A 71094-nucleotide genomic window follows, 5' to 3' on the forward strand; every position below is an offset into this window, starting at 1 on the left:
CTGTGATATACAACACACCATATAATCTACTTATACAGAGATAAAGAACATACATATGCAATCATGAACACAATCAGATAGGAGATAAGAATAGTGAATAATAGGAATCATTGTATACAAGCACAAAGTTCTTGCTTTCAGTATACAAATCCAACAATCTCCCACTTATACTAAAGCAAAACTTTTAGTATACAATGTGTCTAAATACTAGCTATTACAAAACTTCACTTCATCTCTCCCACTTATACTGAAAGTTTTTCTCTAAGTGGGTGGCATCAACCGCAATCCCATCCCTCGAGCATGCTTCTCATAGGTCTTTTGCGGTAAGCTTTTCGTGAAAGGATCAGCTAGGTTCTCCAATGTATCAATCTTTTCTACTAGCACATCTCCTCTGTTTACGATTTCTCGTATGATGTGGTACTTTCTCTCTATGTGTTTTGACGCCTTGTGGCTCCTGGGTTCCTTAGAATTTGCCACTGCACCCGAGTTATCACAATAAATTATGATACTCTTAGGCAAATTAGGGACCACTCCTAGATCCAAGAGGTAGTTCCGGAACCATACAGCCTCTTTAGCAGCTTCCGAAGCAGCTACATACTCGGCTTCCATGGTGGAGTCTGCAATGCACTTCTGCTTTGCACTCCGCCACGATACGGCTCCACTTCCCAAGGTAAACACATAACCAGAGGTAGATCTCTTCTCATCCCGGTCAGCCTGGAAATCCGAATCGGTGTAACCCAAAGGAAATAGACTGTCTGACTGGTAAACTAGCCTATAATCTCGAGTCCGTTTCAGGTACTTGAGAATATGCTTTACCGCAGTCCAGTGTCCTGGTCCAGGGTTCGACTGATATCTTGCAACCATGCCAACGACATAGCAAATATCAGGTCTCGTGCATAACATCGCATACATGAGGCTACCTACGGCGGAAGCATAGGGTATCTTCCTCATCTCCTCAACCTCACTAGGCGTCTTAGGACACATGTCCTTAGACAGAGGAATGCCATGTCTAAAAGGTAGCAAGCCTTTCTTGGCATTTTGCATGCTAAAACGAGCAATCACAGTATCAATGTAAGACGCTTGAGATAAGCTCAACATCCTTTTCTGGCGATCACGAACGACCTTGATCCCCAGGATGTACGCTGCATCTCCTAAGTCTTTCATTTGAAACTGTTCGGATAACCACTTCTTTATGTCCGATAATAGCTCAACATTGTTGCCAATGAGGAGGATATCATCTACATAAAGTGCAAGGAAAACCACGTCACCATTGGCATCTAAACGGTACACGCAACTTTCGTTCTCACAACGAGTAAATCCATAGGATTTAATGACCTCGTCAAAACGTTTGTTCCATGACCTCGAAGCTTGCTTAAGTCCATAAATGGACTTCTTAAGCTTCCACACAAGATGCTCTTCGCCCTTCTTCACAAATCCTTCAGGTTGCTGCATATAGATGTCCCTTCCTTCTTCAAGGAAACCGTTTAAGAAAGCGGTCTTGACATCCATTTGCCAAATCTCAAGGTTCATGTGGGCCGCTATGGCAAGGAGTATTCGGATAGACTTGAGCATGGCAACCGGCGAAAAGGTCTCATCATAATCTATACCCTGTTCCTGGGTATAACCTTTCGCCACCAGTCTAGCTTTAAAAGCTGCGACTTCGCCATCCGAATCTCTCTTTCTCTTGTATACCCACCTACTACCTATAGCTACAAAGCCATCTGGTAGTTCGGTCTTCTCGTATACATCCATAGCACCCATGGATTCTATCTCAGAAACCATGGCCTCGTACCAAGAATCTGCATCTTGATCTTTCATCGCTTGTCTATAGTTATCAGGGTCGACATCCTTTTGTTCATCAACAGGAAGTAGATCCGAAGATTCTCCCAAGAACATAAATCGATCGGGTTGAACTACAACCCTCCCACTACGACGAAGCGGTGGTGGTACAGCTGTGACAATGGTTTGTGCAGTGTCTTGTGGTGCATTCACTTGCACACTTGGCTGGGGTGATGGAATCGCCTGTCCATTGCCTTCGATTTCTTGAAGGACAATCTCGGACTTAGACTTGTGTTTATCTATATAATCATGTTCCAAGAATCGTGCGTTGGTGCTAACAACCACTTTCTGATCCTTAGGATTATAGAAATAACCACCTTTCGTTCCCTTAGGATATCCTACAAACAGCATTACTTCACATCTAGGTTCCAATTTCTTCGCCTCCTTGTCTAGCACGTATGCAGGACAACCCCATATCTTTATATGGCTTAAGTTGGGCTGGCGCCCAGACCATAACTCGATAGGAGCTTTAGGAACCGATTTGGACGGTACTAGATTCAGCAAGTAGGCCGTTGTTTCCAAGGCATATCCCCAAAACGAAATAGGCAATGATGCATAACTCATCATTGATCTTACCATTTCCAAAAGAGTTCTATTTCTTCTCTCTGCTACACCATTCTGTTGGGGAGTACCCGGTGCAGTCAATTTGGATGTAATCCCTGAATCTGACAAGTATTGCAAGAACTCGTTCCCGAGGTATTCGCCACCGCGATCAGACCGCAATGACTTGATAGATTTACCCAATCTCTTCTCCACCTCCGCCTTGAATTCTTTGAATTTCTCAAAGCATTCAGACTTGCGTTGAAGTAGGTAAATATACCCATATCTTGAGTAATCGTCAATGAAAGTGACGAAATACTCATACCCTCCACGAGCCTTTGTGGACATCGGTCCACACAAGTCAGAGTGAATCAATTCTAACACATGCGAGGCCCTATTCCCCTTGGCCTTAAAAGGCCTTGCCGTCATCTTTCCCTCTATACAGGATTCGCAGGTTCTAAATGGAACAGCTTGAAAGTCTTTCAAGACTCCATTTGAAACGAGCCTTTGGATCCTATTTAGATTGATGTGGCCTAACCTTAGGTGCCACGCATGTGTATATTGTTCATGAGAATAATATTTCCTCTTATTTGGATTTGGAAGAATTTGTGATGTAGATGCAACATGGACAGAGTTATTCATTGGACATGTAATAGTATAGAGAGAGTTGTTCAAAATTCCAGAACAAATAATCTTGTTATCTCTCATGATAGAGACACCCCTATCAAAAGTAACAGAATATCCATTCAAAAACAACTTTGAAACAGAAATTATGTTCCGCCGAAACTCCGGCACATATAAAATATCTCTCAAAACTAAAATGTCATCACCAAAACATAAAGATAAATCTCCAATAGCAACAGCTGCGACCTTCGACGCATTGCCCATGGAGATGGTGATCTCATCACTTGCTAGCTCCCTTGTTGGGTTGAACCCCTGCAAGGTGTAACAAACATGGTCAGTTGCCCCCGTATCCACTACCCACGAATGAGTAGAAAACGAAGCTAAACATGTTTCAGTTACTAAAACTTGTGACGTACCTTGTCCCTTTGCCTTGAGCACTGGACAATCTTTCTTCCAATGCCCAACCTTGCCGCATTTGAAGCACTTTCCCTTGCCCGTTGGCTTCTTCACGCCGTCGGTAGGGCCGTCTGCTTTGGCTTTACCGCTCCCACTAGCCTCATGGTCATGCTTGCCCTTTGGACCTTTCCACTTCTTTTTCCCGCCTTTCGACGAAGAAGCAGATCCCTTGGCAGCAACAAGGACCTCTTTCCCACGGCCCATCACTCCCTCTGCCGCAACTAGAGCATTCAACAACTCATTAAGAGTGTAGTTGACTTTGCTCATAACGACATTGAGACGGAAGTGCTCAAAAGTTTTGGGGAGAGTATTGAGGATGATATCGACCTTGGCTTCGCCTTCGATACCCCCTCCTAGCAGATCAAGCCTGTCAAACAGATTTGTCATATGCATGACATGATCGTGCACCGAGCTGCCCTCGCTCATTTTACAAGATAAGATTTCTCTCATCAAGTTAAAACGAGCAGACCTCTCGGACTCCCCATAAACCTCGCTGAGGTTTAACATGATGGTCGCTGCGTCATCCATGACCTGATGCTGGAGTTGCAAATTTTGCGACATAGTCATCATAATATAGTACTTGGCCATATTATTCGACTTGTGCCACCTTTTATGCGCCTCACGTTCCGCATCAGTCGACTCATCAGTTAAGGCCGCGGGACGTGGAGTGGTAAGCACAAAACTGTGCTCATCAGCGTCAAGAATATACATAATATGGCGTTTCCATTCGGTGTAATTTGGACCGATGAGAGGATTGTTTGCTAGAATGTTAATTATCGGAGACATAGACATATCTGAAAGTAAACAAATAAACATGTAAGAACATGAAGCACATAATTCGTAACAATAATATTGTAACCTTTTGATAAAACAATATTAGTGAAACCTCCAACGGCTCAAAGAATTCCACATATAAGCCACGTTCGTGTGGACGTTTACACATGAATTCCTCAACCAGACTATTTACCTAGTCATTTAATTTCTATCCATGTCAACTTAACCTTTTGACAAAAGAAATTAATAGTTGGACTTATAACTAGACCATATCATATTCAAGAAGGGACTCCGTTGGGGAGTTGTACATTGTACTTGAAATGATATCTAAACAATAACCACAATTTAACCTTGATGATTAAATTCTTGAAATTAGCATACTCACTAGGACCATACCGCTTTCAATTTAATCTCTTGGTTATCTTATTTAAAATCCATCCTCTAAAGTACTCATGAGAATTACACGAGTAAGCCACGTTCGTGTGGACGTTTACCGCATAGCTCCCACTACTTAAATGGATTTAAATATTTTAATAGAAACCTCAACTTGACAAACTTGTGAAATTAAATACAAAGTAAGCCACGTTCGTGTGGACGTTTACTCATATTCTCAATCACTTTGTCTTGAGGCCGCATGTGGAGGTCTTACAATAATTTTTAATTGCTTAAAAATTATTAAAAACTGTTTAGTCTTTTTAACTTCAAAAGGTTTGAACATGCTCAAGCACATAATCCTAATCATGCTTTTCTAGAACGCAACATGTAAAACATGCTCGCAGAATTCTAAAACATGCTTAAGAAAACGGCAAACCTACTATCATGCTCGTCTAAGCGCAATTAATAAACAAATATTAACAAGCAAAGACGTGAAAAAGCAGATAAAGAGCATAAGGGATTAACAACCACGACATACAAAGAACATAATTAAAGAATTAAAAATTCTTCGTGACCCATTCGTGGAAACCCAACATCTATTCTATTTTAAAGAAAAATAAAATAAATAAAAAAGGACAATAAAAAGCTCAAAAAACTGATCCAGCCCTTGTTTGGGCCCAAACTCGCGGTCAAAGGCCCGGAACCCGGAGTCAACAGACCCTACCCGCGAACAGTACCCGGATCCGCGCCTCGGATCCGGTTCTTCACCCTTCTGACCCGCGACCTGCACCTTCCATTGCTAGGGTTTCGCGCCGCCAGAGCGGCGCTGCATACAATCCGGTCGATCTCAGGCGTCGTCGCCTACCAACTGCTCTCCTGCTGGCGACATCGTCAGCCATCGCTGCTGCTCCGGTGAACCTCCACCCGACACCAGCGTCGCAGCGCCGCGAATTCCGCCTATCGCCGCACCCTCCGTCTGCACGGTCCGGCACCTCCAGCAGCGTCAACGGTCGGCAGCAGCTCTCGCCTGACTCGGCTTGGCGTCCCCGGCAGCAGCAACGAATGGCGACAGTAGCGGCTCCAGCGTGCGGCAACAGCAGCGGCAGCGTGCCGCCCGCCGGGCGCGCAGCGCGCAGCCCCGGGCGCGCACCGCCCCTGCCCGCTGCTTCCAGCCCTCGCCCAGCCTCGCCACGCCTCGCGCGGCCGCCTGCAACCTGATTCCAGCCTCGTCCCCGTTCTTCGTGTTCTTCGTTTGTTCTCCATAATTACAGATTACAACAGAAAAACGAATACAATTCGAAAATCTAATCTAACCACGAATTTTCTCGTGGTGGAAAAACAATTACAACGTCAAACCGACGTATTCCACGAATCAACGAATCACGAAGAACAACAGCAGTTAAAAACAACGCACATTATTAATCGTACATAAATTAATAATAGAGCCAAGAAATTAAACCTGGCTCTGATACCAATTGAAGGAATATTAAATTGAATTAATACTCGATTGCCCGATGATCGTTTCTTGGATTATTATTAATTCATCATACAACGATTAATTCCTAACATGCTCCTATGAATTTAACAGCTGACCACAGGTGTTAGGAAAACTTACTTGAGAATCGGATGCACAGATGGTTGATGATCGCGTCGAATGATTCAGACTCCAGCTCTGATCTTCTCGACTGTATCCCGCTCAATTCCCAACGTTGGATGGACAACGAACTATGAGAACTCCCAAGACAGAAAAGCCAATCACGTTCTGCGCCCCCTTTCTGCTCTCAAAACCCTAATTTTTGATCAGTGTATTTTCCTGAGAGCTGACAGCTGTATTTAATAATACAGAAAGAAGAGTGGGGCGCCAGTTTTAGGGTGTAGGCGTTTTTCTGCCCTACTTGGGCTAGGAGACATTGGGCCAGCCCAGGGACCAGATACAAGGAATAAAGATGGGCCTCAAATAAATTAATTTATCTATGGTCAGCCCAGACCATAATTAATTTATAAATATCAGTTCATTCCACTAGAGAACCGATACTGACTTACCCCTTTATTGCCGGTGATGAGTCGGGGCTTGTATTTAGACTTATTAAATCTTCGTATTTAAAATATCCGACATCCATTAATTAATTAGAGCTCTGACAGCTTAAATTAATTAATCTCTTAATAATTCCTTAAGCAGTACCACTCAATCTTTATTATTACGCCTGAACTTAATCAACCTGCAGGGTTTAGCGTAATAAACCTTATTGAGCTCCTTAAGGGGATGTCATTATCCTATACCGGATACGGGTACTAATACAGATAATCAAATATCATATATTAACCGCTATCACCCAAGATACAGGGTACTCGAGTTAGTATTTAACTCTTGCCCATAGTAAGTCAAAGTGATATACGAATTAACATATATATTTGAATACTTATTAGTATTAAGATTTATGAGTCACCTAGATCTTGATTCTTCACATAAGTCAGATAGAAGAATACATCTCAACTGTTGGTCCTATCAATACGTAATGACGTACCAGTATAGACAAGTAGCCAAGACAAACTACTTCCATCTATACTGCAGCCTAAACCAATAACTTGTCCTAGAGTTATTTCGGCTGTGATCATATTATATCTCTTAAGGTTATTCCAATTATATGGTCTTCTGTGATATACAACACACCATATAATCTACTTATACAGAGATAAAGAACATACATATGCAATCATGAACACAATCAGATAGGAGATAAGAATAGTGAATAATAGGAATCATTGTATACAAGCACAAAGTTCTTGCTTTCAGTATACAAATCCAACAAAAGGTGAATAATTTTTTTAAATAAATTATACTTTATTCGTCCTACTTCAAGTGTCCTGTTTCTTTTTGACACGGTTATTTAGAAAAATATAATTAGATAATGAAATGGTGTGGTGTAGAGTTGAAAATGTGTTATGGGCCCCAAAATTCTTACTTTTTAACAATAATTATTTTTATAAAAAGAAACAAGACATTTGAAGTGGGACAACCAAAAAATAAAAACAAGATATTTTGAAGTGGGACATGAGAGTATATATAAATAAATAAATAAATTTAGATACCGCACGACGAAAGACTTGAACTCAAGGCCTCAGGTCTTGAGTATTAATTTTTATCGATAAACCAACACACGTATGCATAAAATAAAAAAATGTTGTCATATAATATCAACTTATTGATTACAACAACTTAAAAAAAGCATACGAATCTAGGCAGAGGCGGTATGTAGACAAACATAGGAGAGTTGGTACCCCTTATTTATTTATTCTCTGCAAGGTGGGAGCTACACCATCAAAACTCTACAAGCGGACCAACAGTGCAAGGCGGGAATACGATTCCAAATTAGTTTGTGGGGCACACCATCACAATTTCTTTCCATTATTTTCTTCACCAATAAAAATGAAATAAATAAATAAATAAAAATTGGTAGACGAAATAGAAAAAGAAAAGGAAAAACCCGATGAGAATTTCAAAACAGTTGAGAGCTTACGAGCTTTCTATTTTCAATCATCATTCCCACATTATCGATTCGCCTTTACTTCTAAATAAAGGTTAAACCCCCAACATTTGCTTTGCCCTCAGCTGCTTTTCTGTTTTCTTCTCATTTTCCCAAAACCCGGAAAAGATACGCGAATGCGGTTTGAAATTTGTTCTCTAGCCTAAGATGAGCTTCCGCTTCATTTGATCTGTTATCTTCTACATTTTCTGAGCTATCCAGGTTTGTGAGTTTTCCCCGAATCTCTGAATTGTTTTGTAGGGTTTTGTCCGTTACTTTTGATTTTTCAATGTTCCGGCAATTTCTTTTTCGTTGTTCCAAGATTTGGTATTTTGCCCCCAACCTTATTGGAATTCGTATGGATGATTAGTTTGAGGTTTTGGCACCATGTAGGGTTTGGGTGACTAGGAATGAAAATGCAAAAGAAACAATTTTTTTTGTTTTGTTTTGTTTTGTTTTGTTTTGTTTTGTGCCCTTAACTCGTAAAATCCCTTTTGCTTCGCGGTTGCCAAATCTCGAAGTTTAATGGGTAAGTTTCTCATGTGCGCTTGCACATTATTATGCTCCAGTTGAATGGTAATGTATCTGATTTTGGTTTAATATATTTGAATGTTGCCGCTATGTGACATTGCAGATCTGCTTGCATTTCAAAATTATTTTTATTATGGAACTTATGGGTCATTTGAAATTCGAGCTTGGAAATCTGTTGAACAATGTGAATCTGCTGCCATTTGGGTACTTTTTTTTTCGGAGGATGATGGACCATGTATTAAAACAATGAGTAATTATTTTTGATTTTCTTCTTATTTTCAGTGACCCTTCCAGAGATTATTGGTAGATTCATATGCCTTCTGCCTAGCATTTTGGTCCCTATACTCATCTATAACTTAACTTATTTGTTACTTTCTTTAAAACAATCTACCCCATAATTCCTTTGATTGATATTATTCTGAATTGGTTGCCTGGTCATAGCAAGTCCATGCTGAAATTATATTTGATTTTGTTCTTGTAGTTGTGATGCAAATGATTCATGTTTTAGCTGACTGCTGACAATGCATCTTCAAAGAAAAGTTGCCTCTATAGTCTTTTTCTTTCTTCATTGATATCTCTTTTAACTTTCTTTCTTTCTTTCTTTCTTTCTTTTTTTCTTTTCAAAATTTGATGGCCCAGCTTAATTTCTTTTCCTGGAATACTTTTGATATTGTGACCCAAAAGAAGTTGATTTAGAAAATGTTGTTTGTTACATGTGATTTATATATCTTTTAAGTTTTTGATGCAGTGCAGGTGCTTATTTGTTCTTGTTTGTTTAAAGCTATATGATAAAAAAAAAAAAGATTAATGGTAGGTTTTAATGATGCCTTGGTGCAAGAAGGAAATTATTTAATATTGGAAAACAGTTACCAGGCAAAGCACGAAATTTGGCACTAGCTACATTTGGCAAAGAATTAAATTTTGATGTAATCCATATGGCTATAATTATGGGATTTCACCTTATGAGATATTGGGCTGTCGTACTGTATTAATGAGATAACAATATCCAATTGTCTGTGAAATCCATTATGGTGCTAGTTTAACAAAGAGATTAATTTGGTCAGACAACTAATTTCTGTATTTGCTTTTTAATGCATTGATGTTTCATAACTTTGAATTCCTTTGGTGCAACCTAATAATTGTTTAGCATTTGACTAGCATATTTTATATGACATTTCAGTTTTCAGTGTTGTGTTCAGTACTGGATTTTCTAAGCAGTTACCTAATTAGTCATGGATCCAAAGTCGGAGATTCATGCAACTGAACAAAGGGAGGGTGCTTTAAGTGAAGTTCGAAATGGCAATATTTCTGGAAGAGTTGAAGTTGTTAATGGTCTTGCTGAAGGTAAAGTTGTATACAGTATTTTCAATTTAAGTATACTTTGTAAAATATATTCCCATATATTATTTTTTCCCCTATTGTTCTCTTGGTGTTCTTGCTGGTGGTTTGATCTCTGGAAAATGAGAGGAGCTTAACCATGATAAAAGTGTTAACCGCTCAGTCCGCTGAAGTCAGCACAAAAATTTATTTTTTTACAGTTCCAGATGAATTAATATTAGCTGAGTTAATAAGTTCCTTCTTGCTAATTTTGAGCAACTTAAAATCTCTGTGGCAACTCTTTCAGTTTATCTGAAATAATATACTCCCTCTGTCCCAATATAAATGTCCCACTTTCCATAACGGGACGTCCCAATATAAATGTCTCATTTCTTTTTTGGCAATATATTATTTCTCTATACCTAATATTTAAATAATTTCCACCAACCCACTTTATCTACTTTCTACATATTTCTTAATCTCCGTGCCCAAAAGCTATGGAACATTTATATTTGGGACGGAGGGAGTATGTGTTAGCTGCGTGTTCATTAAAGGTTAATCAGAGTGGGGAATAATTCCAATATCTTTTCTCTTCCTTTCATGATGAACAATCTCTCACTCGGCCTCAGTATAGACTTAGGAAATCAACATGAAAACCAGTTCACACTTTGTTTTCTCTTTGCTGTGTCTTCCATGATGAACAATCTCTGGCCTTAATGTAGACATGGAAATTAGTTCATAATTACTTTGTCTTTCTACCATGAGGAACAATCGCTTACCTGACCTTGGTATAGTCCTAAAACTTGTTCAGAAGCTATTTTCTCTTGACTCATGCCAGTGAACTACTGAACTAGGTTTTTGGATACCACATATGGTAACCACTTTAGCTATTTTCTGACTTATAGCATCATCTCATCATGCAGGGAATGGGCATTATTGGGATCTACCAACTTCTAAGATTTCAGAACTGATGAAATTGGGTAATTTGGAGGTAACTTTCATCCATGGCACCCAAAGAAGAACATAATATTTCTGCATACCTTGCATGTTCTTATGCTTCTTGATCTCTGCAGAAGGCCTCCACACACTCACTTTTCATTATTGTCAAGAGGATTTTGGATGACAGAATCGAGAAAAAGGATGAGGACATTCCTCAGGTATGCTGCAGCAATAGCACCTTATAGATATGTGACTTTACATCGCTCGTAAATTGTTTTCATGTGCAATTTAGTTGCTCATTTTAAACTGCCTTTTCATTGTTTTCATCTGGCCATTTCTTGCTTTGCATTTCACTAGCGTGTCGCATCTGTGCTGAAACTTGTTCTGCAAGAAATAGAGCAACGGGTTTCAAAACAAGCAGATAATATGAGGAAGGTAACACATTAACAGCAATTCGAAACCATGTTTTCCTTCATTGCAGCGTTTCTGACTATGTTTATTACATAATTGCAGCAAAGCAGTCTGTACAAGTCTCGTGAAGACAGGTATAATGTCAAAATTAGAGCATTGGAAACACTTGCAACTGGAACTAGTGAAGAAAATGAGGTATTAATGTAGTTTTGATAGTGAATTATGTGTGCAGTTTTCTGTTTTATTCTTGCTTCTTCATGCCTTTTAACTTTTTGGCAGGTTGTTGCGACCCAGCTTCAACAGATGAAGGTGAATATCTTACTGAAGGCAATTGGTGATCTTGGAGCATTCACAATTTTGGTTTTAACAATAACAGACCAACAAGTTTAGAAGTTGAATATTGAGCAGAATTTATTTATTTATTCTGCCTATAAATTCAACTTTGTTTGACTTTTTTTCACCTTCCAATAAGTTTTCTGGATTGATGGTGGAGCATTGTCAGGATTCATTAACCTATTTGTTTTATCCCTTCTTTATAGTTAGTGTCTTTTCTCAGAACAATAACTCATTACCTTTTTAATAATTTACTCATGGCAGGTTTATAACATTGCAGTGTTATTGATATTGTAGTTCATTCATCCTGATGTGTTATCTTGAAGATTTTGTTTAGGTGTCTTAGTCTTCAATGGTTATTCCTGTGACAGATTGAGAAGGCCAAAATTGAGGAGAATAAGAAGCGTGAAGAGCAAGACTTGATTAAGTTGAGGAAAGAAAGGGATGTCTGTGAGAGTCAAATTTTGTCACTAAATGAAAAACTCACATTAGCCAAAACCTCATATGAAGAGAATCTCTTGCAATTGGAATCTAAAGCCGAGGAAGCTAAAGATAAGCTGGAGAAGAAAATAGTGAATATTGAGTTTCTTCTTACTGACTCAAGGAAGAAAGTCAAAGAGCTTGAGGACTTCTCAGAATCAAAACTTATGCACTGGAAAAGAAAAGAACAGAGATACAGGCAGTTCATAGATTCCAAAGTTGTATCTGTACAGGTATGTTGCAAGATTAATTGTATAAATCTAACATGATGCCCCCTTGTTGATGCTTCACATTATGAAAATGCTCAGGAACTGAAGTTGGCATCTGAGTCCATAAAGCAAGAGGTCTCGAAGTTAAAAAATGTCTATGCTGAAGAATTTTATAACTTTGGTGGGTTAATATTCATTTTTTTTAAAACCTTGAAAAGTACAGTTAACTTTATTTAGCTGTCTCTTAGCTTTATTCCGTTGAATTGATCAGGATTAAATCTCAAGGGCTTGGTAGAAGCTGCTGAAAATTATCATAGCGTGCTTGATGAAAATCGGAAATTGTATAATGAGGTTCAAGATTTAAAAGGTTAGTTACATCAGGTACTATATATGCTCACGTGCAAACAGATTTTCTCATTTGGCATGGCCGCATGGTTCATTTTTGGTAGGAAACATTAGAGTTTATTGTCGTGTAAGACCATTCCTCCCGGGACAAAGTGGAAAACTGACAACCATGCAATACATCGGTGAGAATGGAGAATTGGTTGTTATGAACCCCTCAAAACCTGGAAAAGAAAGTCATCGTCTTTTCAAATTCAACAAGGTCTTCGGTCCTGCATCCACACAAGGTTTTGACTTCAATTAAATTTGAATACAAATGTCTATTTATGTGTTGTTGTTAGTCTGTGCTCTCTCACTCTCCCTCTTCATATACACAAACATGTATGTATTAAATATATATTACATATATAGTATTAGTACGTATGTGTTGTTTTTTTTTTTTTGGATTTTTTGACTCTGAAATTCGATTCTTGTCCACAGAGGAGGTATTTCGCGATACTCAACCACTAATCAGGTCTGTCCTTGATGGGTACAATGTTTGCATATTTGCTTATGGTCAAACTGGTTCCGGGAAAACTTATACAATGGTAAGATCAGAATGTCAAAGTGTGAGTATGATCAACATGTAGGTTCATTTTGATGATGCTTTTTGAAATGTTTCCAGACTGGACCTAATTTGACAACAGTTGCGGACTGGGGGGTCAACTATAGGGCTCTGAATGATCTTTTCAATATCTCTCAGAGAAGACACAGCTCCATTGCTTACGAGATTGCTGTCCAAATGGTAGAAATTTATAATGAGCAAGTGCGTGACTTACTCTGCAATGACAGCTTTCAGAAGAGATATCCTTCCAGTTTTCGTTGGTTCATATTTAAGAAAGCATTCATTTTCTCTTGAAATTTGCAAATATACTTGGTCATTACTGCCCTTATTTCTTGCTCACAATCTAATCGTTTCCCTTGACTTGCGCACACTTGGGATATGGAACATTTCCCAACCAAATGGGTTAGCTGTGCCAGATGCTAGCTTGCATCCTGTAAAATCAACTGATGACGTGTTAGAGCTGATGACTGTTGGATTAATGAATCGGGCTGTAGGTGCTACTGCTTTAAATGAAAGAAGCAGCCGATCTCACAGGTTTGTGATTGGCAATATTATTTATTCAGTTCCTGCTCTTATCAGTGGGTTATGAGTTCTGATTTTTATTTTTCCTCAATGAGACAGCATACTCACTGTTCATGTCCGGGGGACAGATTTGGAGACCAATGCTGTTCTACGTGGTTGTCTTCATTTGGTTGATTTGGCTGGCAGCGAAAGGGTTGATCGATCTGAAGCAACAGGCGACAGGTTGCGTGAAGCACAACATATCAATAAATCGCTATCGGCCTTGGGAGATGTAATCTTTGCGCTCGCACAAAAAAATGCTCATGTGCCATACAGAAATAGCAAATTAACCCAAGTTCTTCAAAGCTCTTTAGGTAATGTAACTATGCTTCACTAAAAGTCACTGATCATACACTTCAGTGGAGATTGATGTCATCTCTATGAAACTGTTTGAACAGTCTCCTACTGTTGTTCTGTCCCTTTATGTGAATACTTATGCTTTCTCTGTTTCTGCTACAGGTGGCCAAGCAAAGACTCTTATGTTTGTTCAACTCAATCCTGATGTAGAGTCCTACTCAGAGACTATAAGTACTCTGAAGTTTGCTGAGAGGGTTTCTGGTGTTGAATTGGGTGCTGCTCGAAGTAATAAGGAGGGCAGGGGTGTCCGAGAACTTATGGAACAGGTTATGACTGTTTTCAGTGCTGGCATTTTTAAAGTATTCATGTTTTCTTTTGATGACTGTTTGTTGTTGGATGTTTGCCGAATTTTTTCCTTGTATGTTGAATTGGAGCTCTGATTTTCCTCTAATTGTTTGTTGTTGGATGTTTTCTATCTCTTCTCTATGTATTATTGGTATCTAAAACTTTATTTTCAGATTAGCATTTTATCTATGTATCATTGCAACAAGTGTATTTGTATCTCTAACTGTAAAAGAATGAACTAAACAGCTAATAAAACTGGTATTAATACTACAGGTAACTTCTTTGAAGAATGTTGTTGCAAAGAAGGATGAAGAAATAGGGCGGTTACGGTCGCTCAAAGCTAGTGGAGATGGTGACAGACGTAGTTTGAGCTCAGCAAGGTGTGGCTCTGCCTCTCCAAGAAGACACTCTGCAGGAGCACGCCCAAGCCCAAGACTTTTGCAAAGGAAAAGTTCTTCTGAGAAGGTTGCTACCGATGTGGAAAATAGTTCTGAATATAGTGATAAGCATTCCGAGGCTGGTTCTCAGCAATCAATGGACGAATTTAAGCACCACAAAGAATTCTTTCGACATTCACGACTTGCTGCTGTAGATGTTGACAAATTTCCAGAAGACACTGGTTTAAAGTTTGATGCAGCGGATGGAGCAAAAAATCCTAACGATGACATAGAGCTTCTGGGATTAGGAGAGGATGACTCTGAAGAGAGACTTAGTGACATATCTGATGGGGTTCTTTCTATGGGAACCGAAACTGAGGGTTCGATTAACAGTATTGTGGAGTACACCCTTTTCCCCGAGAAAGCCCCTGATAAATCGAAGCCATCTAGAGAGACAACTGAAAAGTAAGCATTTCCTTCACACCGTTTTTGTGTTCTCTTATGCTACTTTTGGAAATCAACCTCAGTTGTGAATTCTACATACTTATTCACGAGATAATATGCATTCTGTGGCTACTAATATTTTCATGTAGGATATGATGCATGCAGGTTGGTCCTCCAGTTTAGCATTAATTATGTTCACTCTTATTTGATCGCAGATCGTCTGTGCCTGTTAAACATCTGAAACCACCAACAAAGCAGGCTCAAGTGGGATCTGCTCGATCGTCTATGAGCAAGAGCACCTCCAAAATTCCAAGTATGAACAGTCTTCCATAAAGTGCACTGAAATTGATTTAACTTTTCACTTAGTCTTGACTTGAATTTATATGCTCCTCAGGTTACAGAAGAGCCACGACGGCCGTGACGGGTAGCAGTTCTTCCGCTGTGAAACAACCTCCTTCCAAAAGATGGCATTAGTTAGGAAGAAATTGATGGATGATTAGGTGTTAGATTAGAATTGTTGTATTGGAAGAGTTCGATTAGAACCTTTTTTATGCTGTAAAATATGTAGGTTAGATCAGTGCTGCAAATCTTTCAAGAATGAGGATGTCAATTGGAATTTGGTGGTGCTCCTTTTTGAAGCCAACCAAATTTATGCAAGTGATGATGTATGTTTGGTTATTTATTCTTAACAAATTCAGAGCCTGCCCCATTTTCAAATGTCTGTATAATCTATATGTATTATTGACCACTTTATAGTTGTTTGTCACCCAGAAACTAAATGTTAGATTAAAAGCAAGAAGAGTAAGGGAGAAGGAGATTCTATTAATAATGTCCCATTAATATTGGGGACGGAGATTTAAAAATATATAATTGGTGTATAAAATGAGTTGGTGAAAGATATTTAAGGATTATTTTAAGTGAGTTGGTGTATAAAATAAGTTGGGCTCATTGCAAATAATATTTTAAATAGTTATTTTTTTTTACTAAAAAAGATACTATGGGATGTTTTAATATAGTAATTGAGACATTATTAATGGAATAGATGGAATAATATTTAACAGTAGAAATATAATTCTATTAATTCATGGGTTGGTTACGATGTAATTATGTTTCTGCTTGCTTCATGTGAAGGGCTTTCACGTGGAAAAAAAAAGGTTTTAAATCATTATTTCCAGAGGACTATTCGATACAACAAATAGATGGCATCTTTCATCCATGATCCAACTCTTTGGAATAACGTATCAATACACGATCTAATTTTATTGCTTCTAAATTAACACACCAAATTTTTATATTGAACGTCAATAAGAATGTTAATATCACTTGTATTGCGAGAGGTAATATGCTAATATGGAGTATATTTTCAGAGCAGTCTTGATGAACCCAAATCTAACTAGTCCAAAATCCAAATGTCACTTTTTTCAAATAAATAAATAGGAAAACAAAAATCGGATATTAGATTTAAGATCCTCACCAAATAAACAAAATGTCTGGGTGGTGTAGTCGGTTATCACGCTAGTCTCACACACTAGAGGTCCCCGGTTCGAACCCGGGCTCAGACAAATTAATTATTTTTTTAATTTCTTTTGTTTTTATTTGTTAATAGATATAAAAAAACACAGTCGCCGTTGCCGGGGATCGAACCCGGGTCACCCGCGTGACAGGCGGGAATACTTACCACTATACTACAACGACTCGTTGGTGTTAAGTCATGTAGTAATTATACAAATTCCTTTGACCTTTCTTAATAAAAAAATAAGAAAACAAAAAAGATTTAACTTCTCGGCGGTTTCCATTGTATATTTTGTCGATTCCATTAGTAAGAGATTCCATTTCTTTTGATTCCCCTCTATTTTGAAGGGTAACAAATTGGGTGATTGGATTACTCTCAAGTAAGCGTAATGGTTACCTTATTATCCAAACCAAACAACAAGTAATGGATTCAATTAATTGAATCATTTTCCAACCTCTAAAAACACCCAACCAAACATGGGCTAAATTGCGTGATATGATGTAACAAATTTCTTAGTGGCTGCTCATCCATCTATAACTTTTAAAATAGAATCCTTGGAATGTTTAAAATAGAAGAACAAGTATTGCATGCTCACGTCTCCTGCCTAAGCACCAAAAAATCATTCCATATTGCTCTTGTATATGAGTTTTGTTATCTAACAAAACGCAGGCCTCTTTAATTTGGTGCATACAAATGCTATGCGACAAAGATCCATTAGATGAAATTCTGAAGCAAGGAAGATTGCCTCTTTTGTTGATAAGGCTGAAAAAGATTTCTTCCGCCAAAAAGCAAAGATCCATCATCCAACTGACAGCATTTTGTCTGATTACTTAAAAAGAGGAATAATAGGAATGCCGGGTGAGGAAATTCTGGAGACTAATTGGTATGGAAAAGGATGTTTGAGGCGTCTGTGAAGATAATTGGAAGTCCAGTAGCAAGAAAGAAGCTGCTTGTGAATCGATAACTAAAATTAGTGAGTGTATGAAAATTATCCATTGCAGAGCTTCAAGGGATGGAATCCATTGCCGTCTGATCCGAAACTTTGTTTGGAGCTCCAAAACTGACTCATTTTGGATTCCATGGAGACTATATTCTTGGATGCAACTTCTGAATGACTGGGTGGGGAAGAAACTTTATTGGCATAAAGCTATATGGAGATCCCCCGAAATACTCTCTCCATGGGATTGGGATATACATTCACTTCAACCTTCAAGAGCATTTTAACGTAACATAACTGCAAAAATGGCGGCTCAAATCTGAATTCATACATTCAACCAACATGTGAAACAGTAAATTTAATGTTGTAATAATAAATGGATAATAAGACCAAAAAAAAGCAAATTTTTAAGGTGCTGATTTTTGGGCGGGAAAATGCGTGTGAAAACTTTGCCAAAATTAGATATTGTATAGATTTCTTTTCTTTTAATTGTTACTCCCCTCCCCCCATCTTCCCACAAATGGCCTTGCATCATTATACTTAACAAATTATTGAATACATACAAGAGCTATGAAACGTATAAAAAGAAAGAGATAGAAAGTTAGACACTAGAAGGGGTGTTTCATTTATTGTATAGGTACGTACAATGAGGTAAGTTGAGAGTGTGCCATGGGGCCTCAACCTTCTTGAAAAAAAACTTCCCTTGAGCACTAAACTACAACATCATAAATTAACCAAAGAATACAAATGACCGAAAATTTTAACTACGCCCTAATCTCTCTACCAATATAAACAGTATGGTATTTTTGTTGAAAATTTTGTGAACTAAATTTAACCAGGAAATGTATCTTTCCATCTCCAATGAAGCAACCACAGCTCCATCAATGGTGTGATCCTCTGCATGATTACTCATCTATGCTCGAGCAATCGGAGAGAAGGGTGGATTTAGCACGAAAGATGGCAAGGCATCCTCCACCTTGCTACCCTTGAATTTCTCTTCCTCGGATATTGCATCTATGAGATGCTTTATCTCCTCCTCCGCGAATACCCTCAGAGAGTCACTCTGCAGCATTTGCTCGCTTCTCTCCTGTCCAGCACCGGTGGAGGCTTCTGCAGCGTGCAAGATAGCAACACAGATGGAGAATGCTTGCAGTGAGGACAACTGCGCATGGAAATCAACTGCGTATTTCCCATCCTCGACTCCCCTCATTGTGAAAGCGGGCACGTTATCTTTTCTTCCCTGCACACATTTAGGCAGAGCCAAAGCATCACAACCAAGAAGGCTACTAACAAAGAATTTTCCATCTAGACCTATATTCCATCAATCGCGGATTCTTCATGAATGAAATATTTACCTGAATAAAGAGTTGTGGTGGATTGTGGGAGTCAATGAGGGGATGGCCCTCAGCAATCTGAAGATTAGGGTTCCCACAAACATTGAGGGGGCATGCCATGTCCCATCCACCGCAGTCACATCCTCCACCTAACCTCCATCTATCGAGCAATGGTGAAGGGCCGCGGCTTTGAGTACTTGGCAAACTGTGATTTCCTGCTGGGATCACAACATGCAGCTTCCCAGGATTCACAGTGTTTGTTGAACCCTCGACGTGCTGCTCGAGCTGACAAAGTTCTAGCAAGTTCAAATGTGGCTTGTCCATCTGCCTATTATCCCCACTCTTGAATTTTAGACTCTCTCTCTTCTCAAATGGAACTTGCATAATGATTGCTGCGATTTCTAGCCCGGGATGGAGTTCAACTGCTGCCACGGGCTGAGAAGATTCGTACTGACCACTGTCGCGGGAATGCTTGGATTGACCTTTACTCTTTGTCTTGGCTGGTGTTTCATGCTTCTCGCCATCACCCCGAGATGATACCTCATCAGAAACTATTTTGGTGAGGTCGGGTGAGCAGCAGGAGCTATCTTGGGAGGAAACACTTCTTCTTGAATGGGAAACGTCGTACAACACAAACTCTGTCACCATAGAATCATTGAAAGCTCCAGCACCTTTCAACTCTGTACATAGATAGCACGATACCAGCATTTGTCCGACCATAGAGGATTCTTTGTTGCTCTCTCTAAATCCCCAAGCACTAGAATTGCTTCTTCTTCTATGATGAAGCGAGTGGAACGTGTAGGCCCAAGATAGAGGGTTATCCACCTTGCACGTCTTTGCAACGTAGACATCTTCTGGCGAATTCACTGAGAACTCGAAGACGAGCATCCCTTGTTTCCGTTCCATCTTGAGAAGGCCACGGAGGTGTGCAGGAGAGGACGAGGGAAGTGAATCATGAACGTCTCTCTTTTCGAGCTGAGGGCTATTTCCAATTCCAACATTGTGAGCCGCCTTGTTGTCTGATAACTCAGTCAGCAAGGATCTAGAAACTGTTTCGTTGCAATTCACATTGATGTCTGTCCCATTAACTGCCTCAGAGCTATTCTCCTTGACACAATTCAAAGGACTTCTGTGAGATTTGGATTTAACAAATGGATCAAACATTTTGAGGACAGGATGAAGCCGGCCCCTCGGGCTACTTGCTTTCGAGCCATCACTATCTGAATGAGCAGGCGAATGAGGCAAAGCCAATTTTGCAGATAATGATTTATGCAAAGTGCTAACTGCATCTCTCCCTTGACACCTCTTATCGCCATCATCCGTTGTATCAACTGCAGATTCAGATTGCTTCTTGCTTTTACACGAGGACGAAGTCTTCTTTAAGGAAGTTCTTTCAGGAATAGGATCAAAAGAACTACGTATTGAGCTCCGAGAGTGCAACTCTTGCTGCTTCTTACAAGAGGAGCTAGTGCTCTGCTCCACGCCTCGTTCTACTAAGGGACTTTCTTCATCCAAACTACATAAGGAATCAATGATCCCAACAGAGAATGCAGATGCACTTCCTCTTGAAAACTCGATCTTCTTCCTCGAAACAACATCATCACTTCTCCTCATCAATCTCACATCTTTGGAGCTCTGGTACACAGAGCCCCTCTTCAGCAGTTGATGACCTTCCCGAGGGGTTTTTGGGACATCTCTACACGATGCACTACGGTAACGATTAAACCTAATCTCAGTGAACTCTTCATTGAGGCTGAGCAGCTCATTCCCACATTTGAGCTTACTATTTGATTTTCTAGAACGACGTCGTGGAGCTGGAAGCACAGTTGTAGGACTTCCATCTACAACACAATATTTGTCGAAGTCTAATTCCATAGTCACTCACACATCCTCCTGCAAAGAAATGAAATGAGGATAATGTATATTATTACTCAGATCTGTAGCCACATTCATAAACATGTATACATTGAAACAACATAGGGAAATTGCCAACAATCATAAATCAAGAATCATGCCACACAATGCCAATAATGCATCTTGGAATATTCCAAAATGTAGAATTATCACTAAACAAATTACTACTTCCCAACCTTACAGTTTTTATCTTTTTCTGACAAAGATAAGAACAACAGGCAACAGATAAGCATACATAATAGCTCCAATGTTATCCCCGTTTCTTGAGAAAACAAAAAACAAAAATCAGAAATGAAATCTCTAAATTGAATGGTGCGCCTTTTTTTTTTAAGTAGAAAACAGAAAAGCTATTATTACACTTGAAGCAAAGAATCAAACATTTGCGGATTTCAAGATCTTATGCCACAATGTCTAGTGCACGAACCTTAATGAGGCATTCTTGGCAAATTAAGAAATTTTAAACCCATCAAAGATCCAATTTTTTTTCTTTTTTTTTTTTCCTGAAAGTCTGAAACTTTCTAATAGGGGAGCCAAATCTACTGCACATAACAATGTCTGACATTGGAACTGATAATTAAGGAGCTAAAAGAAGGCATAGTAAACTTGCATTTTGTAACCAATAAAGAGATAATAATTTCTGAAGAAAAACAGAAAAGAAAAGGCCATACCCCACTTCAGATCTCAAAGCATTGAAGCTAAAGAAAAAAAACCCAACCAAATTGCAATCATTTGCTCCTTCTCTTCAGCTCAAAGGCTTGAATGAGAAAAATGCAGTCTCACATTCACAAAAGATTATGTAAAAGCACCACTTGTCTAACAACTTTCAGCAGTAAGATTTTTTATTTATTCTTTTTTTTTTATGCCAAAGAATCAAAAAAAGTAGAGAAATGGTGAAATCAGAAAAAATAAAAATAAAAACAATGAGAAACAGAAGCAGCCCACCAACAGTAAAGTTAAATAAGTATGCACAAAAAAAGTGAACATGCATGCCTTTGTTTGGGGATGAAGGGATCTCTCTCTCTCTCTTTTCTCGAATCACATGAACAGTTCAGGATGGAGGGACACAGAGCTGCAGAGGCCTAATTTCACTGTCCACCTCAAAAGCCAGTTTGTTTGACTCACCATATGTGTGTGTGAGAGTGAGGTGAGTGAGTGTGTGTGTTTAACAGTGTGACCATTTTTTGACGTTGCTTTTTAGGACATAATTTCGAGTACCTGCAAGATTGGTACCCCCACGAAAAGACGGAAATGCCCTTTTGGACATCTATTTTTGTCTGCAATCAGGGGTATTTTGGGGTTTTTGGGTTACTAGCTGGGGGGGCGGGGGTCACAATAATTAAATGGGGAATCAGTGCAGAGATTATGATAATTTTATGGTGTTGGGAAACGCAGATTAAAATTTGTTTCTTAATGTCGCTTGCTATTTGCCACCAGTTAGTAATTAATGGCTTGATTAAAATACTACTACTAGAAAGGAATCCATCTTCTTAGCTACATTTATGTTCACCTCCCATAATTTATTCCAATATTGATTGTAGGATTCAATGTCCCTTGATTTGTTGAAGTTACGTAACTAACCTCGGTGTTTGAATTTGGTTTTTATATAGAAAGAAAAGAACCTGTGTTTCAATGTATTGAAACTCCAAAATCCAAATGGTCATCCAATTGAAAATTTGGCTAAACTTATTTTGAGAAACTTATAAAATATTTCAAAACTTTATACTTTCACCATCTACAATTTTTTTTTCTACGTTCATTTGAGTAGTTTGGCTAAGTTTACTTTTAAACAGTTTATGAGCTTTTTTCGAGCATATACGATATAGTTTCTTAAGAATTTATAAATTATTAAAATATTTAAATAATTAAACTTATAAGCTAGAGAGATAAAATTTTAATTAAAGAGACAAAATTGAAAAGAGATAAAATTTGAATGATATACAATGAAAATAAATAATCATATTTGAATTATTTTTAGAAAATGAGTGTTACTTATACAATAATGAGAAAATAAGTTGAGTAGAGAAACTTAAATTTTGGGGAACTTATAAGCTTTTAATGCTTATTTTAACAGTTCATAAAGTTCTTTAGGAATATATTTTACCAAACGCTTTGAAGCTTATAAGCTCATAAACAACTTATTAATTGTTTTAAAGAGCTTATAAGTTTAGTCAAACACCTCTAAAGCAGGAATATAAATTGGTATCTTTGCCTTCTTCCTAATCAATTTTTGAAAACAATTCCACTAATTATCACCCTTAGAATTCATATATATTTACATTAATAAACTCACCACTTTTGAAAATATATAACCACACTAGCTATACATCACCATTTTTTGTGGGATCTATTCTCCACTCATCAAATATACAACTACTTTTTTCTTAAAATATGTGTCACATCCTCTTGGAAAGATGTTTCATAGATGTAGGGAGTACAAATTATTAAAGTGTTTAGATAATTTGTAAAAGAAGAAGAAGAAGTGTTTGAATAATTTAGTTTACAAACGAAAGAGAGAAAATAAAAATAAAAAATATAGAATTTGGAAAGTTATACGATGAAAATAATAAATTAAAATAATATTTTCTTTATTAATACATTTAATTATTTTTATTAAAGCTCGTGCTCCCTTAGATACTTATTTTTATAAAATCCGTTCAATGTGTTTTTTTTACATGAAAATAGTTAGTTAGTATTAGTAGTATATTTTTTGGAGTGTACTCAATGATTTATTCAATACTCTTTATGATCGGCGGAGTGTGAAACCATCGGGGTTTATAGTAAGTAGTTGAAATTATGAAAAAAAAATGTAAAACCCATTGAGTCATAAGTTAGATCAATGTTACATTGATGATGAAAATGACAGTTGGTTGCAGAGTTGGGAAGAACAGTAGAGGAATTTTCCTTTTGCCTTTATTCGTAAGTTGAGATTTTGGCATCCCATCTTACATGTTTCATTAATGAAACCCAGAACGCGGACCACTTCAAATTCACATCACGTCATGTACAAAAATTTATACTCAAATATTTAATACGATTATTGTTGGCATGTTTTCTTTATTGGGGTGTCCCATTAATATTGACATGTTTATATTTTTGGTACGATTTTACACTACAAATAATATGGATCTATACACATTTACATACTTTTACATTACAATCTTATTCTCTTAAATATATGTGCCCCAAAAGAAATAGGCCAACGATAATACAACGAAGGGAGTACAAATTAAAAAGAAAAGTGTGCTAAGATAAGTGGAACGAATGAAATAATTAATATTTAAAAAATTGTAGATATAATTTTTTAAAGTTGATTAGAGAAACTACGTGCACAAGTGAACGAGGGGTTCGATCTCATCTTTGGTTGATATCAAATTTTAATGATACACCAAAATCGAGTGGGTTCGATCTCATCTTTGGTTGATATATCAAATTACGAGATACACCAAAATCGAGTGAGAAGTGGTATACGAAACAAAATGAGTGTTAGGGTGTGAGAGGATTAGAGATTTTCCAGATTTTTGTGTATTTTCAATATTTAGGCTTCGCTGCACCTGAAAAATGAAAGTTTCCTACTGAAACTAGTGCAAGCCGCTAATGTAAAAAGCAAGAAAGGGTCATGTAATAATTTATATTTTCGATTTTACTTTTCTGTTAAAAAAATATTAGTCTTATTAATTGTTTGCCAACGTCTTTTTATTAGGTTGTGTTCTCTTCCATGGAAAATGGCATTTTCATCCTTTTTTCACTTTTCTGTGATTGATAATGCACCTAGTAAATTCAATAGATTTTCTTCATTCGTTGTCTTATTTTACTTTATGCCTAGTGAAAAGAGTATTTGTTTTGAATTGAATTGATGAAGCAGTAACCCATACGAACTCGTGAGGCTAATTGCTCTAATACGTTCATGTCTGATTGAACACAATTTTAATCTCGATGGTAGTGTGTCTAATTAAGTCGGTTAGTTACATATGTTTATGTTGGAAATATGGTTTTAGACCATTTCTGAAATTAATTATTTAATTAAATATTTGTTATTTAATTGAAATAATTAGTGGATGTTAATCTACGTCTTGAGTAGATGAACGTGGTATACTTGAAGTCTCAAAACCGATTTCCGGTGAGTGAGATATTGTATATCAAAGTTTGGATGTTGAGAAGGGAAATAACACTTGTGAAGTGTTATTGTCCCACATTGGAAAACAAGGGAAGAATACTCTTGTATAAGAATAGCTATGCTCATGGAGCTAATAACTTGTGGGCTTGCTAGTGGGCTTGGATGAAGGCCTTGGCCTCGCGCACACACGTGCGCCGCCGTCGCCGGACGGGCGGGCCGCGGCCAAGGACTTGGATCTTGGCAATTGGTGTTTGGGTCCAAACTATATAATTTTTTGGACAAAATACTTTTGGGCTTTTGATTAAATTTTATTCTTGGCCCAACAGTTTATTATTTATTTCCAGCCCAACCAATTTTGTATCAGCCCAAGCCCTATTAACGTTGAAGAAGCAGAAGCAGCAACATGGCATGGCAGTTTCGAAACTACACACTGTGTTTGAATTCAGAATTTGAATTCTTTTGAATTCTTGCAGCTAACTTCAATGTTGTAACATCCAGACAGTTACATAGTGGATTAATTTCCCATTATGCAGATTGAATTCCCCTCATGGTGAATGGCTTATAAATAGAGGTCTTAGTGCATAAGCATGACACACGAAAATCTGCATATTGCTCACTTTTCCTCACTGCATTCTGCTCAGTTCTCGATCCCATTACGTTCGCCGGAGCTCGTCAGATTGTGGTGCTACATCCAACGAGACGTCGTCGTTTTACCTTTGGGGAAGATTCGCCAACACCGTGAGCACTACCGGGGCGATAATCTTCTTGCGGGAAGAGATTCATCTCGACTCGACGCCATTCTCACGTTTGTTTATTTCGTTGTTTTTTCTTTCCAGCTTCCTTGTCATTTCTAATTTGCTTATTTTCTTAGTTCAGTTTCCTAGCTACGATTGTTTAGTTTGAGTTGTAAAAGTTCACTCGATCGTGTACCCCATTGTAACAATCGCAAGAAGATTATCCGCTGCTGCTGCACGTTCGAGTTTGGATTTTAATTTACATTAAAACTTTCGAAACCTAAAACCTTTGCTTGGAGAAATGGCGTCCACCATCCCTGCTGCCGGCAACGCCACCAACGGCTCCACCGCCTCCGCCACCGTTGGCTCAACCTCCTCCGCCACCATTGGCTCCACCGCCTCCGCTACTATCGGTTCTACCTCGTCCACCTTCTTCGGCTCATCCTTTGGCTCAACGGGTGGTTCCACTTCCACCATGGCCCCGTTGCAAACGTCGAGGACGTTGGGTCTTGCCGAGAAATCCTCCATTTTCTCGGGCAAGAACTTCAAGTATTGGCAAGAAAAAATGTTGTTCTGCCTCACAACCATGGGGTTTGCCGGTTTCTTGACGGAGGATGCGCCTCCAACCCCGAGTGAAGGGGAGACGAGCTTCGAGGTTCGTGCCGGGTATGCGAATTGGTGCCAAGGCGACTACTTGTGCCGCAACACCGTTCTCATGTCCTTGGACGAGTGGCTCTACAACGTCTTCAAGGTCCATAAGACCTCAAAAGAGGTGTGGGAGGCACTTGATCTCAAATATCAAGTGGACAAGACGAATACTACAAAGTACGTCATCGCCAAGTGGTTGGACTACAAGATGGTCGACTCCCGCTCCGTGATGGACCAAGTGGAAGAGTTCCAAACTCTCTCACACGAAGTTCAAGCCGAAGGAATGCCCTTGGCGGATGCGCTACTTGTAGCGATCATCATCGAGAAGTTGCCACCAAGTTGGAGGAGCTTTTAAAACCTTTTGAAGCATGAGCGCTTGGAGATGTCCGTGGCAAACTTGGTGTCAAAGCTTCAAATGGAGGATCACGTGAGGAGTCGTGATCAAAAGGGCAAAGCGCCGATGGATGCAAAGGCCAATCTCACCGAGAAAGGCGGTCTTTCCAACAAGCGTGGTCGCCCTAACCCCAACAACAAGGGCAAAGGGAAGCAAGGTGGAGGACAACCATCAAAGTTTGATGGTGTGTGTTTCAATTGTGACAAGCATGGTCACATGGCTAAGGATTGCCGCAAGCCAAAGCGGAAGAAGGCGAAGAACAACGTCAACAACGTCGAGAAGGACTTTGACGATTGGAACCAAGACGACTTTGCTGCAATGATTTCCGAGGTGAATCATGTTGATAGCCCAAATGCTTGGTTCGTGGATACCGGCGCTACCGTCCACATTTGCATCAATCGTGAGTTGTTCCACAACTACAAAGAAGTGGAAAACAAGACGATCATGGAGGCTAGCGAGCGGACTTCTCAAGTCCTTGGCATGGGAGATGTGGTTCTTCAACTCACTTCAAGCGTGGAGATCACCTTGAAGGACGTGCTACATGTTCCCACCGTCCGAAAGAATTTGATTTCGGACATTAAGCTCACTAAGAAAGATTTTGAATTGTTTTTCAAAGCTGATTATGTTGTAATTCGCAAGTGGGGAAAGTTTCTTGGGAAAGGCTATGCCTCCGAAGGGCTTTTCAAACTTGGCGTGAGAGCTTGTAAGCCTGCCAAGGCAACTATCAATAAGAAAGAATCTACTTCGTCTGCTTACTTGATTGAGTGTTCCGATTTATGGCATTGTAGACTTGGACATGTTAATCTAAATGCTATAAAAAGATTAGTAAAAATGAATTTACTAAAAATTTATGAATATAACTCACAAGAGAAGTGTGAAGTTTGTGTTGAAGCCAAAATGGCCAAGTTGCCGTTTAAATCGGTTGAAAGGAGCACTAAACCATTAGAACTAATTCACACCGACGTTTGTGATTTAAAGTTTGTGCAAACTAGAGGCGGTAAGAAGTACTTTATCACCTTTATAGACGATTGCACAAGGTATTGTTACCTTTACTTATTGAAAAGTAAAGATGAGGCTATTGAAGCTTTTAAAAACTTCGAAAATGAAGCCGAGAATGAACTTGGATGTCGAATTAAGATGGTTCGAAGTGATAGATGTGGAGAATATGTAGCTCCGTTTGCTGAATTATGCAATGAAAGTGGTATAATCCATCAAACGACGACTCCTTATTCACCACAATCTAATGGTGTTGCTGAACGCAAGAATCGAACTCTTAAGGAGATGATGAATGCCTTGTTGATTAGTTCAGGATTACCCCAAAACATGTGGGGGGAAGCTGTCTTAACGGCTAACTATATCTTGAACAAAATTCCACTCAAAGGGAAAGATGTAACTCCCTATGAGCTATGGAAAGGAAGAAAACCTTCGTATAAATACCTCAAAGTGTGGGGGTGTTTAGCTAAGGTAGAAGTGTCTTTACCAAAGCAAGTTATAATTGGACCTAAAACAGTGGATTGTATCTTCATTGGCTATGCACTTAATAGCAGTGCCTATCGTTTCATAGTGCACAAATCGGAGATACCCGATATACATGTTGGGACAACGATAGAATCAAGGAATGCTATATTTTTTGAAAATATCTATCCCAATAAGGATAAGGGTATGTCTAACTCAAACAATGGAGTTGAGTGTGAAGCTACAAGTTCTAAACCTTTAGACGTTGCTAGCAGTTCTACACAAGTAGATGATGCCACGAGTTCTAATCCTGTACCACCTAATAGGAAAAGACCAAGGTCTAAACCTGTGGATGTAGAACCAAGACGTGGGGAACGAGTTAGAAAGGCTAAGGTCTATGGACCGGATTATGTTGTCTTAATGTTAGACGGCGAACCGGTGACGATCAAAGAAGCTTTATCTGGCTCTGATGCAGCTCTATGGAAAGAAGCCATAGATATTGAAATTGATTCCATTATGCAAAATCATACTTGGGTGTTAGTGGATCTACCACCTGGTAGTAAAGCTTTAGGATGCAAATGGATCCTAAAGAAGAAGTACAAATCTGATGGCACTATAGATAAGTACAAAGCCCGACTTGTCGTTCAAGGTTTCAGGCAGAAAGAAGGGTATGATTTCTTTGATACCTATTCGCCTGTGACTAGGTTAACATCTATTAGGATGCTTCTCGCTATTGCTGCTTTGCACAATCTCGAGATACGCCAAATGGATGTGAAAACTGCATTCTTATACGGCGAGTTGGAAGATGAAATATATATGAAACAGCCTGAAGGGTTTGTAGTACCTGGGCAGGAGCACAAAGTATGCAAACTCCAACGGTCTTTATATGGATTGAAGCAAGCACCGCTTCAATGGCATTTGAAATTTGACGGCGTAATGTTGTCAAATGGATTTAGAATCAATGAGTGTGACAAGTGTGTCTACATTAAGAATTCTAATAACAGTTATGTTATTGTTTGTCTTTATGTAGATGACATGCTCATCATGGGGAGTAATTCCCGAGTGATTCAAGAAGCGAAAAATATGCTAAGTAAAAACTTTAGCATGAAAGATATGGGCTTAGCTGATGTAATTCTTGGAATTAAAATTCTAAGAAAGCCTGATGGTATTACTATAACACAATCTCACTATGTTGAGAAAGTGTTAAAGAAGTTCAATGCTTTTGACAAGCTAATAGCTAAGACTCCATGGGAACCTAGTGTACATTTGAATGTACATAAGGGAGAACCTGTTGATGCGATAGAATATGCTAAGATTATTGGGAGCTTGATGTATCTAACAAATTGCACTCGTCCCGATATAGCATGCTCGGTCAACAAGATAAGCAGCTTTACAACCAATCCTAGTAATGAACATTGGAAAGCTCTTGAAAGAGTCTTGAGATATTTGAAATATACTCAGAACTATGCAATTCATTATACTAGGGAGCCCCCTGTACTTGAAGGGTACTGTGATGCAAACTGGATATCTGATGCAAAAGACTCGTTCTCAACGAGCGGTTATGTATTCACTGTGGGGGGTGGTGCTGTGTCTTGGAAATCCAAGAAGCAAACTTGTATTGCTAGATCGACCATGGAATCTGAATTTATAGCTTTGGATAAAGCTGGTGAAGAAGCCGAGTGGCTTAGAAATTTCCTCGAAGATATTCCATGTTGGTCGAAACCTGTGTCGTCCGTAATAATTCACTGTGATAGTCAAGCTGCTATCGGACGAGCACAAAATAATTTGTATAACGGTAAGTCAAGACATATTCGTCGACGCCATAATACCGTGAGACATTTGATCACGAGTGGTGTTATCACAATTGATTATATAAGATCAATTGATAATATAGCCGATCCGTTGACTAAAAGTATCCATCGAGATCAAATGTATAGACTGTTAGGGGGAATGGGTTTGAAATCCACATCTTAAAGATGGTCATAGTGGATACCCAACCATGATGACTGGAGGATCCCAAGAACTTGGTTCAATGGGACAACTAAGCTATGAGAATCTGTGTGTTGAACACTCGAGTTACCTATTCCTTGTAGAACAGTGAGTGTTCGAAAAACCTGCATGTGGTGAGGTTAAGTCTTTGACTTTTAATAACTCTAGAACTCCTCAATGAGGACAAGTATAGCAGGATGCTTGAGTTAAGAGTTACCTATATAAGTGTGAAGAGTGGCCGCTTCGATTGAAACACTTATGAATCCAAAGGGGTGTTCCAAGGCCTGTAATGGACACAAACGTAAGAACGAATGAGGATTGAAGCAATGTTGTGTCAATTTTGTTGACTCAGTATACACCGAAGAGGACTAGTTCAAGGAACCATATCCACTAGGCCGCCGGTATACTCGATAAAATTGACTATGGTAGGTTCAAAGCCACAAGCTACCTTTCCAAATGCTATATTGTTTCTTAAGAGGACTGAGCTAAGTGTCTGCATACGGCTTTCTCACTCATGTGGGGGATTGTTGGAAATATGGTTTTAGACCATTTCTGAAATTAATTATTTAATTAAATATTTGTTATTTAATTGAAATAATTAGTGGATGTTAATCTACGTCTCGAGTAGATGAACGTGGTATACTTGAAGTCTCAAAACCGATTTCCGGTGAGTGAGATATTGTATATCAAAGTTTGGATGTTGAGAAGGGAAATAACACTTGTGAAGTGTTATTGTCCCACATTGGAAAACAAGGGAAGAATACTCTTGTATAAGAATAGCTATGCTCATGGAGCTAATAACTTGTGGGCTTGCTAGTGGGCTTGGATGAAGGCCTTGGCCTCGCGCACACACGTGCGCCGCCGTCGCCGGACGGGCGGGCCGCGGCCAAGGACTTGGATCTTGGCAATTGGTGTTTGGGTCCAAACTATATAATTTTTTGGACAAAATACTTTTGGGCTTTTGATTAAATTTTATTCTTGGCCCAACAGTTTATTATTTATTTCCAGCCCAACCAATTTTGTATCAGCCCAAGCCCTATTAACGTTGAAGAAGCAGAAGCAGCAACATGGCATGGCAGTTTCGAAACTGCACACTGTGTTTGAATTCAGAATTTGAATTCTTGCAGCTAACTTCAATGTTGTAACATCCAGACAGTTACATAGTGGATTAATTTCCCATTATGCAGATTGAATTCCCCTCATGGTGAATGGCTTATAAATAGAGGTCTTAGTGCATAAGCATGACACACGAAAATCTGCATATTGCTCACTTTTTCTCACTGCATTCTGTTCAGTTCTCGATCCCATTACGTTCGCCGGAGCTCGTTAGATTGTGGTGCTACATCCAACGAGACGTCGTCGTTTTACCTTTGGGGAAGATTCGCCAACACCGTGAGCACTACCGGGGCGATAATCTTCTTGCGGGAAGAGATTCATCTCGACTCGACGCCATTCTCACGTTTGTTTATTTCGTTGTTTTTTCTTTCCAGCTTCCTTGTCATTTCTAATTTGCTTATTTTCTTAGTTCAGTTTCCTAGCTACGATTGTTTAGTTTGAGTTGTAAAAGTTCACTCGATCGTGTACCCCATTGTAACAGTTTATACAAAAGCACAATTGGCGACAAGAAGAGTTGATGAGTGTAAGAAGGTCAGAGGTATAGGGGCTTGGCTTCCTTGCTTTGCTTTGGGTGTCGCCCGTGTCGGGACGGATCCACATAGAATTGCATGATGAAAATGAGGTGATATATAAAAAGGAATGAGAAAGGAAACACCTAAACCCTTTCTTGTCAACGGAGAGCACAACCCGCACTCTCAAGTAGGGGTGATCAAAAAATTCAAAATCAAATAATCGAATTGATTCAAACTGAAATTATAAAATATATATGGTTCGATTTTTTGGGTTTTTCTATTTGGTTCGATTTTTTTTTCCATAAAAGTTCAGTTTTTTGATTCGATTCGGTTCAGTTTGGATTTTTTAAAACCAAACAAAACCGAAAATCGAATATATTTATATTATATATATATATATATATATTAATTATAATTTTCTAATTAATTTCTAGTCTAACCCTAATTATAATATTTTAATTAATCTTGAGCAGTTTTCGGTTCGGTTCAGTTTTAATTTTTAAATTTTCAATTAATTCAATTCGGTTCAATATTTATTAAATAACCGAACATAAATTTAGTTTAATTTGATTTGATTTTAGCAAAAATCGAACCAAATAATTGAATGCACGCTCCTACTCTTAAGAATCGGCCTCGTTAAAATCTTTATTGTGAAAAGTCAAGAGGAAAACATATAAGAGAGGAAAAAGAATGCTTGTTTAAATTAAATTAAAATATTATAAAAAAAATCAAATATAGTCCAAAATTATTAGAAGTGGGATCCATTTAGATTTAATGATGCTAATTGTTGATATTCTCGTCCACGAAACTTTTACATAATTTCCTTTTCGATTCATACATGAATTTGTTTTTTCAGCTTTTATAATTTAATAATATAATCCACAATTCCACTCACATTTAAAGTGAAATAATTATTCTATTCATAACTTTAGTCACATTTTATTAAAATATGTATCGTTCATCGTGTGAAAATATTTTTATGAGTTAATCATGACTGGTTAATCCGGATCTTGTTTTAAAGGGTCCTTCTAGTTCGACAGTTTGACTATACTGTAAGGATTAATTGGGTTTTGTCAAGGGATTTTAGCAGACAATCTCAAGTATACATGATCGAGTGCTAATATTAATGCTGGTTCAATCCAAAATTTTGTTTACTGATCAAAATACTCCATGTTAAATAATTGTAGGGTTTTTGACCTTGAGGTGGTCTCTCGTGAAATCGATTTTTTTAAAAAATCACCTTCACAATGACACTACTTTAACATACAAACGATAAGTATCATTTGTATGTTGAAGTTGTGTTATTGTGAAGGTGGTTTTTTAAAAAAATCGGTTTCACAGGAGTTTTTTGACGTTCTCCCATGATATGTGAAAACACAGTCTTTTATGTAGAGTTTTTTTTTTTTTTTTTTGAGCTAAGATTCTCTTTCATCTCATCTCTTCTCTTTTTCTTTATTTTATTTTAAGTATTTTTAAAAATATTAAATTTAATTCATGAAAATATTTAATATGCATCTTAAATTAAATATTATAACAAGATCTTTAATTTAATGTAAAAATTAGTAATAACTAAAATAGGAATAAAAAACTACCGGTCAAAGGTTTACAAATAATAATAATAAACTGGTTTTCCTTCTCCCCACATCCACATTTTTTGCTTTGTTTTCTTTTTTTCCCTTTTTTTGTGTTTTTCAGTTACATGATTTTTTAATAATAATAATTTTTTATGTAATTAAAGTTTAGAAAATTATATAGATTTATTTAATTTTTATTTATGTTTTTATTATTTATTCGTATAAATATATTTTATATTATATGTGCTTTTTTTAATTTTTAAATTATTTTTGAGATATTTAAATATGAACTTTTAATAATAATATAGTCTGAAACTTTTAAGAGTCCAAAATGTTATATAAAGTGTGGGTTATTAATTTTGTAAAATTCTCATTAAATTTAATGTTATACTCATTGAGTTGATAATATTATTATTATACACTATTTTAGATCAAAATACTAATATTTAAATTAATAAAAAAATATTTTGTTTTCAATTAATTTAATTCATAAATGATGATATTTTGACATTTTTTTTGTAATTTAAAAATTTAACGTAATAAAATACTATAAGTTACAAATACACAAGTTTTTTTTAAGGTTTTATCGCCAGCAGTGGTATTTCTAAATGAGTTGCACCTCTTAATCATCAAATAAACAATCTACTAATTTCCTTTGCTATTATTTTTAGTCTTGTACTCCATATTATATTGAATTGAAATTTAAAGGAAGTAGGCGACAAGAAGGAACTCAAATTGAATTCCTATGTTGGGACTTACTTTTGCTGATGTATAGCGTAAGGACCACCAAAAAAATACTAGATCAGAACTTCAATCGAATAATCTCTACCACAAAATGCTGTTAAAGTCCCAAGAAAAATGTTGGAAAGTTGTTATGTCGATTAAAGCAGTGTTCTCATAGCCATAGCATATGGAAACAGAGAAGTTAGAACTACAACTTGCAAAATGGTACAATACACATAAGAAGAGTAAAATCCGAGCTTGTTACTTAATGCGTTTTCATCATCTAGATTACAAAATGATTAGCAGTTAATACGTACAGCACTATTTTATAAATATATATACACGCAACTCGACCATATACAGAAACAACGTCAGCCAAAACACAAGATTAGAGGATGTTACATAAACATACATTTTTACTTGGCCTTGCTGGTTGCAGGACTTTCCTCCGCCCGGGTTTTGTTAAAAGACCGCTGATTTTCCAACACTGGAATGAATGCTTCCGTGGTCTTCTTCAACGCGTCGTTTGCTCCTTCCTCAGCTCCACGCGGGCTAACCAATGTCTTCTCGACATCTTCAAACTTGGCAGTAGCCAATGGTGCAGTACCAACAACTGTCTTGCCGGAACTAGGCCCTTCTATGGTCAGCGTGGCAGCATCATCTCTCGAAGCATACCAAGTGTTACCACAGGAAACGCATTCCAACTGGCACAAGATAACTATGATGAGCAAAAATTGTTTAAACCACACATAGTACAACTAGTGATGCAAGAACCAAACACAATTACAGAGAGGGCCAGTAATACAAATTACAAAGCGTAAAGACAAGAAACAAACAGGAAAATAATTATTCCTCTTCTCCCCATTTCTGTGTATCATATTATGTTTTTGGGGTTTATGGAAAGGAATATTATCCATTCACAAGTGCTTCGAACATTGTTTTTGTTACAAGAACAATTGTTAGATCACAAGCTACTACCCAAGATTCATGTTACTCACCATTAGACACAACCAATATCAACCTATTATATTTAGCATGGGCACTGTTATGAATAATGCATCATATGTCGATCATCTACTTTTCTAAATCTGCATACTAGAAGGCTTTGAGTTTCAGTCTATATCAATGTAATTTCTACTACTATCGCATATGGATATCCACAGAATAAATTAAATTAAAACCTGATAGCGATCACCATGCCCGGTCTGAATAATATCCGTCAAACCCACTTTTTTCTCCGAGCATCTTCTACAACGAGCATCTGTCATCTGATCACAACAAACAAACACCAATCCATATATATATATGAAAATAGAGTTTTATATATATGAAAATAGAGTTTTAGTTATATTTTTGCGCTAAAATTCAGTTTTATTTTTTTTTAAAATGTGTTGCATCAACAAAAAAGGATTATGTTTAGTTAACTGCATTTTCCCCTGTTTCTACTTTTTTTATTATTGTTTGTTGCGATTTTTCAATTTTATTTCTCTTTCTTTTAAATTCTTTTTTCGGTTTCTTTTTCATTTTTAGAATTATTGTTTAATTAAATCATTAGTTAATACTGTTAAATTTCAATCTTAAGATTGACATATGTCATTCATCCATCAATGCTATAGAAGATGAAATATGATTGGGCAATACGATAAAGTCTAAATAACTTAACAGTCCAAGAATAAATAATGGAAAAAGATTATTCTGTAGAGTTCAAAAAGTTATCTTTGAATCACTAGAAAGAATGAAGTTTAATCAACAGTCATTAAATAAGAGCAAGAACCTGAATGTTCCCTGTCTCCTCTGGCTCTCTCCTAGCTATTTCCTCTGCTGTTAAACCCTCCTGGGTAAAAATAGAAGTATGAGAATGAAGTCTCACTTGAAATGCAAATTTAGGCTACACTAAATATGAGATGTTAGATCCAGCTATATCTTTGTAGAATGCCCAATATGCTTGAAGCAATAAAATTTCACTAGACATGCTGGAAACCAATTAAAATAGTTCCTTTCTTCCATTTTTCTTTGGAGACGGGGGGAGGGGGCATTGACGACTGGTTCATAAAGAAAACGTGCTTGCGATGTGCTCCCCTAATCTATGTGTACATAGAACCAACACATTCAACAAATGATAGCAGTACTAACATCTAGTAAACAAGTAGCCTGGTCAGCCGACTGCCAATCATTTGCAGAAGAGTAACAAAAACACCCAATAGTTGTTGATATTCCAGAATCTACATTAAGTGGACCGTAAATCCAATGTAATGGCAAAAACGAAAGGAAGCCCAGACAGATGTCAGATAGAAGAAGAAACAATAAATATTACAAAAATAACTCAAAGAGGGCAAAAGCAAGAACCTTTAACTCATTAGGTGACATATTAAGTATCTCTGCAGGTTCCAACTCCTTCTTCAGAAGACGCCGTGCTAGTACAACATTCTGTACATTCAATTAGCAATTTTAAAGAAGAAACTGAAGACTTGCATATAGACTGAAGCATAAGAAGGAAACAAAATGCATATAGGAGGGGGTTGAATAAGCTTGTAGACTCTTTCCAACTTGATAAGACTTCTGATTTATAATACTATTAAGTGTCCCCTAAAATTTTAAAAGCGATTTATAATCTCTCAATATGAGTTCTCTTAGCGAGGTAAATAGCTCCCAATCCCTTTGAAAATAATATTTCATGAAATAAAATAAGATGTTAGAATCATTAGTTCTTGGAAAAGTGAGAAGAGCAGAAACTTATTTTAAAGTTAAGAACTTATGTAGCTTCTTTTATAGTTTTGAGCACAAAATTACCATCAGAACAATTCAAAAGCTTAGTGTGTTGAGTTATCTGAAAACTGCACGAAAAAATGCACAATGAAAACCAGCAATAGACCTTAAGATTGAATGCTAATTGACGCATCTTTTGGTTATACTTCTGAAAATCTGCAGAGAGTGCTTCATGTGCCGCTTTCTCAAGAGCGGCCACAGCCGTAACAGCGGCATCAGGCCAGTCAAATGATACATCACCCTGTGGAACATATAGAGAATACAAAATATCAAGATTAGTCAGGATCATAAGATATAACAGAAGAGCATTCTAGTAGATGTTTTACATTTCTGAAATAAAATTCTGGAACCTTATTCAGCAAGTCATTTCTCTGACTTGGGCCACCATTCTTGATCCCACCTTGTTGTTCATCATTGTTCTGCTTCCCATCCACTGGAGTGCACATGAACTGAATTGACTGAAGAAGCTTTTCCAGCCACTTATCACGTTGTGTTTCCCCAGTTAACATCTTATGTTTTGACAGAATGGCGTAAAATTCTGATGCACCGGCGGGGGTGCTTCCAGGAGTTTCTGCTCTGAGAGTAAAAGATTTATTGCCTTCATCTTCCCTGGAAACATCCAAAGGTGAAACATTCTTCTTCCTTAAAAGTCGCTTATTCTTAGTTTGATCTTCTTGATCCATATTCGCATCCTCAGGCTCAATGTCAGGTAGGTCTCCAAGTCGTGCATAAGTCTTTTGAACAAGGAGATCGATCTCGTATTGCTTGTTATCTTCATAGTCTTTATCAGTTAACTTAAAGAGCTTCCTCTGGTCAGTGTCGTATACTTTTTGCACAATGAAACCAGGGTGTTCTTTGCGGTCAGGGATCCGCTTATTTCGAGGTATGAAGTGCACAACACATTTGTGCATGACAGATTCTGCAGGCACTTCATCTCGGTGGAAACTATAGAACAGTTCCCTCGTATCTTGTGATTGCCAATTTCCACCAGTTTTTTTTTCGGCCTCCTCTGGACGATAGAACCACTGCCCTGTAACCATCATGCTCCTCCCTTCCTGCTTTTGAGCAATATCCTGTAAACCAAAGCAAGGACTTAATACAACTGACATAAAAGGACAGCACATACAACATAAAAGGATACTGAAAACAAGCATAAGAAGCAATAAACTTAGAGAAGCCAATAAGATCATAATGATGTCTGTATTTATTCCTTTTTCTACTTATTCTTCCAAGTGCAGGATAACCCCAAGGGATTGTGGATTTTATCTACCAAGCAACACTGATGTCAGTTGCCTTAACCAAATGAAAAATAATTTAAAGAGATCCTGTCACTTGAAGTTTCATATGTTCAGGAAAGAAAGTCATAGAAGGTATTTATGGGGACTGAAACCTTATCTTCAAACTTCCAATAGTAAACGATATTCATGGATACTCTAAAAGGCTATCATCACAATCCACAACCAATGAGTTATTTAACTTGCTAAAGTGCACCGAATGCCAAAACCTGGATCTACCAATTCAAGTTACATCTCATAGGTGGTTGAAGGACAGGAACGAAAAACATTTTTCATTTATTATATTGAACAGCACTAATCAAACATCTGAAGTCCTACACACCAGATAGTCATCAAAAGCTGGGTGTCTCTCTGTGTGCATGTGTGTGTGAGAGAAAGAGAGATTACCTTTATAATGGCAACATAAGGCTTCTGATTTCCTTTCTCAGGGACCAAAAGCACTGGATCCTCCTAAAGGTAATTAAAAAAAGCATGAGGTCTAAGCCAAACGCATCAGTAAACTTAGTTTGTGTAGACTACAGCATCCAAAGGGAGTTAAATTGTGGCACGCAAAAGGTTGACATAAACTGATCGATAAAACATGCAATGCTAATTTCCTATACGGGCTAGGGATTTACACGATTAGAACAAAAAGATCCAGGTTTATGCTATTTGCAGAAATAAAATTGTAACAGCTTGAATGTAACATACATGTATCCGTTCTCTTCAACTCCAACCAAAAAACAGAAGATTGGCGTAAATAGTTATCCAAGAGACATAATTACAGAGAAAAGAAGAGAGACGTATCATCATTTCTCAGCAAATTACAAGCAGAAATAAAAAATAGTGCAATTACAACATGGACATGAACTAAAAACCCTAGAAAGCAGATATCGACTGAGAAAGAGCACAAAAAACTCACCAGCTGATACTGAATTCCGTCGTACTCGAACGACTCAAAATGGCTACGTTTCCCTCTCCCTTTACCGGAAAACCTAATCGGCTCTCCCACCGGCTGCGCCTCCAAATCCTCCTGCTCCTCGTTGTCACTCGAGGACTCGGCCTCCTCGTCAGAGGGGAGGTGAACCTTTTTGCGCTTCCTTACATCGGCAGTTGAGTTGCGACGAGGCGGCGGCATTAGTGCGTCGTCCTCGTCGTCGCTGGTAGCCACCTGCCGTCGATTCCTCATTGTTGCAAACGCAATCACGCCCCCGAATCGTGCGATAGAGAGAGAATTGCGTGCTACAAATAAAATTGGAGCCGTTTTTTTGCCGTCTTCTTTTCGTCTTTGTTTTATTTTTCCTATTTTATTTTATTTCTGAAGGAATTTCTGCTTTTTCATTTGGTTTTGCTTATGTTTGTTGTTAAAAATCAAGAAACGTTTCCTTGCGTAATTGCATTGGCAGAGACGTCAAATTTATGTGAACGCGATTTATGGGGACGATGATTCTGAAAAACAAAATAGAATCCCAGCTGATTTTTAATTATCTATTTGGAAAATACTAAGAAAATTATTGACGTTTTGATTTTTTTGTTGATTGAATCTAATCAAACAATAATGTAATAATTAATCCATGACTAAAATTACAAATATAAGAGGGAATGGCATACCCTTAATAAATTAAAAATAGAGAAATGAATTTTAAAAATAACATTGATGTTCTTCTTCTTCGTGATTTCTCTTACTCTCTCATTCTCTCTCATCCCTACTGAAAATTTGCAGCATCTATCTTCCGTTGAGAAATGAAACAATGAGCACCAATGGTCCATCATCAGTGGAAGGGGGCGGCGAAGTCGCGAGAGACGACAATCGATGAGCAATCGGTGACGATGAAGGAACAATTAGAGATTGCGGAGGACCTATCTGGGCCGACAAATGAGCCACACCCTCCAATGAGTTTTTAGTCTTATCCACAACTTCGATAGCGGCTCCGACCAAAAGAAGCAATTAAAAGGGAACAGGGAGAGGGCGTCTATCATCCACAGGAACCAGTGTAACAACCAAGCTTTGTAACGGCGCTGGAGGCGGCTCTAGTGGCGGAGCTGAGTAAGAATAAGAGTGCTTTCTTACTTGCTTGGTCAGGCCATAGAGCGATTATTTTTATCGAGGGCATTGCTCTTGCTGCTTCAAATTTTGATTTTTGGATTGAAATATTTGTGTTGATAATTTATGGCTCTTTTATTAATTTTGATTTCTCTTCAACCTAATTACATTTATTTGCAGTTGTAAGTTTTATTTTGGCCCAACTCCTTGGAGGCCCAAACCCACACACCAAAGGTCCATCCTGGTAGGCCCATTCTATGCCTTCTTAATGTCATTTGCCTTAATTGCTAAGGGAGAGAGTGTGTGAGCTCAAGAAAAGTGTGTCTAATTATGTAAGTGAGAAAGAGTTAGAGGCATCGTCGTTGAGTGTGAGAGAGAAGATGAAAGTTATCGTTGTTCTTGTGTGATCAAGCAAACCATGTTCTCTATCTCTCCATTTGTCTTCCTCACGTGGATCGAACAAGAAACTTCGTGTCTTGCTTGTTCTCCCCATTTTTGAGTCTTCTCGTCGTAGCTATTGTGTGGAGCCACCGGAGAGGGTTGAAGGTGTCGTGGGTGTGTGGAGCAGACGGAAATCATTGTGGTGCACGTTGTTGTGCGCCAGGAAACGGAACTGAGCCAAAGCTTTTCCCTTTACTACTCGTGTTCTACCATCAGTGTTGGAATTCTACCGTCGCACAACTGCTGTCTGGAAGTCGTTGTTGATGCTGTCCGAAAGTTGAAGTTGCTGCTCCTTCTCCTTCCAAAGCTTGAAGAGCTCGTTGGCTTTGTGCTAACAAGTGCGTGGACGACAACGTACCATGAAACTACCCAACAGCGGTATCAGATCCACGATTTGTATGTCGTCGTATCCTTATTTTGCTGCCTCAGAACGCAACGATCCAAATTGCTATTGGGAAGTCGAGGTTCTGGTCTTAGGACTCGCTCAGGGTAAGTGGCTAAACCTCCCCGTTATCTAATTTCTTGAAAATTGTCGAGTGGTGCAATTTAGGGTTAGGTTTTGTTGTTGTTTACCAATGTGTGTTTTGATATGTGGTTAGTTTGATTTAAATCATGTGCTTTTATCTTATTAATTTGAAAATTGTTTTTGGTGTTTGGTCTTGGTCGATCAACCAGTTCCCAGACTGAATTCATGTTGAATGCATTAAGCTCTTCTTGCATCGCGGTGATCCATTGAGTGCATTTCAATGCTTCTTGAACATCTACTGGTTCAGTTTGTGATAGTAAACAACTGAAATATTTAGTTTCTTTGATTGTGTTCTGGTTGATATCATAGACGAGGTTGCACACTGATCTCTTAGTCTTCACACGATCAGATGGTTCTCCAATAATGTTGTCCTCAGAGTGACTCTCGAACCATCTTTTGTACTTTCTGAATTCTTCTGGTCATAGTGGAGGTTCTTCAGTCAAGATAGAAGTAGTTGCACCAGTTTCGGCTTGAGTTGGGGAATATTGAACAAGTGTTCTCTGAAGATCAGGTTGGACTTCAATTTCTGCTTGTTTTGGTTCTTCGGTGGGTGGAGTTTGTTTACCTTATTTCTGGGCGTATTTTGTGGATGTTTTGGTGCACTTTCGAGCATGCTATGTGCTTTTTAGTATCACTTTATACTTGCTCGATGATTTTTCGTGCACTTGTGTTGTCCTTGCAGGTAATCAGGTTCTTGTGCATTTCGGAAAGTGAGGGAGGCATTTTGAAGACTTTCGAAGCCGGCCACCGCCGCTTCACGCCGCCCGCCTGTGTTCAATTGGTAACTTGATGCGAATGGGGTAGGCGGCGGCGCCGTGGGGCGGTATTTGGCAGTTACGATTTTCAAGTATAAAACCTATTTTTAGGGTTTACTTCACCACTTCCGACCCCAGCAGCCTCCTAGGGCGATTTTTACATCTTTTCCTTAGTTTTTGAGAGCCTTAAACTCATTGAAACATCTTTCGATTCCACGGATCATTGTTCATCGCGTAGATTTATTTTGGATTACAACGTTGGAATTCTCGTTTAAATTATTGTAAGAACTCTTAGATTGATATTTTCCTGAATTCTGGATTGTTCTCGGTTTATTTATGAATTTGCTAGTGATGTTTGAGATTTATTTGTGTGCTTTAATTGCTTGATGTTCTTCAATTATTTATTTTCTAGTTAATTGCATTTACAAGTTTTTACTTTCGTTTAAGAATGTTGAGTTGGTTAGTCGAGTTTATGAGTTCGCAATTGTGGTCATGTTCGTGCCTTGGTTGTCTACAATCGTTGCATTTCGTTCATTGATTTCTTTCTCGCGATTAGGTTAGATTAGTGTCATCTAGGAAATAGTCTTTTATTGCCTTAGTTATTTCCCGTTAGCCTATTTTCTTTGGTTGTTTATCTTTCATTTATGGTAGCATGAGTTTCATAATGTCATTTAATTAGTTACGTTGCTTTCTTGTTGGTTATTTTATGTCTAGAAGGTTAGAGAGTTTGCTCAACCCAACTTCCGATTAGAGTGTTTAGGTTTATTTCCTGCTTTCTGTGCGTGGCATTATCAAAGCCCTATTTAGCCTTCCTTGTAAGACGACTTGGTTTAGCTTACTACACTAGGACGAACTCGTACGATTGCGAATCAATCCCTTAGGTGTTTTGGGTTGAGTCAAGTTCCCCCTTGACTTAGGATCTTCAGTTGTCCTTCAACAGTAGGACTGGACTTTTGATACTGATCTTCTTCAGTAACATCATCATCACCTGGACTCCATACCAGTATTTCTTTCCTTTCAGCGATGGTTGTCCCATCAGATTTGGAACCCTCACCGGTTTTCTGTTGTCTGTGATCATCAAGTGACTCATCAAAAACAACATGTGGTGCTACTTCAACAGCAAACGACTGAGAATTAAGTTTGCGATAGGCTTTGCTAGATTCTTCAATTCCAGAATACCCAAGGAATATTCCTTGGTTAGCCTTGCTATCGAAAGTACTTAGCTTCTCTTTGTCATTGTTGTGGATGTAGCACTTACTACCAAATGCATGAAAGTAAGAAATAGATGGCTTCATGTTGTTCCATATTTCATATGGAGTTTTTCCATGTCTTTGTGTCAGGAAGGAACGATTTTGAGTGTAGCACGCAGTGTTGACTGCTTCCGCCCAGAACTTCAGTGACAGTTTGGATTCTGCTATCATGGTTTGTGCTGTTTCTTTGAGAGTTCTGTTGCGTCGCTCCACTACTCCGTTATGTTGAGAAGTCCTTGCATAGGTTTAATGATTGATTCTGCATTCTTCACAAAATACTTTGATCACGACATTTATGAATTCAGTTCCTCTGTCTAATATGATACTGATGACACCAGTTTGCTTTTCAGTACTTAGTCTCTTCATCAGTTTCGGCAGCTCCTTCAGTGTCTCATTTTTTATATACATGAAAACAACCCAAGTGTATCGTGAGTAATCATCAACTACAACAAGAGTATATTTTCTACCGTTATAGCTTCGAGGTGACACAAGACCGAACAGATCCATGTGGAGTAGTTACAGTATGAGCTCGGAAGAGTGACCAGTTTTTGATTTGAATGACACTTTAGTCTGCTTTCCTCGTTGGCATGCTTTACATTCTTATCTTTTTTGAAAGACTATTTGAGGTAGTCCTTCCACCAGTTGATGTTTGGCAAATTTGTTGATTGTCTTGAAATTGAGATGATTGATGTTTGGCAAGTTTGTTGATTGTCTTGAAATTGAGATGATTGAGCCTCCGATGACATATTATATGGAGTATTATATAGATTTTTCTGTAAATATCTTCCGATGACATTATATAGATGTCATATTATATAGATGTCTTGAAAATAATAGAGAAAAAATGAAAGAATAAAATGGAGTATTATATAGATTTTTCTATAACTTCTCTCACATTTTTTTTTCTCTCTCCTCTCTCCCCTCTCTTTTAATTTCTAAAATATCATCCTCAATTAATGTTCATTTTCAATTTATTCAACAACTAAAAAATTCTTTTATTGACGAAGGAAGTATAAAATTTAGGTTCGAAGGCAAAATTCAAAAACAGAGTAGTACATCACAGGAATCGCAAAAATCTAACATTAAAAGAGTATTTGACTAAACTTAGGCTTCTTAATCCTCCCCCCTCCCCCCCAAAAAAAAATACAAATAGCCTATAAATTCTTGCAAAATATTTAATAAAATAAGTTCATAAACTATAAAATTCAGCTCCCACAACTTTTACGCTTCCCAAAAAATAAATACCTCAACTCCAAATTATTTATTCAAAATCTTAAAATCAACAATTAATTTACAAAATTGATTCTACTATGGTTCGTTAATTGTCTCTATTCAATTTTCTCTCTCTAACTCAAAATTCCATCTCTACCTTATAAACACCATTATCAAACACTTTACTTACAAACACTTGATAACCCATGTGCGCCAAAACACCACCCTCGTAATATGTCATGTCAGCCATGTAGCAAAGAGTTTTTAAGGGGATAAATCGACACAAGGCATCACTAACTCAACCGGAAACTTGATCAAGGGGATTAAACGACGATGCATTCTGCATCCAACCAAAGAGCAGATGTCAATGTCTTCTTCTTTTTTTTTTTTTCTTTTTCTTTTTTTTCTGAGAACCAGCCTTGATTAAGAATCATAAGATAATTCCATTACAGATCAATGATGCGTGACCCGGCCATCTGCACTTCCTCTCATTCCGGAATCATATTCTCATTGTCTGCATCACCTTCTTGCTCGATTGTAGGCTTTGATGGACCCTGAGATCCAGGGGCTTGCTTCTTCTTGATGCCACTCACTATGTCATCGATTCTTAAAAGCATGCAAGCAGCTTCAATGGCGGTCTTGAATGCTTGAGCCTTCACAGTGTATGAATCCCATATCTATACATCCAGGGGGAGAATTAATAAAATAGAAAAGGTTCACTGCCACACATTCAGGATGGCAACAAAGAGGATATAATATATAAAGGAAATTAACGTAGAAAGTAAAAACTTTAGTGAACACGATTGCTAGTGAGAGCAGAGAGTTAGAAAACCAGAAATTTTGAGAACACACGTGGAATCAATTCTCTGCAGATAAAACTTAGCTACAAGTTCTAGATTCAAGAGGCTCATCTCATCACAATTCATGATAAAACATACGAGCTACTTCTATTCCAAAACAATTCGTGAAGATGGGAGAAATTCTGAGTGCCATAGAAATGAAGGAGAGTGAAGGGAAGGGAAAGGAAGAGAGGTACCCCAAAACATACCTTACGTTCTTTCATGTCAGTAATTTCACCAGTATTCCCATCTATGCCAATCCAAGCATTCTCACCACTTCCATGCTAAAAGAGAATTAAAAAAAAGGAGAAATGTATAGATAAGAACAGAGAACTTGAAGCTTGTCCAGAACGTACATTATAAGGATAACTTGCCTTTCCTTGCAAGGCAGTCATGGTTCGAATCACATTGACTCCACAATTCTGAGCCAAAGTTCTTGGAATAGCCTCAAATGCAATTGCAGCAGCTTCATAAGGCCACTGTTCAGATTCTCAAGCATCAAAAGAGAATTTGTCAAAACTACATCAGGAAAATGACATGCACATCTCCTCATATCCTATCTGATCATTAGACACATGACTTATTGGTGGCTTCATGAAAAAATCTCACCCAGGATGAATAGTAAAGAAGAGTTGTTTGGATGAATAGTTTTAATGACTTTATGCATTTCGAAGATACAAGATTGATCAGCTAGTTCGAGATCAAAATTTGAAGGTGTAATTATTTGGCAACCCAAGACATCTACTGGTATATTATATCCTCGCTAAAGTCTTGTTTACGATTGCTGCTTTACATGATTTATGATCCTTACATCAATATCATGAACCACTATATTGCAAGCAGCACAAAGTTGAAAACAATGCTATCCGAGTTGTACATTAAGATAGCATCTAATGTTCACTTGCATACATAATTATAGGTGAAGATGAATGTCTGAGACTAATTAAAGAGTAACCAATATAGATAAATCCAGAGTAATTGCTTGCCTTTTCTATGCCTTCAATAGATGCACTCTTTTGCTTTAGCATAGCTGATACAGTCAGCTCAGTAGCGCCCCCACCTGGAACAAGTTTGGGATTCTTTATTATATTTCTTGCTACAGACATTGCATCCTGTAGGAAACATACATAGAATCTTAGAATCACTAATTGTACAAGTAACCAGTATTGGAATGCTAAACTCAACAAACATACTTGCAGATTCCTCTCCACTTCATTCAGAAGGTCCTTGCTAGCGCCCCTCAAAAGGATAGTGCATGCTTTTGGGTCCTTGCAGTCATCAATGAAAGCGAAGAACTCATCACCTATTTTCCTTACCTCAAAAAGTCCAGCACCGGTACCAACATCAGATTCCTGCAATTCATCAGGTCTGTTCACAATTACTGCCCCAGAAGCCTTGGCAATTCTATTGTTATCTGTCTTTCTGAGCCTTCTGATTGCGCTAACACCAGCCTTGCTAAAATAATGGCAAGCAAGATCACTCAGCCCCTTCTCAGTTATTACCAAATCTGGTTTGAACTTCAGTATCTGAGCACATAGGTTCTCAATGTATTCCTCTTCCATTTTCAGTAAGACACTCCAATCTTCTTCCTTCATTAATTCAGCATTGGTTTGGTTCTCACCTTTCTTGTACTCAAGGGGAGAATCAAGAAGTATAATTCTTGGATTTATTATCTTTCTTCTCATTTTACCAGGAGCCACAACATCCTTGTTAATCATGACCCCTTTCAAAACTTTTGAGTCTTCCAACTGACCCCCAGGAACCTTCTCCACCTTAATGTACTTCTTGATATCCACCTCACGCAGACCTTGGCCAAGTTCAACTCCAACCGTGGTTGTCGCATCAATTGCTAAGTCCTGAAAGTCATACCAAAAACGCCCTATAATTTTAATTCTAATTTCCAACCGCAGATGACAATATCAAATGAAATATCCATAAAAATCTCAATCAATCAATTGAATGCATTTTCAATTTTCATGTTCAAACCTATAATTCTAAAATTTCAAAACATTTTTGCAACCATTAATTCAATTGCACATAAAAACCAACCAAGTAAAACTCCTCAGAAACGATTAACAAATGAAAACACGACCTAGAACTTCAAACCAAACAAACCGTCATTTCCAATTAAGTTGTACTAACTTAGCATCCCTAGTGCACAAGATACTAATTGTAAAATCCAGCTACATTTTGCATACGACAGGATAAAATGCTGGGAAAGAGAAGATAGAACTACTACCCCCAGGAAGCAACTAATTATTAAATTACTTACAGCGATCAAATCCCCAAATTGACTGGTAAATTTTGTCCCAATACAACTCTTGACGAGCCCCAACATTGTTGCACCTGAGAAATGAGAAAAATACTAGAATTAGAGCTCGATGAAATAAAGAAATGGAGTAAAATTCCTATATATACAAAAATCGAAAGCTCTGATACACCCATCAAAAACCCTAAGTGCTATTACTTTACTTTGATTAGCTTTTGTGTGTAGCATTTCATAGCCTACACCAAGAAGACAGATTGAAACAGTTTTACATCTAGTAGATTAACAGAAAAAGGTCTGATAAAAACCAAGAGTTACCACCACCTGAGGAGAATAAATCTGACAAGAACAATGAATAGCTATCGGCATGCACAAAGATTAACTTAAGCAGCCATTATGATAATGAGGCCAAGTTTATTCTCAAGCAAAAAATTATTAACTAATTGTTAAAGAAAAACGAATTTGATATCTCATCACTAAAGAGATTTTATCATAATTGGGTGAAAGGAGAAACTGAGGATCTCGAACTTGGGTTCAGAAAGTGGTTTGTAACATGAAAGATCATGTCTAGGCAATTACTCTAATTCTAGAAAATTAGGAACACCTACTCACTTTGATCCTACAAAACAAAGATAGACTGAAACAACTTCTGCTTGCCTACCATGGGATAAAGCAGAGAGGGGCAATTATGCTACTGAACAAGAAGTATAGATTCCTAAAGTAATGGAATGACTTTAGATAGTTACAAGGCAGCTACTTTAATCTATATGAATTAAAAACTATCATATGTTTGTTAATTAAGTTAATATGAAAAACAACTGACATTAAGTCTGGAATTAATTTAGTTTAGATATAACATATGTTATAAAATTACAGGCAAATGAAAACAAGTGGAATGAACTTACGATCCTTTACATCTATAGTCATTGCAATTTTGTCAAGCACAGCGATAGCATCCTCCAGAGCCTTGTTATAAGCTGCAGCCCAATCAAAACAAAAGTGTCAGCATAAATATCTGCGCATGTATTAAGGATTTAATAAATATTATTATTACCTCGACATATGACTGTCGGATGATAATTCTTGTCAATGAAAGCTTCCGCAACATGGAGCATTTCTCCAGCTTCAACACAGATTATTCAAAGATGAAGAGATCAGTTAATGTATAAGGATATTTTGTTTTAAAAAATGTACTTTATGCATATGTGTGCGTTTATACAAATATATGCATATTTACAAGTCTCCAGATGTAATCTTTCTAGTAGATACTGTAGATATAACTATAAGAGACCCAAAAGGCATAGATATATTGTACAAAGGAAATACCAAAAAAATGTAAGGATAATAAGAGAAAGGAAGACTCCCCAACCCAAACACAAACACATGCAAAAAAGGTTTGTTTATGAGGTGAAGTAAATTTTACCAGCATAAAAATACAAACGAGTACCAGAAGTCTAGACTGTCATTTGCAGCATTGGATATGCCCACGTAACTATATAAGTGCACTCACATCAGTACCATTTCTTTATGAAATAGATTTGTATGATGTGCATGAAATATTATAATCAGAGTTAGATTCCTAGTACATTCAGGACATACCAAGGACAATCACAGATGTCCCATCTCCTACCTCCTCATCCTGGGTTCGGCTTAGCTCAATCATTGACTGTCGCCATTGAAAGAAGCAGAAACATCAAAAGGCAATCAAGTGATAAAGTTCAGTAAGGTGTATACTGATTGGCAGTAATCTATACTATATTAAAAAGCCCAGATTTCATTTTGAAATCAATTTCAAAATTGAGATCAATTTTGAAGTTATAATAAAACTAAGAGTTTATTATATGTAAACTACATTTTTTCTTTTTATTTTCTTTTTCTTTATCTTCTTACTTTTTATTTTTATTTCTTTCTAAAATTGTGAAATTCGACTAATATAAAATATTCAAGATGCATATCAAATTAAAAGTCACAATAAGAGCTTTAATTTGATAGTATTATATTTTATGTAAATATTTGATTTAAACTATAAAAGTTATATTATTTAAAGATTAAATTTTTTAAAAAATTATCTCTCCTCTCTCATCTTGTTTTGAATAAATCTATTTTTAAATTCTTTTTATTTTCATATTTTAACTTTTTTTTGCTTTTTCATAATATCAACTTTTATTATTGTGAATTCTTCTTTATTCTTTTATGTTTTCAATATTTAGCTCAAATATATTCAGTTAAAACTAATTTTTTTATTATATTTATAAATATAATAATTGAGTTGGTATTAATCTTATATAAATATAGAAATATAAAAATGCTTCCCGTGCATTACATGGGGTGCCAATGCTAGTAGAATATAATATATCTGTATGCTTGTGGAAAATAGGTGTCTTTTTCCATTTGATCATAAAAGAAGCAAAATCACTCTATAAATAAGTTAATTCCAAACAAAGGGGAAAAGAGACTATGCCTTTGCCGCTGGGTGTGCCACATCTAATTCACGAAGAATAGCATTTCCATCATTTGTCACTACAATCCCTGTAGACATCAAAACAAAGTATTTAAGAGTACGAAGATATAATAGGGCAGTGATGTCTAGAATGCCGTTACTTAAAAATGGAACTCCTTCTTGGTCCTATATTCACTAAGCTACTGGACACAGAGAAAATGATAGATCCAGAATTTTGATTTTTCTTCACCAGGCCCTAGTTTGCAGGCACACACAGTTGAAAACAAAATGACTAGAGAGACCACCTCCGGCAGCATCAAGCAGCATTTTCAACATTGATCGTGGACCCAAAGTAGTACGAATAATGTCGGCAACAGCCTGTCAAGATCAACATACTCAAAGTTAACTAGAGAACAATGAGAATGTGGCCCTTTCAAAGACAGCAGGTACTATGATTTAACAAGTAAAACCCGTTAACCTTCAATGAATCCACATACACCTTAAATCTAATGGGGTACGAAGTATGGTGGCTCATGGGAGACTGAACCGGAATAGGATACTACCATACCAATTGAAATGGGGGTGAGGGAATTAAACCCTTTGCATATCCCCCCCAACCGGTCCTCTCAAAATACCAAGCACCCCTTTAGTGTGTAAACCAACAGTCTCATGATCTCCCATTTATATTAAATAACTACAGAAAGACAAGAAATATGTGGTTGATACCCTGCAAAAGACTTAGAAAATTTGATAGAAATGCATGATTAGCAGGATATAAGATTTGTCATTTTAAGATCCACTGTTTTGTAAGCCAATAGGAATATGCTACTTCAATAATTAGTAGCATAGTTCCTTTAGCAGCCTAGGATAAACTTCAAACTATATTGTTCTAAAACTCTACGTAACATTGCTTCATAATTTTATGATGTTATTTTGCTGAAGACATTCTCATCGTCTAAATAGTAGTGTAGAAATTGGTCAAGAGCACCAACAAGTTCTGTTAGTTATAATCACTAAACATAAAAGGAGAAATGCCAGAATATCATTGGGATTGAAGTGAGTGAAGGGTTTCAAAAAACGCAAACAGAATTACTTAAAATCAGGTAGAGGCGTAGAGCTAATAGCCATAAGGAGGATGAAAGCCAGTACTACCTTGGATGCTTGGATATTAGCATGTTGAACCTTGCTTCCAGACTCACGCTTCAATGTATCTTCTGCTCAACAGAATGCAAAATACATTAGCTAAGAGAATACAAGACAAGAGGAACACGTGAAAGAAATCACCGCATATCTTCACAAAATAAATGGAAAGGTGGTATCTCTAGCATGCTGTAAATTTTGATACATTCAAAACATTTACTCAATAGTCCATACAAGCATGAACGGACCTTTTGCTCAAAACATACAGCACAAAAGAAACGACAGATTTTAACACAGACATTCAATGCTCCTGATAGATTCCCTCTACCCCACATTTTAACAAAACCACAATAAGGCACCAATTCAAATCAATTCAAGCAGCCGAACAAATCTCGAAACTCCCACATCAAGGTGCGACACACAATGCATCTGAAACTAGAATACGGACTATAGCATGCCATGAACACCTTGGACAAACTCTGGGCTCACTAAAAATCCAAGCAAACTTTAAAAATGAAGCATTAATCGAGCGAACGCGTAGGATACTGGAGCCATGGCTACTTAAGTCGACACATCAACAGAAACATAATAACAATAATAATTAAAAGAAGAGCGAAAATCAAAATGAAGATTGAGAAGTGAAGCGCAGAAGAAGAGTTACTGAGGACGAGGACTGGAGCATGCATCTCGAGTTTCGATTTGAAATTGCAAGATCAGTAAGAGAAGAGTGAAGATCGATTCGGAGTAATCAAATGGAGAAAAAGGCGCTTCTTTGGAAAACCCTGGAAGTTGAACAAAGGTTTTTGGGTAGTGCGTGTGTAGGAGTCTGTATTAATGTGTGTGTTACCCGACCCCGACCCGTCTTCTTATACCGGGTACATTAATTGTGTTTCATTTCTTTCATTTGAGTGTTGATCAAATGCTAAGAGATTAATGCCTAAGGTCAAAGGTCTTGAATTCGAGTCGCTATCTTTTAATTTCTTTATTTAATATATACATTTATCAAAAAAAAAATTATGCAATTGACAATATAAATAATATTAGTATAGAATTTTTTATATGCATAAAGTATTAATCTATAAATTATACTCCCTCCGTCCACGAAATGAGTACCCATTTGTGGACGGCACGGGTTTTAAGAAATGTATGGAGTGTAGTGTGAATAGTTTAAGGGTCCCACTTTTTGAGTGTATTAATTAAAGAGATGTGTGGGGTACACTTGCCAAAAAGGGAAATAGGTACTCATTTCGTGGACGAACGAGAAAGGAAATATGAGTACTCATTTCGTGGACGGAGGGAGTAATAAATTGTATTACATTCGTCCCACTCCAATAGTCTTGTTTTTCTTTTTGGGACGTCCCACTAGAATAATCTAGTTTCTATTTTTAGTAATGATTTTAGACTACAAATAATATGGCCTCACACACCTTTACACTTAAAAAATAAGTTTCTTAATTTCCGTACCGAAAAGAAACACGACTATTCTACTGGGACAGAGGGAGTACTAAATATTATATTTAAAATATTACTATAAGTTGACTAATCAATAATGATTTAATCAATCTGAATATTATAGCTTATTAGTATTTCTTTATTTGTTTTTTTTTTCTTTATTTGTAATAGTGGGTGATCTAGTTATGAATTTGAATCCCTCATATGTCAATTAAAAAAATAATAATAATAATAATAATCAAGCATATATGAATAAATAATTGCATAATCTAATTGAGTCATATTGTTGAACAATCGACCAAGGTGAATATTATATTTCATCAATTATAATTATTATAAATGAAAAAGGATAATATATATATATATATATATATATATATATAGTTTATATAAATAGTACTCCCTCCGTCCGCCAAGATTATGTCACTTTCATGTACAATTTGTATATGAAAGTGACATAATCTTGGCGGACGGAGGGAGTAATATACAACATTAATTATGAGCTATAGTGTCACAATAATTTTATTATTAATTTTAATAGTAAAATAATACTTATATGAGGCCCTCTAAACAAATATACTTATAAGAGGACATTCAAGCAGTAAATATCATTTTTATTAGAGGAAACTTATAAAAGAATGCCACCTTTTAAAAGTGATATGTTTTTTAGCCCCCTTTAAAAACAACTCTTTTGTATACCAAAATGAATTAAAAGACTAAAATACCTTTTACGGTCTCCACCACTTTAATTTTCGCGCAACATTACACGTGCCCACGATCGTGAACACGATGGGCACGATCGTGTCCACCATCGTATCCACCATCGTGGGCACGATGGGCATGATCGTGTCCACCATCGTTGACACGATGAACACCATCGTGCCCACGATCGTGCCCATTGTGATCATGATCGTGGGCACGATCATGATTATGATGGGCACGATCATGATCATGATGGGCACGATGGTATTCATCGTGTCACGATGGTGGACACGATCATGCCCATCGTGCCCACGATGGTGGATACGATCATGATCATGATTGTGGGTACGATCGTGTCCACCATCGTGGGCACATGTAATGTTGTGCAAAAATTAAAGTGGTGGGGACCGTAAAGGGTATTTTAGTCTTTTAATTCATTTTGGTTTACAAAAGAGTTGTTTTTAAAGAGGGGCTAAAAAACATATCATTTTTAAAATGTGGTATTTAAAATCTTGAACCCCTTTTTATTACTAATATAGAGGCTTATGGTTCAATCTTCACCGTTCTCATTCCCCATCTAAAAAAATTACAAAACTCTTGTATATTACTTCATCCGTCTCTAAGACCATCTTTATCAGCAACCATCCAACCATCTTTAATATTTAATTAATTTCTCTCTCTTCCACATCACTAATATTCATCCCAACCCAACCACCTCTATTTTTGTTCATTTATTAATGACCACCCCAACCATCCAACCACCCAACCACAACATAATTTTATAATAATTTTATTATTATTTTTATTCGTAACAATTTTAATAATATTAAATATAAATTAAAATATTATAAAAAATTAAAATACAAAAAATAACAAACTAGTAAAAATTTAAATTACGACAAACTAAAAATATAAATTACAACAATCCAAACTCGAAATAGAAAAAACAAAAACAAAAACAAAAACAATACATACTACGCATTTAATTATCATCTCCAAACTTTTGCCATATATGCTCGATCAAGTCATGTAATAGAGAGTTGTGATCTTCTCTATTGCGAAATTGGGACCTAGTTCTCATATAGCTCGCTAAGGCTTGCAATCCTATTCATAGAGTATACGAAATCATTAGTTTCCTCTCCATCTTCACTTCGACGAGTATTATGTCTTAGTCGATCTTCAATGAATTCTGTAGTATCATGATAGTTAAGGTAAGTGCTTCTTTCATCTTCCACTATCATATTATGCATGATGATGCAAGCAATCATTATTTTCCCCATAATATCACGATCCCAAATAAGACATGGCCGTTTGATAAAAGCAAAACGCGCTTGTAAAACTCCAAATGCTCGCTCAACATCTTTTCGGGCAGCCTCTTGATATTGAGCAAACAACTGGTGCTTTCGAAGTTGTGGAGCGGGAATAGATTTGATAAATGCCTCTCATTGAGGATATATACCATCAGTGAGATAATATCCCAACTTTGCGCATTGTTGGAAGGGTTTGCAGAAAAATTTTCAGAGGTTTGGTGATATTCAGAAATAGGAGAATCAGTTGGATTATGCGAGAATTCTGAATTCATAGCATAATCAAACTCCAGGAATTCATTGGAGCTTGGAATATCAGCAAGATTTGGATAATAGTCTTGGGAGGGATTGAAATTTTGAGAGTTGAAGAAAAAATTATTGTCTCGATCCATTGAAAAATAGAGAAACAAATAATAGAAGTTATATGTCGAGAGGATAAATTGGAGAATTTGAAGGTGTATTGAAATATAGCAAGAGTGGTCTCTATTTATAGAGAATGAAAAAATATAAATTTTGGTATAATTTTTTTTTTAAATATTTTATATAAAAGATATAATGATTTTTATCAATTATCTAAATAAAATCTACTCAACCAATTATATAACAACAAGTGTCACTATATCAATGAATTAGATTTTAGGAGAGAGAAAGACCAAGCTAGTCCGATTTTTCCACTGGTCGACCACCTATTGGAGACCACTTTTAATTGTTAATTTTTTTTTCATATAACCTACGTGGAGGTCGACCAGGTCTTCACATTTCTGGCCGATAAACTTGGTCTAAAAATTGAGACCCAAAGGAGATGACACGGGTTTTAAGAAAAACTGTGGTAGTTGTGTTTGAGTGGATATTGGGTCACACACCTTTTTGTAAATAGTGAGAGAGAAAGTTTGTTGTTTGTAAGGTCATTTTCAAATAAGGAAATGTTACAATTTTCAGGGGCATCCCGATATAGGAATAAGGTCACAATTTTTCAGGGATGGAGGGAGTAGTATACAAAGATCATTCGACTAAATTCACTCATTTGAACTCTCTTGTGTGGATTATTAAATTTACATATCATTTTTATAAAAATATCATCAAATATTAGTATTTTATTACTGTATGAGAATAAAATAATTCAATGTAATAAATATAAAATAACTAGTTTATTCCTATATGCAATTTTGTAAAACAAACACCAATTTGCTACTATAAGGCCCGTGACATTGATTATACTTAACATAACAAATGTACTTTCTTAAGATAACAAAGTGGGAAAAAAGGAAAATTAAATATGATTGCAATTATATTCTATATAGTAACTGTTAGGTCTGGAGGGTCTCGAATAGGTGTATGGGGGAGAGGGGGGAATACACTTATAGGCTATTTTTGTTCGAATGAATCAAAACGAAACTTCAAACACAAAATGACTAAACCTGTTTACTGAAAAGAGTGTTGACCAAAACAGGGTTGACGACTGACACTGAAAACTCTTCAGTAAAGAGATATCAGTTAAGTCAAAGACCTTAACTGATACACGTAAGACTTCAGTCGAGTTTGATAAACAGAGATATGTTATGAACTTACTGACTATCAGAAGATAGATCAGTTAGACTAATAACACACGCAGCGGAAAACTTTTTGTTTCGTAATAGCCTGTGAGTTAAACACGTTGTCAATCTTTAGGTTTCTCTTTGCTATTAATCAGTTTTCGGTTTAAGAAGGTAAGAACACAAGTAAGAATGTAAATACTGAAAACTGTAAATAACACAGAGATTTTTACGTGGTTCGAAAAATACTTCATACATCCACGGTCGGTTGATCAAACCAACAATTTCACTGGGCAAGTGCTTACGGGTGCACTGCAAATTGATGCTCGTGCTTACGGGTGCACATCAAACCTGAACGTGTGCTTGCGGGTGCACACAACCGAGACGACTGAAGATCCAATCTTCAGTACCAACTAGGGCTGGTTAAACGGTTCCGGTTATTCGGTTAAAACCGTAACCGAACTGAAAAAACCGGTTGTCGGTTAACTGATAACCGATTATCGGTTCGGTTTGGTTACCGGTCAGTGTCTCCATCGTTAACCGGTTAATCGGTTTAACCGGTCGGTTAACCGGTTTTTTTAATTAAATTAATTAATTAATTTTAATATTAGAGAATAGAATAGAACTAGGGCTGGGGGGAGGCAGTACTCTCAAAATTCTGATTTCTGAAATCTCAACCCCGTTCCCACCCGTCTGGCCGTCTCTCTATCGTCTCAAATCTCAGCCTCTCCGACCCCCACCGGCGCCGCGCCGCGCCGCCGCAGCCACAGCCTCCTAGAGCCCAGGCCGTAGGCTCGTAGGTCGCAGCCATCTCCGTTCAGCCCAGGCTGCATTTTCGCAGCCCCTCCCAGGCTCCCAACCGTCTCCGGCGGCCTCGACTCCGCAGGCTCTTGAAAGGTAAGTTTTTTTTTTGTTTTTACTTCACTGAATTAATGGCACTTTACCATTCTATTCCATTTGAGTTATAACAAAAGAGATGCAAGCTATTTTTTTGTATCGTCTTCCAAATATTTTTTCATTTGTTTCATCCTTTTTGCTCAAAGTTTTGTAGAATTTTATCAGCAGACATGTCTTACTTTTATGTTTTATATTATGTTGAGATTAAGTTTTGTTGCTGGTGTTATTGCTCCAAGTAGCCTATTGCTGGTGTTAGATATATGCTTTTGAATGTTGGTACTGATATATGAAGATCCAGATTGGTTTTATATTCTCTATATATGTTTGTATTTTATTTTGGGTGTCAACAAAAATGAAGGTTTTTTGTTTAGTGAGAATGTGAGATTCTTGGAGTCATTTATGTCAATCCACTTTGGTTTTATTGACTACAAAAATGAGAAACCAGCAATGGGCATATTTTTGTATCATCTTCCAAATATTTGAGCACAAAAGTAGTATCCTATAGTTAATCTCTAATGAAACAGACAATTGGTAGAAGTTGCAGCACACGTCAGCAGCACTGAGCACAAATTCAGACAAAAATTCAGACAATTTGTTGATGAATTTGTGATAAATTATAAAGAATTTGTGTTGAAATTTTATTATAAAGTGTTGGGAACCTTGTAGAATATCCTAATCCTTGTTTTGATGATACCAAAATTCATAGGTCTTAATTGTACTCCCTCCGTCCCAATAAATGTGGCTACTTTCTTTTTGGGCACGGAGATTAAGATAACAAAGTGGGAATATATCGATTATACGATGCCATATATGATATGATATATTTCCGAATTATATACTCTCTTCATCCATGATCAATATTCCACACTTTTTTCAGTGCTAATTTTAAGAAAAGTTAGGTGAGTGTTTTGTGAGTGGAGTTTGAGTCTCACATTAAAGATGTTATTATGGGATAATGTTAAAAATATGTGGTGGGGGTGAAACTTGGGTCCTACATTAGTAAATTGTGTTGTGAGTTGAATTTGAAACTCACATTAAAAGTGTTATTATGAGGTAATATTTAAAAATGTGCGGTGAAGGGATGAAGTTTGAGTTTGTTGTAAGGTGAGAATATTTTTTGTAGATGTTAGAGCATCCACTATGGACAAAAATTTTGGGGTAGAAGTCTAGTTGGCATAGGTAGCACCATAGTGGAGTCCAAGAAATAAGGTAGCAAATTTGCTCCGGGTAGCAAGATTACTACCCAGGTAGCAAGCTGAATGGTGGGCCCCACGCCTGGACAGGCGACGCGCGAGTGCACAAAAGAGCACACCCAGCGCACACAGTTGGAGCTGATTTTGCTTCTTTTCCTATCATTTAATTTCTGTGCGCCTGGGATTAGGTTGGCGCTGATTTTGCTTCTTTTCCTATCATTTAATTTCTGTTTTCTTTTTTCCCGAAAAATCTGATATAGTAGAAGGTAGAAGCAATATTGGAAGTTTGCAATTATTTCCATATATTTTGCCGTTTGAAATTAATGTCTAGTTCGTTTTTTTTTTCTTTTTTTTTTTTTTGAAAAATCTGATGGAGCCCATCCATTGCATTGACGTTTGTTTTTTTTTTTTCAGTTTTATTGTTTTGCCTGTAAGTTTTGGGTGATTTGATCTGATGAATTTGTTTTTCATTTTTTTTATTTATTTTGGCACCATTCTAATTTATTAATTGTAAATTCAATAATATGCATGTTTCAATTTCAAATTTATAGTATAATTATATTAATTTTAAATTTATATTTTATCATTTAAATAAATTAATTTATTTATATAATTCTATTAATTTTATTAAAATAAAATATAATACAAAAATTAAAATACATAGGTAATATATATAATGGTAAAAGTAGTAATAATGATAGTGGAGTCCATGAATATTTAAAAATGAGGTAGTGTTATAATGGAGAAAATATGAGGTAATTAAAAAATGAGGTAGTTGTTGATGTGGCACACATGTGACACCACTATGGATGGTCAATAAAAATGAAACATTGATAGTGGATGAAGGGAGTATATAAATAGATAGATGTTTGTCTGGCTTCTATATTTCTTACACGTTTCTACTTCTCCTAAACGACACATTGACATATTGACGTGGCAACAAGTTGTCCCAAGAAATTTTGTCAGCTTGGATTATTGGTTTGTGTCCACGGATTTGTGCATTGAAGAAGAATCTGACTATGAAGCTATCTAACAACATAAATGTTATAAACAATCCTATTTTCTGCGGTGGCCCTCTTATGTCTTCGGAAGCTTGTCGGCCAATCACACTAGTCGTTTCGATTTCAACTAGGATTTCGGTATGTTAGTATTTGTCCAATTGAATTATACTCATATTGATTTGAATTTACCAAATATCAAATATTTGAATATCAAACTAACAATGATAATAAATACAAGATTTTTTTTTCGAGTTGTTAGATTAATAAAAATTGATTGGTAAAACATGAAAAAAAAAAAAACTTTTTTACATTAAAATTACTAATTAACCTTCAAACTAAAATTATGCTTAAATAAAATCCAACTATCCAAATTTCAACTTCAAGTATCATACACCTATTACAATTACAAAATTGCAAACTCTACCTTACCCAACACCCAAGTATCAAACTCATTCCATTTTTTTTATAACTTTGTACTGAAAATCAAAATTGGTTAATCGATTCAGTAAATGGATAATAGAAATTATTTTCGATTTGGTAATAGTCTTCAGAATTCAATTAATCAAAAAATTGATACAAATCGAAACAATCGACAACCTTAATATTAATATTGAACTGGTGAATTATCTTTTTATTTTTTTTATAAAAAAAATCCTCTTTAGTTTTCGCATAAATTGAAAAATATGCTTTTAAAAAAAATACAATATACATACATTGGGCGTGGTTCTAGTGCAAACTACAATTTTCAAAAAAATATGAGAATCATTAAAATTACTGCATTTGCTATAAAATTAATGCATCCGCTGCTAAATTTACTGCAGCCAAAAAAATATCTACCTTCATGATTCGAACATAGGTGCTGCATTCATCCACCAAGATGATGCATCTACCGTAGATTTAATGATCAATTAATTAAAAATGGTTCTCTGTTCTTATTTCATTTAGTGGTTCTTACTTACACCTTTCACTATATATATATAGATAAATGTTATGCTACATACCTTATATGAGTACCTTATGTGAGCATCATTCACGTTTAGCCATCGTTAGCATTATTTTTTTTGTTTTAGACATTTACTTTTATTCTAATACTTCATAAATCTTTATTAGGATCATTGATTTTATAAATAACATAAAAATCAAAGTCTAATTTATTTTTTTATTAATTATTTGAAGTTAAAGGGAATATGAACAAATCGGACTTTGATTTTTATGTTATTTATAAAATTAATGATCCAAATAACAATTTATGAAGTATTAGAATAAAAATAAATGTCTAAAACAAAAATGATAATGCTAACGAGGGCTAAACATGAGTGGTGCTTAGGGATGACAATCGGGTACGACATGTACGGATAGTGACTATCCATACCCATACCCACGAACTAAATGGATAGTGATTTTTAACCACGAAACTATCCATGGATATCAAATGGTATCCAAACCCGCTACCCGCGGATACCCGCTACCCGTCGGGTATCCATGAACCCACTATCCGGCGAGTATCCGTCACCCGCTATTCGGCGGATACCCACTATCCGCCGGATACCCGCCACCTACTATCCGCCGGATACTCACGAAATAAAATTTAAATATAAATTTACAACAAATTTAATAGAAAAAAAAAAATCAACACAATTCAAATCCATATGTTGAAATCCACAAAGAACAATGTTTAAATTCAAATTCATCAACTAAAATATAAAATCCAACAAAATTCTATAATTGCTCAACAAAATTCAAATTTAAATTAGACTATTAGAATTTGGGCCTTAGTTCAGTTTCTGTTTGAGCCTATTTTAAGATATAATATGCTAGCCCATAATCTCAAAATATATATTCAAAGCCCATATTTTATGGAATTTTTTGTGAATATTTGACGGGTAATTCACGGATAATTGACGGGTATTTTTCGCGGGTAAACGGGTTTCGTGAGTATGGATAGTAAGTATCCAAACTCATACCCACGAACTAAATGGATAGTGAATTGCAACGACGAAACTATCCGTGGATATCAAATGGTATCCAAACCCACCCTAATAGGTTCGGATTTTCGCGGATATCCGTTATTCGCGGGTAGATTGCCATCCCTGCTTATATAAGGTATGTAGCATAACATTCATATATATATATATATATATATATATATATATATATATATATATAAGGGTAAATATCACTTTATGTCCCATCGTTTGGCCGAATTATCGATTATGTCCCAACTTATCGATAATATCTAATCGGTACCCAACCTAACAACATTTTTTCAATTGTGTCCCCTAAAAATTTGCCGGCGCCCGGAAGATGATGTGGAACGCCGGAAACTGTGACGTGGATTTTTTAAAACAGTGGGATTTGCCAGATATAATAAACTTAAAAAAAAATAAACAAAATGAATCTATGTGGCACTCACTAAAATGAATCTAACGACTTTGCCCTAAATCTAACACTCAAAATTGAAGAACTTTGGGAAAATTGAAGAACTCCTCGTAGGGCAAGGGATCCAAGCTCGTCGCTGCCACCCGCGATCTTCGCCGCCCCCTCTCAGGTATTCCTCCGCCGCCTCTGTATTAGCAAGCATGTTTGATATTGAAGAAATCTCGCAATTCAACGTGTTTGCCCTAATAATATCTCAGGGAAGAATGGAGAATTCATATAGTGAGGAGTCTCTCAATTCAGGTCACGAAGTACATTGCATTCATGGACAATGTAACCTTATTAGGTCCTTTAGTGTAGCTAATCCTGGTAGAAGATTTTGGAGGTGCCCTCTTGCAAGTGAGGTGAGTTTTGTTCATCGATTAAGTGAGTTTTTATGCAATATTTTCCTGAAATTCAATTTTTTGGTGGTGATTAGCCTGGTGACTGCAAATTTTTTCAATGGTATGATGATCAATTTGATGGTAGAGCGAGAGCGGCTCTTCTTCATTGCATACGAAAAAGTAATGTAATGATACAAAGAGAGCAAAACCTTGCTGCCCAAAAGCTTCAAGATTTGAAGGAGGATCTTGAGATGAAGATGCAAGCAATTCGGGTTGAGAATAGGTCGTTGAAGAAATCTTTGAAGGTCACGAAGGGTAGACTTCAAGCGTTGTTCTTTATTCCCATTGTTACATATGTCGTGTTGTTCTTTTGGATATTCGTAGGTCATGTAGAGTTTGTCTCGTCGCCGAGACTTCGTCTTCCGAAGTAAAAATATGCATCATCCGAATTGTGTATCATGTATGAGACTCAATGTTGCACGTTGCCTTTATGAAGATCAAATTGTAGCAAATGTTGTTAAAAATAGTTATTTTGCTATAAGTATCTTGTTTATGTTAAAAATAGAAGTAAAAATGGTCTCTTGATACTCATAAAATGCACTCAAATTCATTGAGTTAAAATGACTTTCATTCATTAAGTTCAAATCCACAGCAAATCAACAGCAAATCATGTCTTAAAAGCCATAAAAATTCATGTCTTAACGAAAAGATAGAGCTCGATAGAGTGCATTCTCAACAAACGAGCATTACAAAAAGTAACTACTTAAGAAAGCATGGCTATCTGCCTAAAGATCTATGGAGGGGTCGGATTCTCCACTTGGCTGCCGCCGTCTGCCCCTTGCGATCCCGAGGTGCTTGTCGTCGTCTTTTTCTTCCTTTTCGAAGGTCTCGCCGACAAGTGAGAATCACTAACCAAATGCACACGTCGTGTTCCCGGATCCTAAAAACACGACAAATTGCATCAATATCCACAACAACAAATGAAGAAGATTGAATTTTAGACATACACGAAGATAGATGTTGCCCGTCTCGGTCGACACTAGCGCTCCATAACCCTTTCGTGCCTATGTGAAGCTAAGATTGTTAGACTATTGTTTCTTAGGAATTTCATGCATAAACAATATACAATGATAACTTACTTGGCGCATCTCTCGTTGCAAAACCATATTGGTAATGTTAGTAGGTTTTGGAGCAGTCATCATCGACGCCGGGGGTGCTCTAGGCTGTCTTCCTCGAGGAACCGACTCTTGGGGCTCATTTTCAGTTTCCTAACAAGGTAAAACATCAACAAATTAGTAAGAATGAACATAACACAATGGAGAAACCAAAGTAAAACTATATGACAACACTTACACTTGCACTTGGTGCTCGAATAGGCTCTTTACAGGTTCTCTTGTTGTGATCAAACTTACCACAATTCTTGCAACTCATTCTTAAGCCTTTCATGCTCCATTTTGCCTTAGCCGTAGTTTGTTGATCATCAAGCCCTCTAATCCTACGTTTCTTAGGTCTACCCGCTGCCCTTGAATACTTAGGGGGGAAGATGGGCGCCTCATCAACCTTGGGCCAAGACTTAAAACCCCGTAGAGGACTCAAACCATGTTTGTAGCACTCTATCGCATTGTTCTTGTAATAAAAACGATCAATAAACTCAACGGGGTCATCCCTATTGTGGAAAATACAGCTGAGAGCATGGCAACAAGGGATTCCAGTCAACTCCCAAGCTCTACAAGTACACTCCCTATCAACAAGGCATACTACATGGGTGTCATCATACATATGCACCTCAAACTTCCCCCCAACAGCCGGCCTCACATCACAAAGTCTGATTTTCCCTTGCAACTTATTCAATTTTTTTCTCACATTTGGACACAATGGATCAGATGAATGCAAGAGTTTTTCCATGCTACTTGATAAATCATAAACTCTAGTCATAATCATTGTTCTTATATCCTCTAGCATGTCAATCAGAACCTTATCTCTACACTTGAGAATGTAAGAGTTGAAGGTTTCACTCACATTGTTGTCCACGACATCTGTCTTTGTGAAGCTATTAACCAAAGCCTTGCAGAAAGCATTCGGCCCTCTACTCTCAAAGTCCTCGGCAGCCTCTGTGCTTGCTTTCTTCAATTCACCAATCGCCCACTCATAGTCCGTCTTGCACGTTGCCTTCACAACATTCCAAAACAAAGCCTTGTACTTCGGACCTGCAAAGTTTTTCTTCCAGTTGGCATATATATGCCGAGCACAATGCCTATGCTCACTATTTGGTGCAAGCGAATGTATACCATTGATCAGCCCCTGCATTTCAGTTAATGTATTCCAGTTAGCATACTAATTCATGTCTTAAATCAGTTTTACAGCAAGAAGTTTAACTTACCTTTTGTTTGTCGCTCATGAACGTCCACCCTAGACCATCCCCAACATTTAGATCTTCAAAGAGTCTCTCAAAAAACCAAGTCCAGCTTGCTTCATTTTCCTTCTCTACAACTGCCCATGCAATTGGATACATGCGGTTGTTGCAATCCTTGGAAACCGCAGCCAACAAAGCCCCTCCTAGCACTGTCTTGAGGAAGCATGCATCGAATCCAATGTACCTTCTGCAGCCGATGAGAAATCCTCTACGTAAAGCCGAGAAGCCAATGTAAATTCTCTCAAATACACATCTATCAAACTTATCCAGATGTGTCTTCACTTCAAATCGTCCCTCCCGGTCTGTCTTCATCAACTCTAACATATAAGGCCGAAGCTTTGCATAATGGTCATCAAATGTACCACGTATGGCCTCCAACGCCATTTTTTCCCCCTATAACATAACAAAGGCCTAACATTGACTCCATAAGTTAGCCGCATCTCCTTTATCATCTCCTTGATATTGATGTTGGCATTGGTCTTGATCTTGTCCATGAAGTGGTCAGCCACAAACTTAGACGTCACTTGGCGATTGTTTTGAGTCCTTGTACAGGTATGCTCCCCAGTTAAAGTCTTAATAATACACGTCGGCTCTCCATGTACTTTGGAAGCATACAACCTCCATTTGCATCCCTCTGAGCAAACGGCACAAACTTTTCCACGTGCACTCTTTGTCCACCTTATGTTATATCCGTTAGTCACTGCCCAATGCCTAACAACATCTTGACACTCTTTCGAATCTTTAAACCGCATTCCAAGTTCTAACTTCAAATCAGTATAAGCAATGTCAGAGGAGTATACCTTGGACTTCACTTTCCTATTGCCATCACTGTCCAAACTTGCGCATGAAGTGTCGGAATCAGCCTCCTCCTCATCAAGAACAACCTTTTCTGCTACATTCTCGACAACCACTGATTTTCCTTTCTCCTTATTCACTTCAGCCACCTGTTTTCCTTTCTCCTTAGTCACTTCAGCCACTCTTTGCAATCGATTAACTCTCTCATCTCTTCTCGCGTCAAGAAATTCATCATCTTCATCAGAGAAGTCCATGTCCTCCATCCCATCATCTGTCTCATCCTCATCTTCCAATACATTGATGTCTACTTCATAGTCGGAATCCTCGCTCTCTTCTTCTACTTCAACTTCAAGCTGCTCTTCTTCTACTTCAACTTGAAGCTGCTCTTCTTCTGCAGGAGTTTGCACACCCTTCTCTTGCTCAATTACTACATCTTGATACACTCCTTTCTCACACTCAACAAATATTTCTAACATCTTTTTCTTATCATCCATAAATTTCATGGCAAGACTCACGAAATCTATTGAACGATCCTCAGGATCAACTAATAGAAACCCACCATTCTCCTTATCTTTAAACCCATATCTTCGGATTGTCTCATACCCCAAATCAGATTGCAACAACTCAGCCACAAATGAATCCTCCCATACAAATACATCATAATCATCAATATCCATATAATCTTGCGCCCCTACATACTCCTTGTCATTAGCCACAAAAGAACCACCATGCCACATTCTGAAAAGAACAATGAGAGCCATTTCTATATGGAAAAAAAAATCTATCAACTTGGGAGCAAGAAGACAATTACAGCGAAAAAAATAAACAAGACAAGTGCTCAAAACAAGAAAAGAACAAGTAAAATCATCAAAATCGAAGAACTAGGGTTCAATGTGGAGCATTCAAAATCGAAGAACTAGTATGATGTGTGGAGCATTCAAAATCGACGAACTAGAATTTCTGGTTTAAGGAATCGGAAAAACTGAAGAAAATCGAAGAACTAGGGTTCAAAATCAACCTACCGATTGGAGCATTCGCCGTCGCTCAGAATCACCCTACCGATTGGGAATGTCGCGCCGTCGATCAACCCTTGCAATTCTTCGAATTTCACAGAGCTTCTTCAATCCCCTCTCTTCTTTCGACTGTTGTGAGAAATATTGAGAAAGACTGAAATTTGTTCTTTGATTTAATTCTTATGTTAAAACGGTGTCGTTAGATTGATTTTAGTGCCACATAGATTCATTTTGTTTATTTTTTTTAAGTTTATTATATCTGGCAAATCCCACTATTTTAAAAAATCCACGTCACAGTTTCCGGCGTTCCACATCATCTTCCGGGCGCCGGCAAATTTTTAGGGGACACAATTGAAAAAATGTTGTTAGGTTGGGTACCGATTAGATATTATCGATAAGTTGGGACATAATCGATAATTCGGCCAAACGATGGGACATAAAGTGATATTTACCCTATATATAATTCTTATTTACTAGTCACGGTTCATTTTCATAAATAATGAATAAAATTATTTTAGAAAAATTATGTAAATTACTCAATTTTGACAAAAAAATTTAATTTTGCACACCAAATTTAAAAATTTATCTAATAATTATGAACTTTTAAACTCATTTAATTTTGCTAACAATTTGAATTCCTTAATTATAAATAGCTGATGTTGATAATTAATAACAAGAGAGAACAGAAGATAAAAAAGATGAAGAAGAAAAAGATGAAAATAACGGAACATCTTATAATGTTTTAATTGAAACGATAAATTTATGAATCTACAAGTAAATTGAATCACATGCCAACAATTTGACAAAACTCTTAGATCTTTTCACCAATTACTTAGCATTTGTAGTGGATAATATAAACAAATTACTTGCTTTAATCCACTTTAAGAGTGACTAATGATTATATTGTAGTTATATTTGGCAGCCTCGTTTGCGTCAATCATGCGTACCCTTTCATACATAATAACACATCATTAATTCATCTAAAGATCATATTGCTTGTGAAAACAAACTAGTATCTAATAGTCCCTCCGTCTCACAAATTTTGAATCACTTCTTTTCAACACAAAAATTTAGAAATTGAAGATTAATATTTTAAGTGTGTAGATAATAAAGTATAATAGTGAGTAGATAAATGTGTAGGTAATAAAGTATAAAAATGATAAAATAGAAAAATACACAATTAATTAAGATAAATTTAATTAGAACCCCTTATTTTTTCCCCCTAATTCTTACTATATATAGAAATGACTCAAAATTCGTGGGACGATCGAAAAAAGAAAATTGACTCAAGATTCGTGGGACGGAGGAAGTATCTTATAGCTACAAACTCAAATACTGCTTTTTTCATATATATATAAATTATATTCCCTTCTTCCCCCAAATAACTTTTTAGTAGGGGACGTCACAGATTTAAAGGAAATATTGTTAAGTGTATTGGTAGTGAAGAAAAAGTATTATAATTAATATTGAAAGTGGTGAAAATGTGTTATAATTAGTATTGAGAATGATGAAAGGTTGAAAAGTAAGAATAAATAAAGTATTATTAGTGGTGAAATAATATCCCAAAATAGATAGAAAGTTATTTGAGGAACGTCCCAAAAAGAAAATATAAAAAATTATTTGGGCAACAGAAGAAGTATAAGTAAATTAAAAAATTTAAAGACTGTACTACAGTATACACTAGTTCAGGATCTTAATCCTTCGACATTAATTATCTATCGTTAGTCCGACGAACGCTGAAACTGCATTATTGCTTATTTATTGTCACTATCATTTGTTACTCAACGGTGAAAATTATCTTAAAACAATAGAAAAATTTAGACTAATTTGCACCAGTATAAAAATTAAAACTGTCGCTATTATCTATTTGACAAATATTTAATGAGAAGCTTCGAAGAAATTTAGGTGCGTGAATAAAACAGTAGACTAATAACACCCGGCCATTCGCATAAATTTGATCCGTTCGAAAATAAGATACTACTACTAGTAATAAATTTATAACTTCCAAAGGAGCTCGACCCATAACCAATAAACTAGTAAATCAAAACGATCGACAAGAAATGGTTTAATTATAAATTCACTTTAAAAAAATGGTTTAATTATAAATAAAATAATCACCAATCTATATTATATTAAAAAGACAACTCCCAATTTAAAATCAATTTCAAATTAATTTCAAAATTAAGTGCAATTTTATAATTATAATAAAATTAAAGGTTTGATTATATAAAGGTTAATAGCCGCTAAATCCATGAGGAATTTTTATTTTCTGGTATTTAACATGACCCTAAAATTTGGCTGCTAAATCTATTAATTTATAATTTAGTCTGATTTTTCCCACGGCGAGAAGCTCTGGTCAAATTGAAACTGGCGTGTCTCCAATGTGTCAAAATCGAAACTGTCGTGGTTTTATGTTAATAAGTTTTTTTTTTTTTGTGAATTTTAAAATGAGACGACACCGTTTCATTGTACAGTCAACTCTTCTCAAACTTTTCTTTCTCCTGTTTCAGTTGTGGTCGACGGATTTAGGTGTTTGGTTTGGACGGTTTGTTGGGGAAAGCGGATAGATGAGAAGGGTTTGCTGGAAGTAGGCGGCGGAGATCATGGAGGAAGGAGATGGGTTCGTCAACTGGAAAATAGGCGGCGGAGGTCGTGGAGGAAAGAGGGTTTGTTGGGGGAAAGGCGGCGGAGAAAGGAAAAGGGTTTCAGGCTGGAAAAGAGGCGGCGGAGGTCGTGGCGACGGGGGATCCGACTCTCTCATCTCTCTCCGCATCTGGGCTTAGGAAAATTGGAGTTGAAGTTGGGGAATTGGGTGTTTGGTTTGGAGAGTTTGCTGGGAAAGGCGGCAGAGGAGAAGGGTTTGCTGGGGAAAGGTGGCAGAGGCTGTGGAGGAAAGAGAAGGGTTCGCCGGCGGAGGTCGTGAAGGAAGAAGGGTTTGCTGGGGAAAGGCAGCAGAGGTCATGGAGGAATGAGGAGTGTTCGTCAACTGGAGAACAAATGGCGGAGATTGTCTAGAAAGGGGAAGGTTTCGCCGATTGGAGAAGAGAACAAAGACTCGAGCTTTACCTCGCCGGGGAGGGTCTGCTGTCCGTGACTTCGAGTTTTGGTTTTGGATTTTTGATTTGGGCTCTGGAAAATCAATTTGGTGAATTCGAGTTTTGGTTTTGGTCGAGAAAGAGAGACCAGAGGAGGAAGAGGGTCTGTTGGTTCGAGGTGCCGGCGAAGGAGGGTTTGCTAGTGGGGGAGGGTGGCGGAAGGGGGCTCTGCTGGTGGGGGGAAAAGTGGCGACGGTTGTGGTCGAGAGATGAGAGGGAGCGATGAATCTGTGAGAGAGAGAATGGTGACGTGTGTGTGTGTGTGAGAGAGAGAGAGAGAGAGAGAGAGTGGGGTGTGTGTGTGAGAGAGAAAGAGGGGGGGGGGTGGAGTGTGTGTGATGTGGTGATTCCGGCTGCCATGTTGACGTTTCGGCCGCCAAATCAAATTTGATTTGGGCGAATTTGTAATTTGTGGGAAAATTGCGAACCAATTACAAATTGATGTATTTGGATGTCAAATTTTAGGGTCATGTTAAATACTAGAAAATAAAAATTCCTCACGGATTTAGCGGCTATTAACCCTATTTATAAACTACATTTTTCTTTTCTTTTTCCTTTTTTCTTTATCTTCATATTTATTTTCTTTTATTTATTCTAAAATTTTAAAATTCGATTAATTATAAAATATTTAATATGCATATAAAATTAAAGATCACGATAAAAGCTTTAATTTGATATATTTTATATAAATATCTAATCTAAAATGTAAAAATTATATTTATTTAAAGATTAAGTTTTAAAAAAAATTCTCTCTCCTCTCTCATCTTTTTTTGAATAAATGTATTTTTTTTAAACTTATTATTTTTACCTTTTTATAATATTTGTTTTTAATGTTTTGAATTTTCTTTAATTTTTTTTTCAATATTCAACTTAAATATATCCAGTTAAAATTATTGTGTTTTTATTATAGTTATACATAGGATAATTGAATTGATATTAATTTTATATTAATATAAAAATATTTTTCGTGACGGGATGAAAATGCTAGTAACTCATTTAATAATTAGAACATCATTTTCAAAGTTTGTATTAGACGGTCTGAAATGTGAAGATTGGTAAGATTATTTGTATTTGTTAGGCAAATTGAATCCGAAAATTGAAAATAAAGGGCGGCATTCGGGTCAAACCAAAACTGGTCCTGCCCGGCCGGCCAGAAAAAGTAATTTGGGCTTTTGCTCCCACAAAGCTTATAAACCACACAAATACGGAAAGCCATATGTGTTAACATTCAACACAAAACAAAAAATCTCCTCTCTCTCTCTCATTTATTTTCTTCCCCTCATCAAACTCTTCTCATTCCACCCACCCAGGTTTGAGGCTTCTCTTCCTTTTATTCCCTCTGTAAATATACATACAAAGAATAGGCAAACTCGATTGGTACCGTTTCCTCTTCGGATTTCTATTACCTGAAATCATTTAGTTTTTCTGTATATATAAGATTTTCCTTATACAAGTTTTCTGTTCGTGCTGTAGGAATCTAGGGCTGTTTTGTTGTAATTTATTGTCTTGGCTGGGTGGGGCGAAGCTTATTTCTTCGATTGGGATGTTCAATTTGATGGAATATTAGTAAAGTTGGAATCTTTACAGGTTTGATTAATTGATTGTGTGCTTTCTGTTTTTGGTGGTTGCTGCGTGCAATTTTCGATTACCTAGTTTTCAAGAATTTCCCTAAATAGCTGGGACAGGAACTTTATTGATTTGCG

The 71094-nt window shown here is 36.9% G+C and overlaps 5 protein-coding genes and 2 non-coding genes across 16 annotated transcripts in view; 3 read left to right on the forward strand and 4 right to left on the reverse strand.

Moving 5' to 3' along the window:
• Positions 1-8049: 8049 nt before the first annotated feature.
• On the forward strand, positions 8050-16075 carry LOC131015699 (kinesin-like protein KIN-14J). Of its 4 annotated transcripts, XM_057944115.1 has the most exons (20): positions 8050-8354; positions 9145-9202; positions 9844-10007; positions 10904-10971; positions 11054-11137; positions 11277-11354; positions 11433-11525; positions 11610-11639; positions 12035-12376; positions 12452-12533; positions 12624-12719; positions 12802-12981; positions 13175-13281; positions 13359-13537; positions 13668-13832; positions 13920-14173; positions 14319-14482; positions 14775-15343; positions 15538-15635; positions 15717-16075. In XM_057944115.1, exons 3-20 carry the CDS (start codon positions 9896-9898, stop codon positions 15794-15796), a joined length of 2781 nt encoding a protein of 926 aa, XP_057800098.1. In that variant the 5' UTR covers positions 8050-8354; positions 9145-9202; positions 9844-9895; the 3' UTR covers positions 15797-16075. The 4 variants fall into 4 exon arrangements, with proteins under 4 accessions (XP_057800098.1, XP_057800095.1, XP_057800096.1 ...); XM_057944112.1 differs by lacking the exon at positions 9145-9202; XM_057944113.1 differs by lacking the exon at positions 9145-9202 and having other exon boundaries at positions 9851-10007.
• Positions 16076-16810: 735 nt separating this feature from the next.
• TRNAV-CAC (transfer RNA valine (anticodon CAC)) lies at positions 16811-16884 on the forward strand. Its single transcript has one exon. It is a non-coding gene; the product is annotated as a tRNA-Val (tRNA).
• A 61-nt stretch (positions 16885-16945) lies between these two features.
• On the reverse strand, positions 16946-17017 carry TRNAD-GUC (transfer RNA aspartic acid (anticodon GUC)). The gene has a single exon. It is a non-coding gene; the product is annotated as a tRNA-Asp (tRNA).
• Positions 17018-18373: 1356 nt separating this feature from the next.
• On the reverse strand, positions 18374-22208 carry LOC131015701 (uncharacterized). 3 transcript variants are annotated; one of them, XM_057944116.1, is made up of 3 exons: positions 22011-22208; positions 19128-20999; positions 18374-19012 (listed from the first exon to the last, which is right to left on the reverse strand). In XM_057944116.1, the coding sequence occupies exons 2-3, from the start codon at positions 20979-20981 to the stop codon at positions 18686-18688; spliced, it is 2181 nt and encodes a 726-aa protein (XP_057800099.1). In that variant the 5' UTR covers positions 20982-20999; positions 22011-22208; the 3' UTR covers positions 18374-18685. The 3 variants fall into 3 exon arrangements, with proteins under 3 accessions (XP_057800099.1, XP_057800100.1, XP_057800101.1); XM_057944117.1 differs by lacking the exon at positions 22011-22208 and adding an exon at positions 21689-21984; XM_057944118.1 differs by lacking the exon at positions 22011-22208 and adding an exon at positions 21445-21975.
• Positions 22209-34516: 12308 nt separating this feature from the next.
• Positions 34517-41889, reverse strand: LOC131015702 (uncharacterized). 4 transcript variants are annotated; one of them, XM_057944120.1, is made up of 8 exons: positions 39242-41889; positions 38728-38790; positions 37396-38118; positions 37152-37286; positions 36626-36706; positions 36054-36113; positions 35461-35547; positions 34517-34983 (listed from the first exon to the last, which is right to left on the reverse strand). In XM_057944120.1, the coding sequence occupies exons 1-8, from the start codon at positions 39506-39508 to the stop codon at positions 34696-34698; spliced, it is 1704 nt and encodes a 567-aa protein (XP_057800103.1). In that variant the 5' UTR covers positions 39509-41889; the 3' UTR covers positions 34517-34695. The 4 variants fall into 4 exon arrangements, with proteins under 4 accessions (XP_057800103.1, XP_057800102.1, XP_057800105.1 ...); XM_057944119.1 differs by having other exon boundaries at positions 37372-38118; XM_057944122.1 differs by lacking the exon at positions 38728-38790.
• Positions 41890-44573: 2684 nt separating this feature from the next.
• LOC131015703 (T-complex protein 1 subunit gamma-like) lies at positions 44574-52076 on the reverse strand. The gene is made up of 13 exons (XM_057944123.1): positions 51894-52076; positions 51245-51306; positions 50398-50470; positions 50114-50181; positions 49252-49318; positions 48707-48775; positions 48558-48629; positions 47659-47732; positions 46580-47242; positions 46373-46498; positions 45761-45865; positions 45596-45670; positions 44574-45224 (listed from the first exon to the last, which is right to left on the reverse strand). The coding sequence occupies exons 1-13, from the start codon at positions 51916-51918 to the stop codon at positions 45036-45038; spliced, it is 1668 nt and encodes a 555-aa protein (XP_057800106.1). The 5' UTR covers positions 51919-52076; the 3' UTR covers positions 44574-45035.
• An 18413-nt stretch (positions 52077-70489) lies between these two features.
• The window catches only part of LOC131015704 (5-amino-6-(5-phospho-D-ribitylamino)uracil phosphatase, chloroplastic), a 1968-nt gene continuing 1363 nt past the window's right edge, over positions 70490-71094 (forward strand). Inside the window, exons 1-2 of one of the 2 annotated variants that reach the window (XM_057944125.1) lie at positions 70490-70701; positions 70865-71094. The exon at positions 70865-71094 is cut by the window's right edge and continues 1363 nt beyond it. The gene's annotated coding sequence lies outside the window, so the exon portion shown is untranslated. Of the gene's footprint in view, positions 70769-70864 lie in introns of both variants that reach the window. The other variant, XM_057944124.1, reaches the window with a different exon arrangement.

This window comes from Salvia miltiorrhiza, chromosome 3, assembly GCF_028751815.1.
Source record: "Salvia miltiorrhiza cultivar Shanhuang (shh) chromosome 3, IMPLAD_Smil_shh, whole genome shotgun sequence".
Taxonomy (NCBI): Eukaryota; Viridiplantae; Streptophyta; class Magnoliopsida; order Lamiales; family Lamiaceae; genus Salvia; species Salvia miltiorrhiza.

Excerpts from the sequence above, each read along its gene's own strand:
- LOC131015699 (XM_057944115.1), top strand. The coding sequence starts at position 9,896 with ATGGATCCAAAGTCGGAGATTCATGCAACTGAACAAAGGGAGGGTGCT. Across the intron at positions 10,008-10,903 it reads TGTTAATGGTCTTGCTGAAG|GGAATGGGCATTATTGGGAT; the intron begins GTAAAGTTGTAT and ends CTCATCATGCAG. Across the intron at positions 15,636-15,716 it reads GAGCACCTCCAAAATTCCAA|GTTACAGAAGAGCCACGACG; the intron begins GTATGAACAGTC and ends TATGCTCCTCAG.
- LOC131015701 (XM_057944116.1), bottom strand. The coding sequence starts at position 20,981 with ATGGAATTAGACTTCGACAAATATTGTGTTGTAGATGGAAGTCCTACA. Across the intron at positions 19,013-19,127 it reads CACCACAACTCTTTATTCAG|GGAAGAAAAGATAACGTGCC; the intron begins GTAAATATTTCA and ends AAATGTGTGCAG.
- LOC131015702 (XM_057944119.1), bottom strand. The coding sequence starts at position 39,508 with ATGAGGAATCGACGGCAGGTGGCTACCAGCGACGACGAGGACGACGCA. Across the intron at positions 37,287-37,371 it reads CAGAATTTTATTTCAGAAAT|GGTGATGTATCATTTGACTG; the intron begins GTAAAACATCTA and ends TATGTTCCACAG. Across the intron at positions 34,984-35,460 it reads GGCATGGTGATCGCTATCAG|TTGGAATGCGTTTCCTGTGG; the intron begins GTTTTAATTTAA and ends ATCTTGTGCCAG.
- LOC131015703 (XM_057944123.1), bottom strand. The coding sequence starts at position 51,918 with ATGCATGCTCCAGTCCTCGTCCTCA. Across the intron at positions 45,866-46,372 it reads CTATTGAAGGCATAGAAAAG|TGGCCTTATGAAGCTGCTGC; the intron begins GCAAGCAATTAC and ends GAATCTGAACAG. Across the intron at positions 45,671-45,760 it reads TGACTGCCTTGCAAGGAAAG|CATGGAAGTGGTGAGAATGC; the intron begins GCAAGTTATCCT and ends ATTCTCTTTTAG.